At 34.3% G+C, this 72,089-nt stretch overlaps 1 protein-coding gene, 1 long non-coding RNA gene and 1 pseudogene across 2 annotated transcripts in view; 2 read left to right on the top strand and 1 right to left on the bottom strand.

Annotated features, from left to right (window-relative positions):
- LOC127721672 (metalloproteinase inhibitor 3-like) overlaps positions 1 to 21 on the bottom strand; it is a 3,830-nt gene extending 3,809 nt beyond the window's left edge. Inside the window, exon 1 of the mRNA XM_052228470.1 lies at positions 1 to 21. This exon is cut by the window's left edge and continues 159 nt beyond it. The gene's annotated coding sequence lies outside the window, so the exon portion shown is untranslated.
- A 24,346-nt stretch (positions 22 to 24,367) lies between these two features.
- LOC127722387 (putative nuclease HARBI1) lies at positions 24,368 to 27,193 on the top strand (annotated as a pseudogene).
- A 26,622-nt stretch (positions 27,194 to 53,815) lies between these two features.
- Positions 53,816 to 56,135, top strand: LOC127721676 (uncharacterized). The gene is made up of 2 exons (XR_007991391.1): positions 53,816 to 53,928; positions 55,743 to 56,135. It is a non-coding gene; the product is annotated as an uncharacterized LOC127721676 (long non-coding RNA).
- Positions 56,136 to 72,089: the final 15,954 nt, after the last annotated feature.

Here is a 72,089-nt window from a genome sequence, read left to right as displayed (position 1 = left end):
AGATGATAAAATGGTGTCTTTATATATGCATATAAATACCTGAAGCAAAACTCAGGTAAATTAAAAAATTAAAATCCGGCTGGCCTCAAATTAACGCGGCTGTTTGCATGGCATTGATTAATACGATCATACATAGCAACAAACATTTCCTGGGGGAAATCCCTCTGGCAAAAATGTAGTTTATAAAAATACAACAGGTGTAAGTAATTTAAAACGCAGTAGTAATTAAAAGTTATACATTTTGTAATTTCCTTAATTAAATATTGTGTCGTTTTATCACAAATAACAACAAATAAATGCACGCTAAGTCATATGATACTATTATAATATATTTTCTAAATTGTCTAAACTTCATGATTACTTTTTAGAGAACTGTATAAAGAAGTATTAAAAATGTTATTAATTATTGATTAGCGATCAATGGTAAAAGTGTGGTCTGGAATCTTGAGTCGTAAGATATTATTATGAAAGATTTTTTTTCATCTTACAAAAACTGGAGACGCATGAGGTATAAGAATAAATTGGTAAATATAGTAGTGCAAAACAATTTATCAGTCGTATTGTGCACATAAATTATCAAATTATATATCATTTTTTAAAGTGTTTGCTAATATGATTTTATTAGAAGTTAATTTTAGCAACATGCTGCACTCTAAAGTGCTACCAGGAAAACACAAGTAAATAAGATGAAACTGAATAAGAATTTAACGAGAAAATGCAAACCATGTAATAAAAGCCTGTTTCGCTAATCCAGACTCCATATCATCTATTTCGAACTTACTTTCAGGATCTAAATTAGTAAAGTCGTTTGTATCAAAACCGATTAGAATTTGACAGCAGAACTATAGCCGTCTGATCCCATTTATGACTGAAAGATTGTAACTTCTGTAAGAGAATATTTTATTCATCATCATCTATATCATCAACAATGATAATCGGGATTCACAGTAATCGTATATCTTATTCCAAGACGATTGACTGATTGAAAATTGGTTGCTTAACGTCCAACTGCGAATATTTCATGCAGGTTCAGAACGAGAACAAATTAACAATAAATAAAATAGGTAGTTCTTGTAATAGAGGCCGTCCGGGAAGAAGGTCGGGGATATTTTAACTGCCACTGGAAAATGAAGGTCCATTGAATATGGACAGTAATTTGGCCTTGCGACAGGCCACCTACGGACCACTAAATGAGTTGTTACAAGGGTTCTTAACGCGCAGAGAGCGTGGCACTCTCGCTACACGAGGCATCGGATTTAACGTCCCCATTCTGACTGGACGTGGCTGCGTACTTGATACATTTTCGCACAGCCAAATGAACACCCCACTTTGGCAAGGGTTTTACTGCCGATCGGAAGAAGACCTGTAGTGACCAAGTCACATTTGGGGGGTATTCAAAGACAAAGTGAAACAGAGGTGTATCTAAAAAAAACACTCAGAAACAAGATCGATCAATTGTTGGTTGCTTTACGTCCAGAGACCGTCCGGGATGAATGTCGGAGTATTTAAAATGCCGCTGGAACATTAGGGAAATTGGATTTGGACATACATTTTTCCTTGCAACAGGCCACCTACGGATCCCTTAAAAAATGTTGCAAGGGTTCTTAACGTGCAGAGAGCGTGGCGCTCTCTCCAAACGAGATATCGGATTTAACGTCCCCATTCTGACCAGACATGGTTGCATACTTGTACATCCCTCACAGTCCAAACGGACGCCCCATTTTGGCAAGGGTTTTACTGCAGGTCGGAAGAAGACATGTAGTGATCATATTTCTATTCCCCAGTCACCCTTGGAGGCCAGAAAAAAGACAAAAAGATTATAATTACCCATTACACAGTTGACAAATATTTACCCAAAGGAAGTTACATTAAATAAGTCTAATATAAACAGCATAATTGTCTTTGTCTTGGGTCTGATATTTACTTTGACATTGTCAGATCATTCTTGAGACGATTTTTTTCTGCTTTTTGTTATTTGACCTTTTTTGTACGGGTTCAAGTTCCCTTGGCGCATTCTTACGTACGGCGTTTATATTTCCAATCTCCTGCGATATGTCCGTGTATATGGTGAGGCTTAATATTTAAATGAATATTATCTATGTATTCCTGATAAATTATTAAATCTGAGATTTTGGTACCACTAAATTTTGGTTCACTAACTTCTCTCACTACAAATAAAATGTTTGGAAGTGTTGATTAAGAATTCTTAAAACGACTGAGATATTACTTACTGATTTTTACGTTGATGGTCATATGCATCGTCAATTAAGATCAAATTCATATCAACCCTTTTCCTTCATAGTCTCATTCTCAATGGTTATCAATTCAGCATTCATTGCTGTAAGTTCTTGAAATGTTGTGGTATTCAGTAATTTCATTGATTTTTAAATATCATATTGTTAAATAAACGTTTCATTGATTTTTTAATAGTCAAATACATGTAATTTAACAAGTATTGCTATACAAATATTTACAATAAGCAACGAGCGCAATTATCAATTAATTCTAGTGACGATTTTTACATCTCTTAGATTTTCATACCTTGGACTTACAAAATGTCGTGTTTCTTTTTCAAATGATTTTTGAGCTGTACTGAATGACATTTTTGACCGGAAAAAAACATGGTTTATTTAATTTAATAATTCAAAATTAAGTACCAAACAGGAACTGCGAAATCGGTGATTTGTGTCTCTTTTCTCTGTCGTTGTATCATTTGTATTTGTGACTAGTACCAATCTGATAAATAGAGCCCATTGAGACGGATTTTTGGCAGTCTATTGTAATGTTGTTCGTTACATTAAATAGGAAGATAGAGAGCTCATAAATATGTTAAACTGCGTCACATTTAGTATGTGCCTTAAACAAATCGGGAACGTATATTATAGTGGTGGTTAGCTTTATTATTTTTTTATCATTGTTTAAGAATAAATTAGGCCATTGATTTTCTCGTTTGAATGGTTAAAAATGCCACGGCCTTTTATAGCCTATGTTACGGTATACAGGTTATGTCCATTCTTGAATGCCGTATAGTGAGCGGTAAATGTTCATATATTTCTTCTTAAGTACGTATGGATATTTATCATCATATGTGTGTGTATTGTGTAATAGTATTATCTTTTAACTTCATGATCTGCTATACATTTAATGTCCTCTCACTTAATTATTCAGACTTAATTTACTATGTTGGTCAATTTTTTCCCAATGAAATTGAGATAAAAGTTTAGTTCATATTTTGCCTGGCTTTCAAATTTTTATGTCGAAGACTTCTGATAAAGGTTAATCCAGAATAGAGCTTTGGATTGATTGATAGTTGGTTGGTTAACGTCCAGTGGCAAATATTTCATGCATGTTCAGGACGAGAACAAATTAACAATAAAATCCAATAGGTATTTCCTGTATTAAAGGCTGTCCTTGCTAAATGTCCGGGGAATTTTGACTGCCACAGGAAAATGAGTGTATTGGATAGGGACATAAATTTAGTCTTGCCTCTCCATATTTCTATATTGCAACAGGCCACCTACGGACCCAAAGAGTTGTTGATGTAATGGTTCTTAACGTGCAAAGAGCGTGCCACTCTCTTTCAACGAAGCATCGGATTTAACGTCCCCATTCTGACCGGACATGGCTACGAACTTGTACATCTCGCACAGCCAAACGGAAGCCCCACTTTGGCGAGGGTTTTACAGCCGGTCGAAGGAAGACCAATGGTGAACATATTTCCACTTCCCAATCACATTTGGGGAAAATAGTTTTGGACGGAAATTAATTAAGTTATTTTCTTTCTTTTGTTTTTGTTTTACCTGAAAAGTTACAGTGCAGAACTTCTTTTACTTCCATTTACAAGAAATTATTTATTTTTCAACTGTTAATTTTCCGTTGATTTACGTAGAAGCCACATTCCAGCTGCATATTTGGGGTATATATCTCAAGGTTGATAATTTTTTCTAATTTAAATTTTGTTCGATTGTGTTCCTTTCATCATTTGCATGGAGGGCTGTTGCTACCATAAAAGCCACTGCATAAATGGTACTTAATGGTCAAGTTGAAGTCATCTTTTTAAACTGTGACTGCAATTTTAGTATTTTAAGGAACAGATGACCAAGGACATGTTTATGTAAACTCCATTCCCCTTAATTGGTTCCAAAAGTACAAAATAGCAATTGTTACAGACTTTTACATGAGGCGAAGGGTGCAAATGATGAAACAGGAATTGCTTACCCATCTGCAGCTCTTGAATTCAATCCGATATTGTAAGTGCGCTTCGTGTTCCTCAATCGTTAGTTATCATATGATGTCTGGTCTATAGAGTTTGGTCTGTCGTTTCGTTTCATTTCTATTGGCAATCGTTTTGTGCATTTTGGCTCCCGGTTCTTTTATTGCAATCTGGTTTCCTTTTATCTTTCTAATAGCATAATTACTTAGGCGAAACAAAACTGTACTATTGAAATGCATCATTTGGACCATATTAGTCACAATATCAAGTTGTTGTTAAAGTTTGTTTGTCGACCTTAAAATGTATTTATGTTGTTAGGTTAATTTCAAATACATGGACAGAAGATACAAAAGAGACTATCGTAATTAATAAGAAGAAAAATCTACAAGCAGATCATGGGAATAAACAACAAAAAAGGTTTATGCAGTACAAAAAAAAACTAAAGACAGCTAAAACATAACAAACCGCGTCAAACTGAAGTGTTGGAAAATTCTACTCGATTGTTTGCATGCACCAATATGTAAAATGCGTCTGCTCAGCTGAATATACCAGTAGAGGAGGCAAGTAGCAACACAATAAGGCTATAAAAATGAAAAGCAGTTCAAGGTATTGATTCATTGATTGAAAATGTTGCACTAGATCAGGGTCCTAAACAAGGCAAGCACATACATTCATATGGGAGTAACAATGGAGGTATAACACTTTGACTGCGATGAATGGTCGTCTATATAGTAGTTAAGATATAAATGATGATACATTGCAGTTGCATTCTGTGATCACAAATAACTTTTCAAAAACAGAATTGCAGAATTTGATACCTCGTGTATAGATCAAGCATTAAGACATTTATATTGTTACAGTAACAGTTCTGGACATTTTAGCATAGATATGACAGTAAAACTGCACAGAGAATGGATCCTGTGAAATTGGAACATGCTTTTGACTACGATTTTGATCAACAGTTTATTCAAGTTTTTTCATATAGAATGAGAACAATGAAACTAGGAAAAGAAACAATATCAATTCCACAATTTAAAAGAACATGTAACTCAGAAACATTCAAAATGTAAATTACACTTTTCAAGGAGCAAGAATTCTCCCTACGTACACCATTAACTCTATCTAAGATATGAGTAAATTTGCGTTAAGTGTATTGATATTTGAAAACAGTTAAGGTTATTGTGTTAAAGAAAAGTTTGCACGAGATTTATCATCGGGGTTTGGGCAGTGACCATTATAGCACATCTTTTCATTATTGTAGTGATCGTGATAAGCAACTTCACATGGAAGACAAAGAACATCCGAATCAGACAAATTCAGACGAAATTTCAAACGCTGATTTATTTTCATTAATGGCATCCTACTTTGCACCAATAAATTGACGGGAATTAAAAAAAAATATCGGAAATACTACTGTAAGGTGTTATAGGACTCTGGACAATTTCTCAAGTAAAAAGGAACAAACTGATACGCATAGTGGATAATTCGAAAGAAGGTTGGAAACCAGTCGACAATTAATTTTGTCAGACGAAGTGGCTAGTGACTCCGAGCACGAGAAGCGAATTTAAAACTGTGAAGCTGGACAATCGTCCAAATGTCAAGAACAGGCCCACGGAATCTGCCGGTGGCCCGTCGAGCGTTGCACATGATGGTGATAATGGTGACATTTCCTTTCAGCAGCCCTTTCGTGTTGCGCAGGTCTTCGTCCCCGTTACATCAAAGCGGAGTCGAGTTAATCCAGGAGATATATGTTACAGTTGTGGACTGTATGGACACTGGGCAGAAGAGTATAATAAAAGCGGAAACTACTCAGTTCCAGGAGGAGTCTCATTTAAACAGATCTTCAGATACAATTAAGGTACAGAATAGACAATGTTGGACTCTTTTCAGGAGTATGAATCTGATACCTCTAATATAAACGTTAAATATAGACTAAAAATACCATAGATTTTTTTTTTGAATATTAATGCTTCTGATTTTATTTTAGATTTGCCATAGAAGATAAAAGATTTTGTAGAAAGGACTATTCAGGAATCGACTGATGTTCATTTGATGATAGTTGTATTGAACAGTCCGCACGTAGTTAACCCTTAAACTATGAGGCAATATTGGGTAATTTATTTAATAGTTATCTCCCTTGTTTGGAGTCAAATTACATTTTATATAATTATACTTGTTTACATGAAAACTGTCATCGTTGACCATCTCTCGTATTTAAATGTTCTTATGATAATCAGTGTTAAAAGTTAGGACATTGGCATAAAAAAGTTAAAAGGGCATACGTGTAAAATACTTCTAAGAGCAAGATATCCCTTCGTTCATTTCGTTTTTGTATTGTTTTTAAACTTCATGTCATGTTAGGGTATTCATTCTTTATTTTGGTACCAAATATATAGCGTTTACTAAAAATACATTATTTCTTTAAAACCTCCTTTCCCCAAATTCTGCCTTATACTATTCCAAATTAATGTCCGGCCGAGTATTAACCTTGTCCTCCCAGTATAGCTTAAATTGCTAGTCATGTCAGGTTTGTAGACACGTTTCCCCTAGTGTGACAATGTGTCAAGGGCAAATCTGGTCATCGTATTTCTACATATAGTACATTGAAACTGTGTTTGTTTGTTTATTTCGTGGATGCGCTGACATAAAGTAAAAAATTACCAGGACAACGTTACTTGTACTTGATTGTTTGATCAGTCCGTTCACATTTTGGTGCCGTGAACATACAAATAGCCCTTTATAGTTTAACAAATTTTCAGATGAGAGGATTAATTGATTGGTAACTGCTTTACGCACATTAAGGCTATACTGTAGCGAGTGCAAATTCAATTTGTTTTCACAAAAGACAGTTTTAAAAAATAGACATAAAGTCTTTAAAGGTACTTAAACTTAAGTTTAAAGCGAAATTACTTTTAAACTAATAAAATTCAACAAAAACTAATACAACTTACTTTTATTTTGGAATATTTTCCAATTTCTTTTAAAACTGAAACGATTGTTTGAACTGGAATATATATGTATATATAAATTATACAAATTAAGGATGATCGCTACCTGTTTCAAAATAACAAGACTGTTATAAATTGATAGTATATAAATAAAGAAACTAAAAAAGCAGAAAAAAAATGAAGGGTCCGTGTACTTGTTTTCGAGGAATTTGGCGGGAAATGATTCTTTCTAGCTTTTTCATACATTTAACATTGGCATTTTTTTCTTTTAGAAAACTATGAAAAATAACAAGTATTTTATAAAACTTTCAAATATTGCTTTTAAAACTATATGTAATGGTATTATGAAAAAAAGTAGGGATTGGCGGGCAAAAATTTTAAATGGGCACCACATGGATAAAACCAGAGCATTCCGAATATCTGACTAAAAATCCAAAAACAAGAGTAGCAAACATCCTAAATTACAATAAAATGTTTTCTCCAAATATCGGAAAAATCAGTACATTCTGTTAAAACATATTTTATGGTGTACTTGGAATCGCAAGGTACACATTATGGTTGAATTTCATTTTGAAAAGATACTCGTGTGTTATTCTATTGTGACCTATACGCAAATAACAAACTGCTCTTCCCTGCAATTATCATTATCTAAAGGTTTGCTTTAATATGGTTTTATTTAATGTAATTTTTTTGTTGTTCATTTTACTCCACTAATTTTTCCATATATTAAATACTAACTGTCTAATATTCGAATTAAAATCGGTATATTCAATTTCACATTTAGATATATGGTCGTTCAGAACATTTTTTTGTGAATATGACTTGGTACCCATATAAACATAATTTCTTTAGGAAAAATATTCAAATTTCTCACAACGTAAAGGATTTATAGAATTAACGGGTTATTGATTTGATATTGAATTGGTTGCATACATGATAGCGAGACCGAACATATAAAAAAATTGATTTGTCAGAAGCAATAAACTGCAAGGCAAGAAGTATTGCTAGCTTTTGCAGAAAAGATGGACGCAGCAGCAGGTAAACGGGAAGTTGCAGCTGGGTCTTGAATACAGCAGCAGATGACACGGTCGCTATCCGCCGATTCATCAGTATAAACATATGATTGATTGATTGATGTTTAACGTCCAGTGGAAAATTTTTCATGTATGTACAGGACGAGAACGAAATAACAATAAATACATTTGGTAGGTCCTGTAATATAGGCCTTCCGGGATTAAGGTCGGGGAACTGTAGACTGCCACTGGAAAATGAGGGTTTATTACGATTGGGACAGACATTTTCCCACCTACGGACCCTTCATAGATCTTAACGTGCAGAAAACCTGGCGCTCTTCCTACCCTTGGAAACGGATTTATTGTCCACATTCTGACCGAACGTGGCTGCGTACTTGTATATCATAATATTACAGTTGAAAGAATTGTTTCTTTTTTTTAAAAGAAATTGGAATATATTCTAAAATTTAAATTTGTTGTATTACTTTATCACGATTTTTATCATGTTATCTTATAAATGAAATTTTATTTGTAAATAAGTTTCAGGCTTTAAAGTAAAGTTTTAGTATATTGAAAGACTTTTTGTCTGGTTTAAAGAAAAACGTTTTGTTATAATATTTAAAATAGCTCTCGCCGCGATATAGGCTTTTGTGCTGATGCGGCGTTAAGCAATCACAATCAATCATTACAAGCATAAAATAAGAAAAAAAGACTTATTTACTCAAACTTGCACATCTTTCACAGTATACTCTCCCACTGATTATGTTGATTAATAAGACAATAATACATGAACAATAAACAATACGAAGTTAGCAAAGCGTATTCTATATCAGCTGTACAAAGAGAGATAGTTCTTATTCAATCTTAATTGATAGTTAAGGTTGCAGTCTTGTAATTGAAAATACAAGACTGCTACTTACAAAATTGAGTATAAGTAGTCCAAATTTACAAGGGTAAGATAACTCAACCTAAAAATGAAACACTTGCAAATCACTAGTAAATGTAGTATACAGATATTTAGCAGTAATTATCAAGTGAAGTTACAAACAAGACATGAATGACTGAGATAACCCTAAAATGGTAATTATGTTTCTGCATTGACAAGGCTATGGATACAGTAGAGGAACTAAAGAGCATGTGTCGCTCAATGGACAACAAGTAGAGCTCAACATTATGCAGATTTTCTCTACTCTTACCGGTTTTCGAAATAATAAACTTGCATTTTACCCCCTATGTTTTATTTTTAGCCATATCGGCCATCTTGGTTTAAAGCCGGGGTCATCTGATTAGATACTCTATTAATGAATGTGACAAAGTTTGGTTAAATATGGCCCAGTAGTTTCAGAGAGATATGTGTAAAAGTAACGGACGGCGCCGAACCCCAAGAGATGAGAAAAAAAAGCTAAAAATTGATAATATTTGTGTTGTTTAGGTTGATGTCAGCTCTATTATGGACATACAGCATCTAATGAACAGTAAGAGAAAAAAAGAAATCGGAATGTGTTATACCATCAAGCAACGATCCATTACTAGACATTGCTGTTTGAATCTTTCTCTAAGGTGTGTTCTAATGCTTCATTCTTTTCTCTTAATCCTGCAATGAACGATGAAGTAATCAGAGAACCAGTCAAGGTTAAACATGCAAAAGAGGGAAAATAACCAAGACCTCTTACAAGTTACAATGATGTCAATAATAAAGAACTTACTGAACAGGAGTTAATCGACAAATCTGGTAATCTTTTCAGGAACTATCATTGTTCAATATCTCAAGCTGCACATTTATTCAAAATTACAGAATCTAAAACATAAGTACCATTTGGTTTGACCATAGAAAATGTCGTGTTACAGCTTCAAAAGCACATGAGGTTTAAACATTAAGACCAACTACAAATAAAAACAAGAAATGATTGTAACAGGAAGATGTTACGAAGTCTCCCAAACGAAGCTCCCATAATTCGTAATTCCAAAGGTCGCCTGACATTGGGCAAAGTCCAGTGAAAATGGGTTTGGTCCAGTAATGGTATATGCATTAGTGATGCCTTGGGACTAACCCTGTATATCATTCAAATCATCTTGGCATGACAAACCAGAATATAAATATATAGTTTAGGGGTGCGGATCTCGACCATTTACAAGATACTAGAACATTGGGGGTGGGGGGAACCCCTGGGGACTGACCCTATACGTCATTCCAATGTCCGAGACATGACTAACAGGAATATATATGGTTTAGGGGTGGGGATCCCAACCATTTACAAGATTTTAGAACATTGGGGGTGGGGGAAGCCCTGGGGACGGACCCTATATGTCATTCAAATTTTCGAGACATGACGAACAGGAACATATATGGTTTAGGGGTGGGGATCTCGACCATTTACAAGATATTAGAACATTGGGGGTGGGGGAACCCCTGGGGACGGACCCTATATGTCATTCTAATGTTCGAGACATGACGAAGAGGAATATATATGGTTAAGGGGTGGGGATCACAATCATTTACAAGATATAAGAACTTTCTTAAATGGCAGGGGGTGGAGGTGTCCCCTGGGGACTAACCCTGTATTTCATTTGATGTGCTTTATCATGACAAACCAGAATATATATGGTTTAGGGGTGGGGATCTCGACCATTTACCAGATATTAGAACGTACGTTTTAAATGGCAGGGGGTGAGATGACCCCAGGGTACTAACCCGGTATATCATTCAAACCATCCTAGCATGACAAACCAGAATATATATAGTTTAGGGGTGGGAATCTTGACCACTTACATGATATTAGAACTTTCTTAAACGGCAGGGGTTGGGGGTGACCACTGGGTACTTACCCTGTAATTCATTTAATGTGCTTTATCATTTAGAACATTTTCAATAATAAGATTGTGTCTATCACAAACGGTTTTTAATTTATTATCATTTGAAAATTAAAAAAAAATAAATCCCATAGGGTTCTATAGTAAAACCCTCCTTTCTCTTTGCCCCTCAAAGTACCCCTTTATAAACCCCATTGCACAAACAAAACCCTGAATGCACCACTAGACATGTTAGTCTAACATATCGTGAAACCCTAAGTTAATCTGATAAGCAGTTTTGGAGAACGGGTGCGGACAAGTTCAAATTTAAAAGTGGCGGAAGAAGAAGAGGAAGAGGAATAATAATAATAAGAAGAACTGAGCAAAACCAATAAGTCTTTCCAAACGAAGATTGGGAGACTTAATAAGTTGATCGGAGACATGCAGGATATAACTCGTATGATTTAAGTAAGAAAGAGGCCATTAAATAGGGATTAGAAAAAGAAGCAACAACCAGAGGTCATATGAACCCTGACACAGAGATAAATACACCTTTTACCATCACTACTTTCACCAAATAGAGCTGACATATTGCTTATACATGTAGTAATTTAGATACAGACTAAACTACGATAATTTTAGATAAACCAATAAGCCATAAAAATATACAGTTGACCTATTGCTTATAGTATAAAAAAAGAGGTACATTAAAAAAGAACATATAAAGAAAGACAAATACAGTTTATATTTAACATTGACAATATGGTAATTGTCAAATTGGAAGGTAACAGTCTTGAATTTAATGGATCAAACGTTATTATGACATATCAAAAAATCCTTTTATATGTCAGTTAATGTCTGGAAAAGCAAACAAATTAAGACCGTACCAAATATTATTGTTATACACATATGCACTTTCACGGTACTCTATCTGTCAATGCCCATTATTCTGGCATTGCACAAGGTAATTTTTTTTTCTAACTGTAATTCTGTCCCATAACCCTAGATGTGACCTACCAAATTAGACTTATAACCGGGTTTGTACCAACATGAGCAGCACGACAGGTGCCACCAGTTACCTTCCCAGGGCCTTTTAGCATCATGGTAATGTGATGCTATATTGCTAGAATGTGATGCTATAGATTCCAGAAACAAGATGGTATTTCATAATTCCCTTTATGCCAGAATGATATGCTAAATTTCTGAGGAGAACACCCGTGCCACATCTGGAGCAGGATCTGCTTAACCTTCCAGAGCACCTGACATCACCTAATCTTTGGTGGGGTACGTGTTGCTCAGTCTTTAGTTTCTATGTTGTGTTTTGTGTACTGTTGTTTGTCTGTGATAAATTAATCTTTCAGTTTGATCAATGTTGAAGATATCAAACTTTTAAAATGGCCACCCACAAGAGAGTAATTAAAATCAGATACATTATTTCTTGAATAAGACAGATGTTTAATTTTTTACAATTTTATTCTCAAAACTGTCTGCAAGAAAAATACCATCTAATGCTAGATATGTGGACATAATAAAATTTGTGGAAAAATTACATTACATAGTCCAAACATGAAAAAACTGGGCAGCACTTCCCCTAGGAAATGTTCATTTCTACCCCCTACTATGTATATCCCAGGCCTAAAACAGGAGGGAATCAAGAAAATTTGAACATTTTCGGTTTTATTTTGAGCAAAAAAATCACAACCAAAAAAGTCTGTGAAATAAATAAACCTATATACACTTTTATTTAACAGGTATGGTAAACTGTAATGGCATAAACAGCATTATATTTGTTTTTTATCAGAGACAATTGCCCGCCAGAAAAGTTGCTGGATACTTTGTTTCTGCAATGAAGGTAAGATGTAAAAAGGGATAAAACAATAACTGGAATAAATTTGCAAGGTTCGAAAGGGTGAAAATAAAAAAATATTGCCTTTAATTTTTACCATCAATGAAATGGTCACTGCAGACTCTGGCTCTCTCATCACCAGATATCCACACTTTTCCTATTACAGCATCTCTTCGGTGGATTGCCTTTATCCAAAGACTTATTCTGTCTTCATCTTTTGGAATCAGGTGAAATTTGACTCCTGTTTGTTTATTACTGCAATCTAACACGAAACATGCTTTACCCATAGTTTGTTGGTAAATAGACGACAGCAGACTTCCGTTTCAGTCATATGGCGACGAACGGAAATAACCGATTGACGGCCAGACTTCCCCGGATTTAAAAAAAGAACCGAGATGACGTCATCGATAAAATCTTCTATTGTGCATAAGTACCCGGAGAATACGTATAACCATCACCTTCAAGCTTGTAAATGTGACCTATTCTAGCGGCACGTCCTACCACCTGGTATTAGAATTGAACCCCCGAGAGATCGCTACACATAGAATTATTCCATTAATATCATTTTATATATAAAGCTACGTCAGCGTTCAAATGACGTCATTCTGTTTAGTTCATTCACTTGATACACGTAAAGCAGACGCTGTATATTTGTAATATTTATTAGAATGTCTCAACAATTTTTTTCGATCGGACATGCACATAGACGAAAAAGTTTAATTAATGTACGTTAATCCAATTGAATTTACAACTACATTTCTATCATGCAGTACAGATATAGAACATGACTTTTCGACTTTTTCTCAAAGATTTGTGTTCATCATGTTGAAAATCTGAAGACGTTTTTACAATTGATAGTATATGTGTCCGTAATTACCATTATAGACAAGTGTTCACCTTTTTTGTTATTTTCTCTTTTCTCTATAGCTTGAAACAGTTACTTTAACTTTTTGTTTGTTATTGTGTTGTAAATTGAATGTACACCAAATTTCTATCCAGTCCGGGAAATCCTTGAATTCGACAACGTTTACGAATTCAGAAACGACAGTGCTCCGAATTCGACAACGTTTATGATTTCAGCAACAACGGTATTGTCAAATTCGACAACGCATGCACCTAAGCGGCTATCGGCTTTAACAAACAAAGATCGGCTTTAGGGAGCAACAATTTATTTTTAAATGGGGGTTATGGTTTTTTGTTTGCGTCAGAAATTTTTTTCAATCAAATTATTTTTTTTCAAAATTTAACACTATAAGTTATGGGGAAAATCTGGATTCAGAATATTTTTTTTCATCAAATGTTTTAAGGAAAAAACCATAACCCCCCCCCCCCCCCTTTTTTGAAGTTCAATGGTCGTTCTCTTACCTTAAGCAGCCTAAAAAAGTTTTCACAACTTTGACGCATGATGTCATCGTCAAAATTTATTATGTTTATATTCCCTTCATGTCCTTAGTGATAAATAACAATGGCAAAGAATGATATATATTTACTTACACGAACAAGTTCCGAGGAATACAAATATAAAAAATAGTCCATTCCATTTGATATTTGGAAGGGGTGGAAGGAGTAAAAATAATACTCTCAAGAAATCCATATGAAACACTTTCTCGACCCGTCTCCCTTTACCCTGTCGTCTTCTTTTATCATAAAAATACTGAGAGAAAAAAGGGAAAAAAGAAATTAATGTTATTGACAATGAAGTCAGTAGACGTTCTACATATTCCAGGAGGTCAACATATTAAAAAATAGCGGTAATGCATTGAAGCATTGATGTTATCATTCGTTTTATCACGCTTCATTTTATTCTAGATGTTGCTGAGAATGTTAGTTTGTTAATTTTGAATTTTCGTTTTGTTGCCAGGAGTTGTCAAGTTGTCAATCTTGCCTCAAATTTGGTATTATAAACTAATGTAAAGTATTAATTTGATATTCTTGTTTTTTATGAAAATGAATATAGTACAGTACATTCTAAAACGTTCAGAGTAAGTAGGTTTTTTTGTAATATATACAGTCATGATTGAATGTCTTGCTATGTTTAATTCCCATTATGTTTCATATGGGTCCACAATTGGTCAATAAAATTTGAATATAAATGCGTTTGCTAGGACTGCTAGATCAGTCAAATGCAAAGAATTTATTATTTGAAATATTCATATGCATAACTATTAAATCAAATTCAGTAACCTGTATACATCATATAATAATAAGTGGACATTTTTTATCTATTCTATTCTAGGCCATGAAGTTGGAGATTCAGACCCACTGTTCTGTGAGCCTTTATATTACACCAACATGAAATAAAGGACGCATGCATTCATATAAATCCAAGATGGAAGAAGAGGAAAGGGATGCACCAGCAGAAACCGGACCAGCGGGAGATGCACCAGAACCCTCTGGTGAACCCAATAGCAGCAAGTCCTGCAAAGAGGAAAGTAGGTCCTTCACCGAAAGCTGTGGTACCCACAACCAGGAAAGCCTGTAGGGTATGTTCAATATCCAAGGAAACATCTTTTTGGCTTGGTTGTGGGTATACAACCCGCGTTCCAAAAGGCAGGACTGTTGCTATTGGGTCCAGCAGAATTGTATTGGTTTATACCATAAGAAAAAGAATTGTCAAACACCCCATTTTATTGTTCCAAACATGGACTTTCCAAGTGACAGATGAATTAAGTGTTATACATTGTACATGCAATTGAATTTTAACTTGATCTTCACTTTTTTAAAATTCTATGTCCACTTTAATATTTTAATAATAAATGTTTTACATGTTATTTTTTATCTTTATCATATACTTTGCACTGATATGATAGTTTTTGCATATTTGCAAAACACATCTATTCTCTAGAGTTGGGTTTAACAACAAAGAATCACCCTTTACACATTTTAATGTAGTTAGCATGACCAAATTATGGTGAACAAACATTCTAGGAAGAGCAGTTGTCAAAATAAAAAAGGCAGGGTAAAAAATGGCAAAATAATTTTAAGATAATTTTGGAAAAAATAAACAGGACCGATATTTTGCTGAAAAGAATAGTCGGGTTAAAAAATTTGATCCAAGTCCCCCCTACCCATCCCCTTATAAAAATTCAAATGGTTTCTCCCTGTTTGGATTTTTAATTAAGCTCAATTGTGTCTATCTCAATGTCCACATCCGGCACCCCATGCTTGACAATTTCAGCAAAATATTCGTATAGGTTTACATGACGGGTTTTGTTTCCTTTTGAATAGTTTTTTTCTTGAAATCGTTGGAATAGAAGATTGCTAGGTCTTGATCGACTATATTATTGATTAGAGACAGTATTTCTGATTTCAGTTTACTGATCGTCCAGTTATTCTTGACATTAAAATTGATTTCATCTTGAAGAGTGATGAAAATTGGAACCTGATCCTAAGAATTCCCTCGTTAGTAAGCTATATAGTTCCGGATGACGTTCTCTTTTGTTATAGACACCAACGGCACATCTGCCTCTTGGTTAGCATATCAACCCGACTTGCATATTTATCCTCTAAACATCTGCTTCGTTTGACACGTTTATCATACCTCGATCTGAAGAAGATTCATTCAATTCAGTAATCTCAAATACCTCTTATCTTATTTTGTCTAGACGACTGTTGCACCGACTGACAGTAATCCAGGACTGTAATGTAGGAACACAAGTGGGAGTTGATTCTTTATGGACCGATTTACGTTTTCGGTTACATAATCCCCACCTTCGGCACGCAAGAAATTTAACTTCCATGAAGACACCATTGAATAAGAGTTTGTGAGAAAGAAAATAAGCCAAAGTAATTATTATTTCTCACAAAGTATAGCTGCTCAATGAGCAAACACAATGATTATTGCTTCTTGTTGCAGACATTGTCTAGTGTATGCGGTATATTTGTGCAACCACGAAGAAATGTAACCATAGTTCGACCGGGAAATCTGTCACATTCAGTTCGTTAACTGGTCAAAGTCTTAATACGAAGAGAAATCTGTAGTGTCATTATTAATGTCATCACATATATATTTTCCTATTTCTGAGAAAAATAAGGTCTTTTTCTGAGTTATTTGAACTTTTATTTCTCAGAAGTTGGAGGACGTCTGTAACACTAAGTTGAAGGTTGACTTTATTTTCATCACACTCAATATTGTCAGAGTCATTTTCGTGAACATCATTTACATCTTCAACGTCGCTGTCGGTATTAGAAACGAGCTTATTTCGACTGTAAGCTAAACAGTTTTTACACACCCACGTGCCTCTTTTGCTTATAAGGTTATTTTCTATCAACCAATTAAGATCAGACGTCTGTAAATCTTTCCCGCTAGTTTTAGCTAGTGGAGAATTGAGCGTTGATTTGCAAGATTTTTTTTGGTCTTGCATCACGGTGCGGAGCTATTAGTTTCAGTTGACATACACACCATCTTGAAATAATTACTTATCTCATATAGATTCTGATTGGTTGCTTTATGATGCGGCTGAGATACAGCAAACAGCTATTGGCTTAAATGAGATAAAGAATTACAGCCTTTACTCGTCTCAGGATAAGACATCAAATGCCGGAAAATTAACTATGTGTATTCAGTTCCGATCAACTGTCATTAATTCATGTTCGTTTTATTATGCATAAAATGCACACTGAATTCAATATTGAAATATCAATTATTAATACGTCTTTATTTGCTTTGTTAATCTGCAATATGCACGATTTGTTTTGCTTAACAATGTTCCTATACAATGTTAACAAAAATGCATTATCTGTATTTTATAACTTCTGCCAAATTCTAGGCACACATCCAGAGAGGCACACCTAAAGAGTCATGTCTATTTGTAAATGTTTTAATTTTCAACAAGTAAAGTGAACAAAATTAGCAAAGCATGGGTGTATAACGCACAAGTAGGACAACATCATTTTCACTGAACCTAAATATTTATTGCTGTTTACAATTATATGTTATTGCTACGCATTGCAAGCTTTATGGGAAATCGTCGGTGATACGAATATCACGAGATAACTGTTTGGTAAAACTTGAAAACCACACGCCACAAAAACACATTGACAGCTGAACACTGAACAGCCAGTTTAAAATTTCAGAAAAGTTTCATATATATACAAAAATTGATATTCCAAGTCTAAGACATCCATTTTATATCAAACCAAATCTAAAAATACCACATTTCCAATACTAAATCAACAACCACATGCACACATATTACCTTAAATTAGGATAGAGCGAAGCAGTCCACAGCTTTTTAGAAAGCTCGAACTTGTACATGGTTAATGGCGTTTATACATAAACATGGAGCATGCTCTCGGCCATTAGAAAAATATTTATTGTATCAAAGAGTTATCCCGGAAGATTTTTTTTTTTACTCCAGTGATCGCTCTTTGATACTTTTATAAAGGCAGAGAGCAGGTCGTGTGACTTTGTGGTACACCCATTTGCAAGCATCACCACACAATGATAATAAAACAGCAAAAAAACTGTAAAGAACTATTATTTCTGACGTAATGTTCATATAGCTTGACAGAGAAAAAAAGTATGACTTCAATTTGATTTTTGGGAGGTGGCCAGACATTCAAATTATACAATGTACAGGCCACCTACCCTTTATGTACTGTATCAAGATGGGCTGCAATAATTGAAGCGAATTTGGATTGATAAGTGTTTTTTACGCCACATCAGCACAAAAAGGCTATATCGAGGCGAGAGTGAATTTGGAATGAAACTGGTGCCTGTACTCTGCGGAGGTGGAGGATAGGATGGGTTTGAACGTAACGATGTTACATGATTTCTGTATGCAACAGTAGTCAGTATGGTCCCTGTGCAATTTTCTAATTTGCAGACCTTAAAAAGTAAAAAAAAAACTACCATTCTTTTGAAGAGCGTCCCCCAAGATGTTTGAACATAAAGATAAATAAAAAGTTTTCATGTATATAGCATTATCATTAACCTGCGCCGAAGGAAGGATATATTATTTTACTGTCGGTCTGTCTGTAACATTAATGTTATCATACTTTCTCGGCCATTACTTACATGTATAGAAAAGATACAAGGTCACGATGAAGGATCATAAGAACCAGAAAAACATATAAAATTTAAAAAAAAAATCTGAAAAGAAAACCAGAGGTACATATCCTACATGTATATAAAAACGAACATTATCTGGTAGATGACGATAACAAGACTTACACAACAATATGAAACTCTACTATATATAAAAAAGAAGATGTGGTATGATTGCCAATGAGACAACTCTTCACAAGAGACCAAATGACAAAGAAATTAACAACTATAGGTCACCATACGGCCTTCAACAATGAGCAAAGCCCATACCGCATAGCCAGCTATTAAAGGCCCCGAATGACAAATGTAAAACACTTCAAACGAGAAAACTAACGGTCTAATTTATGTACAAAAAAATGAACGAAAAACAAATATGTAACACATCAACGAACGACAACCACTGAATTACAGGCTCCTGACTTGGGACAGGCACATACATACAGAATGTGGCGGGGTTAAACATGTTAGCGGGATCCCAACCCTCCCCTTCACCTTAGACAGTGGTGTAACGGTACCACATAAGAACAAACTGTAAAAATCAGTTGAAAAAGGCTTAACTCTTCAGACGGATACAAATAGAAATACATTTAACAAAAACACAGAGTGGACGTGGCCGGGTACTTGTACATCCCAACAACAAAAAAACACTAAGTACAGATCTGAGAGTACTCTTAATAACTGACAGCTAGTTCAAAACCAATAACAACTAATTAAAAAATCATTCAGCTAAGACTACATGTATATACATAGAAAGTGCACTTTTAAAGTAATAGTTGACTATACCGAAAAAAAAGCCTTAACTATACATCACAAAGTTTTTTCATTCTTATTACATTAAGTATTTTTTGCAGGTAATCCTAGATGTCCAGTAAATTTGTACTTGATGTATGCAGCACATCGTCCGGAGAAAATGAAAGAAGACGACCCAAAATTCTATATTGACAAAAACAATAAAGACTAATTTTTGCGCCTGTCCCAAGTCAGGAGCCTCTAGCCTTTGTTAGTCTTGTATTATTTTTAATTTTAAATTCTTGTGTACAATTTGGAGTTTAGTATGGCGTTCATTATCACTGAACTAGTATATATTTTTGTTTAGGGGCCAGCTGAAGGACGCCTCCGGGTGCGGGAATTTCTCGCTGCATTGAAGACCTGTTGGTGACCTTCTGCTGTTGTCTGTTCTATGGTCGGGTTGTTGTCTCTTTGACACATTCCCCATTTCCATTCTCAATTTTATCTAGTGATGAAAGGTTTATTAATCAATCAAGTGGTAAAAATACACTATCTAAGATTATTAAATCTATGACAGGAGAAGCAGGTATACAGGGCCGTAAAGTCAATTATAGTTCTCGTAAAACATGCATTACAACACTAATTCATGCTGGAGTTCAGAATACTTTAGTGCAACAACATTCAGGCCATAAAAGCCTTAGTTGTATAAACAATTACTCAAATGATCCTTTCAACAACAAAAAGATATGTCGAAAGTGCTATGTAAATTCACTGCAAACTCAGATGACACTACAGATATTAATCAGAATACTATTCAATCAGGTGATAGTACTGCTAACTTGAATTATGTTGATAAAATTCCTGATGATGATGACGACATGGTATTAGTAAGAGCGTTGCAGAAAATTATGGAAAACACACTGCGTGACAGAGAAAACTTTGAAAGTTATGAAGTACTTGATGTACATAATGATCATTTATGACAGTAGTGATTCCTACTGAATTTATATGATGTCCCGATGTTTGTTTAACTTTAAATTTTTATATTTCAAAAGTGCACATTTTACTCACCAGTCTCAATGTAGTCTCTTGTATATTACAGTATACTTGTTATTAAATTGTTAGTTTATTGTTACTATATTTTTTTTATGAACAGGTTTTATTTAGAATGTATTTTATATAGTACAACATTACTAAAGGAGGATAAAAAGAACTCAATGAAATACCATACAAAACACAAACAAACAACACTAAAATACAATAAACAAAATATTTCTATGGACAACAGGACCCAAACTGTAAGGTCACCCAAGTGCTTCGGATGAATAAGCAGTTCCTATATATATGATAAAGCTTATAAAACATGGCAAAAATAAATCTAAAGGTAACCAAGGTGCTTTGGATCAGTAAGCAGTTCATATATACTCTCCTGTTTAAATATATGATAAAGCGTATAAAACATTTCAAAATCCGTATCAAATGCCGTATCACCCTCGACACCCAGAGTGGGTTACTGACTATCCCTTTGGGTATAACTGTGCCGACAGCACTTGCCAAATCATACCCTGTTCTAATCAGAAAGCATTGAAAAACATACCCTGTTCTAAAAAAGAGATATATAAAACATACCCTGTTCTAGACACACTTAGAAAACCCTGTAAACCCTGTTCTAGACACGCTCAGAAATATGCACTGGGAATGATCCTGTTCTAGACCGTATAAAATAGATGCTGTTCTAGACCTGGGTTCTAGACGGTATCTTAAACAGTTAAATAAGCAATACTGTTCTAGACAAATACTTTGTTTAAAAAAAAGACCCTGTTCTCACCAGCAGGGCATGAAAAAGCGACCCTGTTCTAACCAGCAGGACATGAAAAAGGGACCCTGTTCTAACCAGCAGGGCATGAAAAAGTGACCCTGTTTTGCGGCACACTCGTACCACTAAAAATATAGGAAGTAACCCCCACCCCCCGGGCCTCGACACCAATATCAGCCCGTTTTATTCTCTTTGTATCAAACAACATGAACACCAGTATTCACAAATGCACTGAAAAGCTTCTGCTTAAATATTTTGATGATACATATTATTCGGAATCTGACAACTCCTTTATGGTCGGTGAAATTATGACTGCCCTTAGAAAATGAGGATATATTAGATAGGGACAGAAAGTTAGTCTTGCAACAGGCCACCAACAGACCCCTTCTGGCCTTCAAGAGTTGTTGCAAGGGTTCTAAACTTGCATAGCGTTTCAGTCTCTACACGACGCATATAATTTAACGTCCCCATTCTGACCGGATGTGGCTGCGTACTTATACATCCCGCACACCCAATGGACGCCCATTGTTGACAAGGGTTTTACTGCAGGTCGGAAGTCAACAACACTGGTCATATACACCTATTTATTCTGCTTATCTGTATGTGCTTTACTTAGATTATTTATTATATCATTAGTAGTAAATGCATGTTAATTTAGTCTTAGATGCATGATTTTTTTTATTAGTTGTTAGTGGCTTATAACAAGCTGTCAGTAACTGCGAGTACTCTCAGTTCTGTACTTAGTGTCTTTTTGTTGTTTGGATGTACAACATGTACAAGTACCCGGCCACGTCCACTTGTAATTGTAGTATTTGTATTTTTGTCCATCTGATGAGTTAAGCCTCTTTCAACTGATTTTTATAGTTCGTTCTTATGTTGTACTGTTACACCACTGTCCCAGGTTAGGAGGAGGGTTGGGATCCCGCTAACATGTTTAACCCCGCCACATTCTGTATGTATGTGCCTGTCCCAAGCCAGGAGCCTGTAATTCAGAAGTTGTCGTTTGTTTATGCGTTACATATTTGTTTTTCTTTCATTTTTTGTACATAAATTAGGCCGTTAGTTTTCTCGTTTGAAGTGTTTTACATTGTCATTTCGGGGCCTTGTATAGATGACTGTGCGGTATGGGCTTTGTTCATTGTTGAAGGCCGTACGGTGACCTATAGTTGTTAATTTCTGTGTCATTTTGTCTCTTGTGGAGAGTTGTCTCATTGGCAATCATACCACATCTTCTTTTTTATAATTGTATGTATAATACGACCAATAGCAATCGTAGTGTAGCAGCCATCCGTGATGATATCGATATCAGTCACGGTTGCAAAGCCTTTATAGCGCACCGAATCTATATAACATCACAAAATCAATATCAGTCATGCATGGTAGTAAAGGCTTTATCAAACCCCTAATCTATATTAAATTCATGTCACGTAAATAAAAAACACAAAACATATTCTACTTGAAGCTTGAATATAAACATAAGTTGCGGTATGATTGCCAATGAGACAACTCTCCAGAAGAGACCCAAATAAGACAGAAATTGACAACTATAGGTAACCGTACGGCTTCAACAATGAGCAAAGTCAGCTATACAAGGTCCCGAAATAGCAAATATATAAATAATTCAAACGAAAAAGTATATAATAAAGTGTATATGATATTGCTTTTTCAATATCACACACCGTATGAGCTCTTGGGAGTATATTGATGTGTCGATTATTACAGATGTGATATTGAAAAAGCAGTATGACATTCTCTATGAATAAGATTTTCTCAATCACATTAAATGATTAAAAAAAAATTTGAATGTTTCAGCAATGCCAAAATCTGATTTTTTGGTGTGTCAATCCCTAATAAAACTTTTGAATCCATTGAGTTCATGTCCTTTGCACTTTAAAATTCCTTCATAACTTTTGTGGTCCTCATTATTTTGAAAGTGATTTTTGAAGTCTAATAAAAATTGGCATCCCTGAATTAAATTATCCACTTGAATCGGAAAAGTGATGGATAAAGCCCTTTCTATTCCATAATTGAGCAACAGGTCACCTACGGACCCCTCTAAGAGTTGTTGCAAGGATTCTGAACGTGCAGAGAGCGTGACACGCTCTCTACACGAGGCATCGGATTTGACGTCCCCATTCTGACCGGACGTGGCTGCGTACTTGATACATTTAGCACAGATAAACGGACGCCTCACTTCGGCAGAGTTTTACTATCGGTCGGAAGAAGACCTGTAGTTAATATATTTTTATTCCTCAGTCACCGAGGGTTTTTATTTTTATTGAAATAAATGTATATTTACAGAAACTTCAGATGCGTTTAAAAAAGCATCAGAAAGGGAAATATCAAGAAAGGTCTTAAATGAGAATATGTCAAAAGGCAAAAGTAAAGGTAAGGAGGAAGTATGTTGTGGAGTTAGTAACCCAGCATCTTCAGCATGTTAAATAGACAGCCATACAGGTAGTTTTATTTTTTTGGTATCTCTCATTTTAGATATGAACAAATGTACATAGATATATTCAATAGGGAATGATGTATTTCTATGTTTCAATCACACAGTGAAATGGACATATAGATTTGTCCTTGTCCTGATCTTGTTTAAGTTAAGGTCAATTTCTCACCTACTAGACATAAACTGAAACAACTGCTACTTTTAATTGTATACTAGGGTATAATTAGAACAATATGTAAAAAACAAGAGGCTCATGAGAACTTGCGACTCTTTTCACAAACAATCTTAAGATAAATTTTACTCTTAAGAGTAATCTTAAGATTTTTAGGTTTTTCACAAAAATCTTAAGAGTAAAAACTATCGTAACTTTACGTGTGCCATCGGCCTCTCTTAAGTGAAGATTTTACTCTTAAGATTTTTTTTAAGAATCGTAAGTATCACGTATCTCTATAGAAACAAAATGGCTTGATTGATACTGTTTAATTTCATCAACAGAAGAGATATTTGAAGAGAACGCGTTTTTCGCGACAGATCTGATGATCTTGATTCATTGAATGATGATCAACTGATATCCCGTTATCACTTTCCAAGGCGCTGCATAATGGAATTGACAGACACTGTCAGAGACTTGATTGAAAGGCCAACTGTCAGATCACATGCAATTCCACTCCATATTCAGGTAAGAAACTTACAGAAAAAATACAATTCCCCTTCTATCTTTCTTTGTTTTCAAAATATGTGCTCTGTATCACGTCCGCTATTTTACGAAGTACAAATTAAGTGTAACTAATCCCGACTCGGTACCTATAAATATATGTGCAGCAAAAATGTGAATGTCAATTTATTTATAAGTCCGTGTCAAATTTTTGTTGATTGTATTTTGTTTGTCAAAAGTTTTGTTTTATATGCTTTACCATAACAAAGATTGGTATTATTTATATATGTCATAGAAAACACACATGCAGTAATAACTACACACTATAGATTCTACCATACAGAAAAATCAAAATACAACTAACCTCCATAGAAAACCAAACAAATAAATGACGAAATTAACTTAAGATAAGAAAAGGAACAAAACAAAACAATAGAAATACAAATAAAAAAGGTATAAGACAAAAAGAAACACAACTAAATTTAAAACACTATTCCTGAAATATTGTTATGATTTGAGAAAACATGGACGAACAGATGGAAACCCGTACACGCATTTCCCTTGGAGTTGCAATATAATAAAGCGTACTTAATACTAACGGTTTGCATTATTATACATTTATGCAAATAGAAAACCAGATTTAGTCTTCTCATATGAAGGACAATTACGGTGAAAAAAACTATTCACAAAAATCCGTAGAACCAAAAGTATATGTAGGACATAAAAAGAAAAAAAAACAACAAAATACGTCGACACTTCCATGAAAAGAGCATTAGCTGCGATTTAGTCTAAAATATTAACATAATTCTTTCAAACATTGGTATTTTGCTATTAGCTGTCACTGTGAGTCCGACCTATAATACGACAATCCTATACTTCGATAATCATATAGTCCGACAGTCGTATAAACCGATACTCATGTAGTCCGACATTCCTTTAATCCCACAATGCTACAGTCCGACAGTCCTTTAATCACGCGATCATATAGTCCCACAGTCCTATAATCCGATAATCATATTATCTGACAGTCCTATAAACCGATAATAATATAGTCCGACAGTCCTATAATCCGATTATCATATAGTCCGACAGTCCTATAATCCGATAATCAAAAAGTCGGAACGCCCTTTAATCACACAATGGTACAGTCCGATAGTCCTTTAATCCCGCAATCATATAGTCCGACAGTCCTATAATTGATAATAATATATAGTCTGACAGTCTTTCAATAGAAAAAATCATACAGTCTGACAGTCCTATAATCCGATAATCATATAGTCCGACAGTCCTATAATCCGATAATAATATAGTCCGACAGTCGTATAAACCGATAATGATATAGTCCGACAGTCAAATAATCCCATTATCATATAGTCCGACAGTCTTATAATCCAAAAATCATAAAGTCCGAACTCCCTTTGATCCCACAATGGTATAGTCCGACAATCCTTTAATCACACAATCATATAGTCCGACAGTCCGATAATCCCACAATCATATAGTCTGACAGTCCTGTAATCCGACAGCCCGTTAGTCCATGCAATGTGCGGTCTCTATGCGTCTAAGCTACTAGTAAACATGTATATAGCTGATTATACGGTATGGATTTGTCTCATAGTGTTGAAGGCCTTTAATTGAATGGATAATTGAATAATAAAATCAAATAGTCTAATGTCCTTTTTAATCATTCGTTCTGTCCGTTCGTCTGTTTACACATGTATGCATGTCTGTCCATAAGTCTGTCAATAATTCTGTGTCGCTCCTTACATCAACATTGTCTTTTTAGTAACCATATATTTTGGGAAATTTGAGAAACATCGTTTTTGCTGCCATTTCAACAAAAAGTAAGCTCAATGTAATATGCTTATACAAGAATTGTGCAAGTGGGGGTGCTTGCTGCCATGTCAGTATTCTAGATACTTAAAATTTGAAAAATGCATTAAGTGCTGTAATAATGATTGTTGGTGTATATTATTACTGTTCTTCCACAGGTATTGACAACACTAAGAATACTTGCTAAAGGAGACTACTTATCTGAGGTGGCAGATATACATGGCATATCAATTGCGTCTTCTTCTATAATTGTACACACAGTATGTGACGCCATATGCAGCAGAATACACAACATCAGATTCCCTACTGATCCAGCACAGCAGCGGGACATCAAGGAGAAATTCTATCAGATTTGTGGATTCCCAAACGTGCTTGGAGCAATAGATGGCACGCTGATTCCCATACAAGACATGGCAGGTTTTGATGAGCCCAACTATGTTTGAAGGAAGCAATTCCATGTCATTAATGTACAGGCTATTGCTGACGCAGATTTGAGGTATGGTCGACTGATACATACTAAACAGATGCATAAAGTTCATTTTTTTCCATATAAATTAGAGATTGAACAAAATATAATAACATATTCGTATTAACAGCTATGTAACTCGAGACTTTTGTTTCTAAAGATGCTTGCATTCTTGTTCTTTTTTGTAGCAATTTTAATACTGTTTTCATATAAAAATAATCAACTGTGTCAAGAGTGAAAGTAATGACTGTCCTGTACAGTTTACAATTATTTCTCCACAAAAACAATTTAATTTAAGTTGTAAGTCAAAATTGGGTGAATGTAGAAAAAAATTGCTGTAGAATATCATTCTGTGTATGAATAATGCCTTAATATTTATCAGCTGAAAAGCACAATAGTTATGGAAAAACTTCCATAATTAAACAATACATGTTAAATGCTGGAAATATATGAATTAAAATAATGATTTTTTAAATAACTTATTGTGTGGAAATGAATCACTTCTTTTAATAAGTATTATTATTTAAATGACCCCCACTAATTTCAACACTCCCGAACAGTTAAATAATTTTGATCGCGAACAGTCAAATTTTATTACATAATCTTTATGATGAAACCTTGAATATTGCACGAAAATTACTCCCACTATAGCATTTTTTTCAACAAATATAGAAAATATAGCTAAAGGATTGCATCAAAGGCATAAACCTTGCTATTTAAAAGAAGAAAAGGTTCATTTTTTCCAATTTTACTACTAATAAGATATAATTTAAACCTATATGTTTGACATTTTGGTAAAAATACAAAATCACAATTTGTGATAAAATTTCGAATTTGCTACTTAAATAAGTGAATTTTAAATCACTTATTGCAGTAATTCCCCTGACCGCTACCTTGATCTAGATGTTAAGTTTACAATACTTTCCTCTCTTTTTGCTTTGTTTCTCTTTGGGTTCACTGAATGCTTTGGAGCATTCCCCTGTTTGAAATATGGCAAATACAAAGGACATCTGAATGGAATTTTTAAGCCACTCATTTATATATATTAAAAAGCAAAAATAATCATTGATCAAAGATTTAAGCAAAAAATTACAGGTGAGCGATTGCTCTTGAGAGCCTCCTGTTTTATGTTTATTCCATTCTGTGTTTATAATACAAATTACTATACAAGAATTGTGACTTAATTATTTAAATAATTTATGATACATGTCAATATTGACAATATTGTTTTATGTAGTCTTGATTTATTTGACAAATGATTGATTGATTGTTGGTAGCTTAACGTCCAATGGCAAATATTTCATGCATATTTAGGACGAGAACAAATTAATAATAAATACAATAGGTAGGTTCTGTAATAGAGGCGTCCGGGATGAAGGTCGGAGAAATTTAGACTGCCACGGGAAATGAGGGTATATTGGATAAGGACAGAAATTTAGCTTTGCAACAGGTCACCTTCGGACCCCTCAAAGAGTTGTTGCAAGGGTTCTTAACGTGCAAAGAGCGTGGCACTCTCTTTACACGAGGCATCGGATTTAACGTCCTCATTCTGACCGGACGTGGCTGTAAGTTTGTACATCCCGCACAGCCAAACGGACGCCCCACTTTAGCAAGGGTTTTACTGCCGGTCGGAGGAAGACCAATGGTGACCATACTCTTATTCCCCAGTCACCCTTGAGGGTTTGACAGAAATGTTACAACCACCAATCTTTTGTTACCTCTTATGAAAGGTATGAATTTGTTCCACTTGTAATGTAATGTTACAAAGTATGCTCAGGAAATAATTTTGAGTCACTGGGAAATTATATAATTTTTTGTAACTATAATTGTGAAAAGGATGAATGGAGTATACATTATACAGCATTTGCCACAACATGCATAGGTGTAGATTTTAGGGAAACGTATTGTTAATGTCACAGATAATATTTATATACCCTAGGAAATACTTAAAACTTAAAATTTTCCAAAAAGATCATTAAATTCATGGTGTGGACAGTGTATAACTTGCAAAAAACTGTGTGGGCAAGGCTGAATGTATAGTTTGCATATAATATATAATTTACATACTATACAAATACAGCAGATTTTTTCTTGTACAATAGACGGCTAATTACAGGATTAATTAAAATACCTTCTGCACATTCTGTTGTTTCTTCATTATCTTCAGCCACTGTTATTTCTGATAGTCCTTCACTTTCTATGTTCAAACTGATAACTGAAAAAGTTGAATTGAGTAGGACATGTTACAATATGGTACACTATAAACAGTTTTTACATTGGCCTATTTCTTATTTCTTATTAAGTACATTTAGTACAATAACTAAAATCCATATACTGCTACGATTTATAATTTAGCAAAGGATAGACAAATCCACATTGATTTCAATTTGGAATGAAACACAAAAATATACAATATATATGTACATTTATATCGGAAAATATGAAATTTATTTGTACAGGCTGTAGAAACAAGACGAAAAGCAAGGCTTGCTTGTCAATGTACATATATTGTTTTTTATCCTGCAATTTACATCTGATATGAGAGCATTAGGGTAAGTAGGGGTATAGTAACACACACATAATTTTTTGTTTGACCTTATTTGTACAAATAAAGCAAACAACTATTTGTGTACAGGTAATTTGTTCAATAGTAAGCTGATTGTAGGATAAAAAGTGTTAAAACAGTTAATATATATTATCTGCAAAATAGTTATGATAATTTTTTTTTTAAACTTTAATATGAAACATTTATAAAATTTTACCAGCAGTTAGTCATGACCTAATTTTCGATCTGAATGTGATTGGTTCATGTATATGTAATCATGTATCATCTTATATGGGCATGCTGTGTATTTATTCATACATTATGCAAAAAATGGAATTATAATAAATACCACTTTCACTAAAAGGCTCACATGGACTGACAGTGCTGGTGTCCTCCCCTCCTGCAATTCCTTCTAATTGTATTAGTAAATGTTGAAATTATCTAAAATAAGCAAATTTAATTTGTATATATATTATGTATATTCTTTTCATGCATTGAATGACATGATGAAGAAAATGACAATTGGCTTTCCTGAACATGGCAGGAAATTCCTGCATAATGTAATTGCATATGATAAATTCAAACAAAAGGGAACACATACGTGTACATAAAAATGTATAAATTTGCAGACATTATTCTGTTTATTGTCTGCTAGCCTACTGACATTCTATTCTGAAGCAAGAAGTCACTATAACAAGAAATTAAAGAATAATTTGTTATTTCGGTATAAAGTGAGCACCTCATTTGACATGATTAAAGTGATAAGATTTAGTAAAAAAACAATACTAACAGCTATTTCCCAGGACTTTGTAGTATCCTCAGGAGATGGTCCTCCTCCTGTGGCATTAAGACTCCTCCTTCTGGCAGCTTCTTTCTTCTTCACAATGCTCTGAAGATCCTGCCACTTTTTTTTAACATCAGCTACACCTCTGCTGACAGCAGATGGATTTGCTGCATTTATCCTATAAAAATTGTCAAGTTTACCTTTTTTCATATTGTTATCATGAAAATATATGAGACAAGCAGTGACATTAATAAATATCATGAATATATGTATATAATTTGTACATGTTTATACTGATAATCAGGCTGTATTTGCGTATTTTGCATGGTAGAAACAAGTGTTTTCTTTGATTCGCCATCGAACCTGAAGATGACTTCGGGTCAAAATTGTCAACCTCAATTCATCCATTGTGATCTCACTGATGTGTCCTGGTCAAAGTTATTAAGGCCAGGTCAACATATTTTACATCAAAAAGCCGTAGTATGGCATTTGCAATTTTATTAATAGGTAAGAAGATACAGACAGTGGGATGACCGATAAATCTACACAGTCAACATTGCAGAACACATTGAATTTATGGACTGTGTCTAATAAATCCATGATACTTGTATGGTAAACATTTAAAACTAGGCCCAAAAAAGTAGGTGTTGTTCCAGTTACAAATAAACTGCTTTGCTGAGCGCAGCTGGATACACCCGCAGAGGTCCAACCCTGAACAGTTGGGGCAAAAATGGACACAGTATTCAAGCTTGATACAGGTCTGAATTTGGATTGTAATTAAATATTTGATATATTATAGGTTTCTGAACAAATGTAGTCAAAGAACTTGAAATTGGTTATATGGAAGATTTCTTGCTGTTGTGCAATATACTGTGCTGTTGCACAATACTTAGTAAATCTGTTGTCAGACTATAAACAAACTAGAGGCTCTCAAGAGCCTGTATCGCTCACCTGTATTTACTGATGCTTTGGAAATCATGTAAAATAAGGTTAAAATCATAATAAATAATATTAGATATTATAATGATATCTAAGATAATAACAAAAAACTGCAAACTTTTTGTAAAATTACTAACTCAGGGGCAGCAACCCAACTACGGGTTGTCGGATTCGTCTGAAAATATCAGGAGGACATATTGTATATATAAATGCCATGGGCTATGGTGTTTTAGGATGACTTATTGTACATGATAATGTCATGGGCTATGGTGTTGTAGGAGGACATATTGTACATGATAATGTCATGAGCTATTGTGTTGAAGGAGGACATATTTTACATGATAATGTCATGGGCTATGGTGTTGTAGGAGGACATATTGTACATGCTAATGTCATGGGCTATGGTGTTGTAGGAGGATATATTGAACATGATAATGTCATGGGCTATGGTGTTTTATGAGGACATAATGTACATGATGTCATGGGCAATGGTGTCTTAGGAGGAAATATTGTACATGACAATGTCATGGGCTATGGTGTTGTAGGATGATATTTTGTACATCATAATGTCATGAGCTATTGTGTTGAAGGAGGACATATTTTACATGATAATGTCATGGGCTATGGTGTTGTAGGAGGACATATTGTACATCATAATGTCATGGGCTATGGTGTCTTAGGAGGACATATTGTACATGATAATGTCATGGGATAGGGTGTCTTAGGAGGACATATTGTACAATGATAATGTCATAGGCTATTTTGTTGTAGGAGGACAAATTGTACATGATAATGTCTCGGGCTATAGTGTTGTAGGAAGACATATTGTACATTATAATGTCATGGACTATGGTGTTGTAGGAGGACATATTGAACATGATAATGTCATGGGCTATTGTGTTGTACATGATTGTTGCCAAGTTTGGTCAAATTTGGCCAAGTAGTTTCAGAGAAGATTTTTGTAAAAGTTAACGGACGACGACGGACGCCAAGTGACGAGAAAAGCTCACTTGGCCCTTTGGGCTAGGTGAGCTAATAAAATCAGAAACGTAAAATCGAAAATTTATAAAAATCAAAAGGGAGCTTACAAAAATAGATATAAACAATTTACCAAAGTTTCATAAAAAAGGCTGAAATCATTTTTGAGTTATTGTCCGAAAACTGGAAAATCCCCCTTTCTGTAATGAACAAAACCCCATAAATCGGAAACGTAAAGTCTTAAATTTATAAAAATCAAAAGGGAGCTCATGTCGATAGAAATAAACAATTCACCAAAGTTTCTTGCAAATTGGTGAAATTGTTTTTGAGTTATTGTCCGAAAACTGGAAAATCCCCCCTTTTTTAATGAATAAAACACCAAAACTCGGAAATGGTTAATCTGAAATTTATAAAAAAAAGAAAGGGAGCTCACGTCAATAGATATAAACAATTCACCAAAGTTTCATACATATTGGTTAAAGCGTTTTTGAATTAATGTCCGACATGTTGACGACGGACGGACGGACGGACAGACGGTCAACGGTATACCATAATACGTCCCGTAAACGGGCGTATAAAAACATCCAAAACGGTTAGGTTAAGTAGGTAGGGATATTTTTTTATTTGATTTTTTTTTTTTTACATTGAGTCTATGGGAGAAATATTCTGACTTTAACAGTGCTTAATGAAAAATGAAAAAAAATCTTTAGGATAGGCTTTTATTAAGCCTAAAAGTAGGGAAGGTAGGGTACCTAAAACCACACATATATATATTTTTATTTGGCTTTAATAAAAAATCTTTTTGATAGCCAAGAAATTTGGTTAAGAATGTTTAGTACATGTTATCATGGTTATGATGTACATGCACTCTCAGTAAGATGAAGTTTGGTACAGCTCTTGTTGAAAAGATATATGGTTTAGTATAAATTAAATGTTACTTGAATGTTTATGATAAAAGATATTCTCATGATTCTGGGATCCTTGAAATTTAAAACAATAATGATACAATTAATAACAAATTTGAGGTTACAAATTTTAGTTTGAAGAGGTTTTCTGATATTATTTTTACAATGTTATAAATGCATAATGCATACGGCATTAATCATGATGATCATTTCCAGGTCCAGGTCAATGGGTTAGCATGGTTAGTGTACTTACCTCTGGGTTATTGTTGCCCAACATCTGTTTTTAGAGTCATTAGTGACTGATAGAGAAAATTTCCCCTTTAGCATATTAATGTTTTCTGCCACCCTTTGGAAAGAGCATCCAGCTCTGCTTCTGTCCATTTTGGTTTCCTTTTGGAAGGTTGCCCCATTACAAAATGTACTTTGCAAGTTTGTTGACGTTGTCAATGTTGTCTTTTGTTGAACAGTTGAAGTAACAATGCACATGCAGCAGACGAACTTTCAACCGGCTTTCTTTGTTGATTATTAAGATCTATCCTTATATATCAAATGACAACAAACGATATAAAGAGACGATCAAGAAAAATCTCGAGCAGACGTGATTATATTCATTCATTCATAAATTCTGAATGAAACTCGCAGACCATCCTCAGTTATAATTCACATTATTACATTTAGTTATCGGAGATAAGACATCAATATTTCATTACATGTGTGTTTTAACACGAAATAACATACCTTTCCAAGCATGCCATACATTACAAATACTTCAAATTGCATCTTTTAGCAGGTGCTTGTGCCGTGTAATTCACATATGGCGGCTTGCCGGAAATGGTGTTTGCGCATGTGTATCGAAAGTGAAACTATGTTGCTATGCATAATGTTAAACGTAAGAGTTTAACTTAAGATTATATCTTACGAATTCTCTTAAGTGTAAAATAAATCTTACGATTGCTTTAGTGAAAAGGACTTAAAATTTCTCTTACGATACTCGGAAGATTTTATCTTAAGAATAAACTTAAGATTTTTTGTGAAAAGATTATCGCTCACCTGTAATTTCAGTTTCAGGCATTTGACCTATTTGTAGATCTTACTTTGCTGAACAATTTTGTCATTTACACTTTCTCTTTTCTATAATAATATTAAAGTTAATACATAACCCAAAACTGTAAAATTTCCTAAAAATTAACTATATCTGGACAGTAAACCAACAATAAATTGTCCTATTGGTCTGAAGATTACTTGACAGGTAGGTCTAAGCCTTTTTAACACTTTCACCTATGTAAGTTTTGCTCTTACTGCTTTAGTTTTTGAAATGAAAGCCAAAAACTTCATTTGACCCCTATGTTCTATTTTTAGAAACTGCCGCTATGTTTTTGAATGGATCAAATCCCCGAATACAACCTATAAACTAGCTACCCTAAGGAACATTCAATTAAAGTTTTTAAATATTTGGCCAAGAAGTTTCAGAGAAGATTGATTGATTGTTGGTTGCTAAACGTCCAGTGGCAAATATTTCATGCATATTCAGGACGAGAACAAATTAACAATAAATACAATAGATAGGTTCTATAAGGAGGCGTCCGGGATTATGGTCGGAGAAATTTAGATTGCCACGGGAAATGAGGGTATTTTGGATACAAAGAACATCTCAATGGAATTTTTAAGCCACTCATTAATATATTAAAAAGCAAAAATAATCATTGATGAAAGATTTAAGCAAAACATTACAGGTGAGCGATTGCTCTCGAGAGCCTCTTGTTTTATGTTTATTCCATTCTGTGTTTATAATACACATTACTATACAAGAATTGTGACTTAAATATTCAAATCATTTATGAAACATGTCAATATTGACAATATTGTTTTGTGTAGTCTTGATTTATTTGACAGAAATGATTGATTGATTGATTGTTGTTTGCTTAACGTCCAGTGGCAAAAAATATTTCATGTATATTCAGGACGAGAACAAATTAACAATAAATACAATAGGTAGGTTCTGTAAGTAGAGGCGTCCGGGATGAAGGTCGGAGAAATTTAGACTGCCACGGGGAATGAGGGTATATTAGATAGAAATTTAGCCTTCAAAAAGATCACCTACGGACCCCTTAAAAAGTTGTTGCAAGGGTTCTTAACGTGCAAAGGTCGTGGCACTCTCTGTACACGAGGCATCGGATTTAACGTCCCCGTTCTGACCGAACGTGGCTGAAAATTTGTACATCCCGCACAGCCAAACGGACGCCCCACTCTGGAAGAGGTTTTACTGCCGGTCGGAGGAAGACCAATAGTGACCATACTTCTATTCCCCAGTCACCCTTGGGGGTGTTTCAGAGAAGAAGATTTTTGTAAAAGTAAGACTTTCACAAAAAATGTAAAAAAAAAAAAGTTTTAAGGGCAATAAATCCTCAAGGGGTCAATTGCATATTTTGATCATGTTAACTTATTTGTAGATCTTACTTAGCTGAACATTTATTGCCATTTATACTTTCTCTCTTTCTATTATAATATTAAAAGATAATAACCAAAAACAGTAAAATTTAATAAAAATAAACTATTTCCAACAGTAACCCAACAATGGGTTGTCGAACTGGTCTGAAAATGTCATAGCTAGATCATGACCCATTTATCACTTTAACTCCCTTTCATTTTTGCTCTAACTGCTGTAGTTTTTGAGAGTATAAGCCTAAACTGCTTTTGTCCCTATGTTCTATTTTTAGCCATGGCGGCCATGTTTGTTAATGGATCAAAACTTCGGATACATTTTATAAACCAGTTACCCTAAGGAACATTCAAATGAAGTTCAGAAGTATTAGGCCTAGCAGTTTCAGAGGAGAAGATTTTTAATTGTAAGCAAACAAGGTGAAGGTTTGGTACCATTAAAACGTTTAAACCCGCTGCATTTGTTTGCATCTGTCCTACTGTCCTAAGTCAGGAATCTGATGTTCAGTAGTTGTCGTTTGTTGATGTGGTTCATAAGTGTTTCTCGTTTCTCGTTTTTTATATAGATTAGACCGTTGGTTTTCCCGTTTGAATGGTTTTACACTAGTATTTTTTTGGGGCCCTTTATAGCTTACTGTTCGGTGTGAGCCAAGGCTCCGTGATGAAGACCGTACTGTGACCTATAATGGTTTACTTTTATAAATTTTTACTTGGATGGAGAGTTGTCTCATTGGCACTCATACCACATCTTCTTATATCTATATGATGAACAAATAGTGTAACATTGTCTTTAAAGGGCAATAATTCCTTTAGGGGTCAATTGACAATTTTGGTCATCTTAATTTTTTTGTAGATCTTACTTTGCTGAACATTTTTGCTGTTTACAGTTTATCTTTATCTTCAAGAAAACCTTAAAAAAACTAAATAAAACTAAAATCTAAAAAGAACAGTGGGGAGGAAAAATGGGTGGGGAGGGGGTGGGGGATGTTTACGGGACAAATTATTAATCTCACTTGTGTGAATAAAACCAGAGGATTTCAAATATCTGACAAAAAAGTAATTTTTTCCATATTTTGCATTGGTCATAGTATCTTAAATTTAAAAATTTTTATGTTTCACTCCAGACAAAAGTGTGACCCAACGTCTCCACAGAAGTTTCAATCAAGTTCGTCGGAACATATAAAGAATGGATGCGCTTTTGAAAGTTCGAGTAGTAGGTCTAGAAGTCGTTCCAAAAGCAGAAGTTCTGCCCATAACCTATACAGATGTAGAAGCCGTTCGAGCAGCAGAGGATCAGCTGATCATAGAAAAGCAGCCAATGAGAAAAGACATTCTAGAAGCTGTTCTTTCAGTAGAAGGTCATCCGATTACAAAAAGTCCTCAAATATAAGAAGCCGTTCTTTCAGAAGATCGATTAATTGGTGATTGCAATACCCCGCATCAGCACTAAAAGGCTATATCGTGGTGGGAGCTATTTCAAATATAACAAGACGTTTCTTTAAAAATCAGATAAAAATATAAATACAAATAAAAATTCATCAATTAGATCACATGATACAAACTCAAAACCATTTTAAACTAATACAAAAAATTCCTATTTTGGAATATTTTCCAATTTCTTTTTAAAAAAGAAACAAATGTTTCAACATATATATTATTAAAACATTAATACATATTATTTGAATTAAAATATTTTTTTCCGGACATCCGAAAAGTCAATATGTTAAATAGTATACTTGCAATCGCAAGGTATACATACTGGTTGAATTTCATTTTTTAAAAGATACTCGTGTGTTTTTCTCTTTCAGTAGAATGTATCTGATAATAGAAGTTCCTCCAATAAAAGAAGCCGATCAAGCAGCTGTTCTTTCAGTAAAAGGCCATCTGATAACATAAAGTCCTTCTATATAAGAAGCCCATCCAGCAGACATTGTTTTAAGTAAATCATCTGACTACAGAAGGTCCTCCAATATAAGAGGCCGATCCAGCAGTCGTTCTTTCAGAAGGTCCTAAAAAAAACAGGAAGTCTTCCTATATAAGAAGCCGATCCAGCAGTCGTTCTTTCAGAATGTCCTTAAAAAAACCAGAAAGTCTTCCTATATAAGGACCCCTTCAAGAAGCCGTTCCATTATCAATGACAAGGAATTTAGCTTTAGTTTTACTGCCACGCGGAAGATGACCAATAGTGAACATATTTCTATTCCCAAGACACCCTTAGGGAAATGTTGATTAAAGAAAGTTAAATAAAACATATATCAGCAAAGATTTTAAAAAAGGTTTGAACACATATAAATGGTATGTTGTATGGAAGACGACGCGTTTGATTGCATTATGTAGTATCAATGGATGATTAAATGTCTACTGTTAACGTTTTATAAAAATGTATGCTGAATCTTCATATATTTATGATGTAAATAAATCATCTCTCCTTATTTTGAAACTGATTTTTTTTAATCAATTCAAAACATTTCCCTTATCAATTTTCAGTTGTTCATGACGAATTATTACGTGATGTGCAGACTCCACCTTGACGTCGATGAAAGTATCTAACAAATAAAATCCCGAATGTTTGGAAAATAACGTCAATGTTAGGATTTGGTGCAGTCACCTTATTTATTGCCTATTTTATTTGAAGCGCATTAACCTACCTGCGAAAGCACTTCACCATAAATTAACAGTATAATTGGTACCAAACATTAATCAACACATTATGTAGTTTATGCCTCGTTCACACGTACATTTAATTCGAATTGAATTCGAATCGAATGCGAATCGAATTCGCTAATCACGTTCACACACTATTCTTGTTTTAATTCGAATCGAATTCGAATTGGCTAATTCGCATTATCCAATTCGCATTAGAAATGCGTTTTCGTTAATTCGAATTAGTTAATTCGCTTTAATTCGAATTAAACTGTGGTGTGGACACTTTCTAATAGTAATTCGAATTAAACTATAATTAATTAACTGATAATGCGAAAAGTTAACGATGTTTGGACAGTAAATCGATATTTGACGCGCATTGCAATTCGTATTAAATTTTACATTCGGACGTAAAACGATTCGAATGCGAATTAAACTAACTAGTTTAAATGAATGCTTGTTTATATTGAAAGCAAGTTCAAAGAATTTAATATTCTGATTTAAGTTTTAACGACTTTTTGACCTTTTTTGCATAAGAATATTATGAAATATTTGCGAGTGATCACAAACCGAAAATTCATTTATTATTCTTATTTTCAGAAAAAAAAAATTTACTTGTTCAAGACGTATCCCAGTCTCTGAATTAACACTACCTAGCAGTCGCCGTAGATTAAAAGATAGTCTCTTCAAAGCAACAATACTCTTTGATCCGACTATGTTTTTGATGATGATGATGATGGATGGCTGCTTAACGTCCAGCGGAAAATTAATATGCATATTCAGGACGAGAACATGTTAATGTCATATGAATATTAGCCCTGCTTTGTACACGATCGACACGCTGAGCCGGATTTGTAACGTGCTAGTTCAGAAGGTAACAGTCTGCAGGAAGACATGTCACCTTACCGGGACACATTATTCTGACTCCGAGCCGACCAGTCTTTCGTCTTACTCCTTAATGCCGCGTGCTTAGCAAAGAAGCAGCAAATATCAATTCAAAAGTCTTTGGTTTGACCCAGCCGGGGTTCGAACCCACGACCTTCTGCACTAGAGGCGAACACGCTATCGCGAAACCACCGAGAAAGAGCAGTAGAGATTATTTAAAGCTGTGAATATTGATCGATACCTAGTCTAGATACACAGACGTTCTATGTATATGAGAAAATATGAGACTGTTGGTATATTCAATAAATAAAGGTTTACCTTACAATGTTGGTTTATTCAATAAATAAAGGTTTACCTTACAATGTTGTTTTGGAATTGAGCAAGCAAGTATTTCAACGGGATTATAGAATTTATACTGACTTTTTTCATTTCGACTCAGTAGCTGACGACCTAACTCATTCATCTAACTTAGTTTAGTAATATAAAGTACTTAAGTATTGATTGATTGATCGACTGTATGTTGCTTTAAGTCCAGTTGCAAATTTCATGCATGTTCAGATTGATTGATTGTTGGTTGCTTAACGTCCAGTGGCAAATTTTTCATGCATTTTCAGGACGAGAACAAGTTCACAATAAATACATTAGGTAGGTTCTGTAATAGATTAAGGGATTAAGGTCGGAGAAATTTAGACTGCCACGGGAAATGAGGGTATATTGGATAGGGACAGAAATTTAGCTTTGCAACAGGTCACCTACGGACCCCTCAAAGAGTTGTTGCAAGGGTTCTTAACGTGCAAAGAGCGTGGCATTCTCTTTACACGAGGCATCGGATTTAACGTCCCCATTCTGACCGGACGTGGCTGCAAATTTGTACATCCCGCACAGCCAAACGGACGCCCCACTTTAGCAAGGGTTTTACTGCCGGTCGAAGGAAGACCAATGGTGACCATACTTCTATTCCCCAGTCACCCTTGGGGGTCATGCATGTTCAGGACGAGTTAACAATACACACAATAGGTAAGTCATGTTATAGATGCCGTCCGAGATTAAGGTCACGGAAATTTAGAATGCCACTGGAAAATGAAGGTATATGGACCGAACTTTTGCCTTGCAACAGGCCACCTACGAACCCCTCAAGAGTTGTTCAATGGTTCTTAACGTGCAATGAGCGTGGCACTCTCTCTACACGAGGAATCGGATTCCATTCTGACCGGATGTGGCTGCGTACTTGTACATCCCGGATAGCCTAATGGACATCCCACTTTGACAAGGGTTTTACTGCCGGTCATAAGAACACCTGTGATGACCGTATTTCTATTCTCAGTCACTCTTGGGAATCTAAGTACGATCTATTTGTAATGTACAACAAGCAGAAAGTACAAATTTAGAGAAAAACAAATTGACCAGTCAAGTGCGGCAACAATTTCCAATATCATAACCTAAACTTAAAACTAAGCAGCAAATAGCTTTCAACAAACTGTTGTATCAATATAGTGATGTATTTGCCAAGGATGATTTTGATGATTGATTGTTGGTTGCTTAAGTTCCAGTGGCAAATATTTCATGCATGTTCAGGGCGAGAACAAATGATGCAATAGGTAGGTCTTGTAATAAGGGCCGTCAGGAATGAAGGTGGGGGAAATTTCGACTGCCACTGAACAAATGGGGGTATATTGGATAGGGACAAAATATTGGCCTTGTAGCGGGCCACATACAGACCCCTCAAAGAGTTGTTGCAAGTGTTCTTACCGTGCAGAGAGTGTGGCACTATTTCTACACGAGGCATCGGATTAAACATCCCCATTCCGACCGGATGTGGCTGCGTACTTGATACATCCCGCACAGCCAAACGGACGCTCCACTTTGGCAAAGGTTTTACTACCGGTCGGAGGAAGACCTGTGATGACCGTATTTCTATTCCCAGTCACCCTGGGAGGGGTTGATTTTGAGCTTGGTAATTGAAACACTAAATAGACACCACTGTTCCCCAGTAACCTTCGAGGTAGAATTTAGCTTTCAGATGTGATTTCTCGTTGGATAAGCACGCTGTTGTACAATTAAGTATCATGTTGAAGTTAAAAGTCATCATATATAGAGCAACCATTGTTTACATAACCGAGAATAGTGTCTCGCTATTGTATCAAAGATAAAGCCTTAAAAATAATTTATTTAAAAATCGGATTTTTTTTTAGCAGACGCAGAAAGCGTTTCCATTCAGTGTGACATTCCAAGTTAAGAAATAAACCATTTGTTTTAATACTAAAGAAGTTGAATCTAAACTAAACAAAGGAGATCGAAAAAAGCAAAATCTATATCGTACAGTAAGTTATACAATAAAAAGAAAAAAACTGGCAATTTTTGAAACCATTCAAGAGAAAATCGATGGGATTGGTCTTTTATTAATATCCGTTACCGTTTCCCTTTTGTTGATGCTTGACTTAAGTCATAAATGATTTTCTTTTTCCAGGAAACTAACGAGAAACACTATACCTACATCATCGAATGGAACAGTATTTTTTCGCCAGTCGTTTAATCTGTAACAAAAATATGTCTGCTCATAAGTACTGAAAAGATATACCCCCTTTTTTGTTAACCAGTTTTGGGTTTTCAAGGTGTTGTGAACTGTTATTTGAAATATATATAAACTGTTCACTGTTTCAACCCAAGTTATCTCTGTAACTGTTCTTTACGAGAATTTTTAAGATCTATACTACTCACATTAAATTTTCTTTACGGTGCTTCATCAAAGGAGTAACATAAACAGTATATATGTAATTATCTTTGGAGATCTTTAAGTTTATTTCCGTTCCCTATTTAATTTATCCCCACGTTAACAGGAATGGCAACTACTGACCAGGGGAGATGTTCTGACCCAGCTCACCTCCCTCTCAATAACAAGATAAAAACAATGACAACAAGATTAAGATAATAGTGTTTGTTAAGTTACATTGACCCGCAGCATCTGCATGGAGTTGTGAAAAATTAAGAAAGGAAAAGGGTTACCCTTATCACCAACCCTCTCGTACCGTTTCAATATGCCTGGCAGAGGAGGCAGAATAAAGAGCTGCGCATTGAGTGCATGATACGCCCGTCGCTTTTGCAAAGAATAAAGTTCCACAACTTCTCAATGTCATAACAGAAATTTGCAAAAAAAAATTAAAGGGTTTTATTTTAATAGAAATAAACCAGTCACCACAGTGTCATGAAAACTGCCCAAAAGCACTTTTGAGTTATTGTCGGAAAACTGGAAAATCCGTTTTTTTAATTAAATAAAACGCCTGAACTCGGAAACGTAAAATTTATAAAAATTGAAAGGGAGCTCACGTCAATAGATATATCAATAATTCACCAAATTTTCATGCAAATAGATGAAAGCGTTTTTGATTTATTGTCCGACAAGTTGACGACGAACAGACAACGGTATACCATAATACGTCTCGTAAACATGCGTAAAAAGACGAGGCCTTGATCCTCATATTGATGTCAAACGTGCTAGACTTCAGAAATGAAAAGATGGGCCAAAGACTTTTTCTTTATCTACTCAAAGAGTTCTTGGGACTTGGAGATGGGAGAGATGTTAACTGCTTCATCTTGTGACACCTTGCAAGGTACTTTATGATTTTAAGGATTTGCATTAGATATCATTATACTTTTCCAGTTCCTTTTTAAAAGGGCATGTAAAAGAGGGACGAAAGATACCAGAGGGACAGTCGAACTCATAGATCGAAAACAAACTGACAACGCCATGGCCAAAAATAAACAGACAAACAGACAAATAATAGATAATACAGATGACACAACATAGAAAACTAAAGACCAAGCAACACGAACCCCACCAAGAACTGGGGGTGATCTCAGGTGCCCCGGAAGGGTAAGCAGATCCTGCTCCACATGTGGCACCCGTCGTGTTGCTTATGTTATTACAAATCCAGTAAATAGTCTAATTCGGTAGGTCACATTCGTGAAAAGGGAAGGGTATTGTAGTTTCGACATAAGGAACATACCCGATATCATCTGTGAAACGGTTATTCCGTAACGGTCAACCAACTCGTAACGGCGTCCATATAATTTACGAAGGGGTGATTTTAACTTCACCATTCACTCTTGGTTTAATAGCTTCCTTGTGAGCAGCAATCCTTTATCAAGGAAACATGATAGGAATTACAAGCCCGGGAATATCGTATCAATTGGGAGATATATACTCCGTATGCAGGCGCTGCTGGAATGTTGCTACATAGAAATGGAAAGTTCACAATTGGGAAGCTGAAATCATCTCTTTTGTTGTAAAGTTTTGTATTCAACCGACCCTCATTGTCAATTTCTAGATGTAAGTCAAGATATGAGGCAGACTTAACTGAATCTGTAGTATCCTTTATCTCTAGTTCGATGGGATAGATTCGTTCAACGTAGTCACCAAATTTTGTATTATTTAGTGAGAGAACATCATCTATTTAGCGGAACGTAAAGTTAAAGGATATTGCTAACTTTTTAATTTCTTCCTAAGAAGTTCCTGTATGAAGACAGCCTCATAATAATAAAGAAACAAGTCGGCAAGAAGAGGGGCATAATTGGTTCCCATTGGAATTCCGACAGTCTGTTGAAAAACGAATCCTCCAAACGTAACAAATATGTTGTAAATCAAGAAATCAAGCATCTTGATAATGTCAATTTCAGAGAATTTTTTGTTTGAATCAGAGTGATTCTTTACAAAGTAGAATTTATCCCTCCCCAAGACAACATACTTGTATCTACGTTCGCCATTCTTTTTAATGAAACAAAGTAATACCAACTCTTTCAATTTGTCTTTTATTTTGGAATGGGGAATACTTGTGTAAAGTGTAGAAAAGTCAAATGTTTTATTACTATTGCAAGATAAGAGAGTCTTAGATTGTATGTACTCTAAAAGATCTTTGGATTTTTTTAGTATCTACATCTGATTCACGTCACCTCTAGAATAGGCAGTTTCACAATAACTTTGGAGCCCAGCTTTGACTGCTGATAAAATAGATGTTAATAATTTAGAAAGAGGTTTCGTGGAGCACTTGGAAGACCCAGCAATATACCGTTGTTTGTAAGGGCACTTATGCAGTTTGGGTATCCAATACAGTGATGGAAGATCCAGTTCTTCATCTTTGGTTGAAATTCCAAAGGAACATAGAACAGACCTATGATTTTCCAGGATTTCCTCTTTGGTAAGTGTCGTGAAGGTATATGTTGAGTTTCCAAGTGAATTGTCAATACCTAATTCATTTATCAAGCAGTTTATGTAATGATGTAAGCTATGAATTGTATGATTACATTGAGATGTAACAATAATTTATTAGGGCCCCCACCATAAAATGGACGCGGCCTATAGTAATCACTCTATCTGTCTGTCACACTTTCCTGTGTCGTACAACTACCCACGTTTGCTTCGACTGATTGAAATAAAATTAAAACACATCAATAAACATCACCAGAGGAAGCTCTCTTTTGAGTTTGAAGTGTTTTCGATTATTCATGTCCGATAAATTAGACTTAGACTGGTGGAGCCCTTCATGACGTAGTCATTTGCCTAGTTATGATACATTTAAATCTGCATTGCTTACGGCAAAGGCCGGTCTAGGAGTCAATCGCTCCGTCCGTTCATCTGTCTGTCCATGTGTCCACCATTAAAAGATGGTACTTGTTTGTGTAATCTGAAACTTGATCAGCTTTAAGATTCCTTAGAGCTTGACATTTCTGAGACTTTGTACGGTGGTTCTGAACACATTGAAGGTTTGCATTTCCCCTTTTCGTTGCTTTTGAGTTGATTTGAGAAATAAGGTAGATTTCTTTGCATGTTGAATATGGTTGTTAAGTGTTATTGAAGTTTTTACACCACTGTTTTTAAGATCATGAACAGGACTTGATACTCGAAATTATCAATAATTTGCACATTTTTCCTTTGATCTTACTGTCTAATATTTGATAAGATTATGGACAGAACTTAATACTCGAGAATATTAGACAATGATTAAAAAACAGGTGCAACAAGGTCGTGTGTTCATTTCCATCCACGTCAATTTATTAATGAAATGCACACGACTTCATTCATCATGTTCATACAACCGAACAATTAACACAACGTTTCGTAAGCATAAAAGATTTTTTACTATTTTTTCATTTATTTCATATTCATAACCCCCCCCCCCCCCCCAAAAAAAAAAAAAACCAAAACATTTCGTAAAGACAAATTACTGATAAAAAAAGAAATAATGGCATTTTATTTTTTTTATACTGACTTCACCAGCTCGACCTTACGATCTATATTAGACAATGGTTGTAATGTATCAGTGCAGCAACGTCGCATGCTCAAGTCTATCCACATCAATTTATGAGGGTATGGATGGGGGTGCTTTATTTCTTTTTTTAAATTTTTTCCGCATCGCTCATTATTCCTTATTCTGTATTTACTCGTATTCTGGACATTGTTCTTTTCTGTAATCAGTATACTTTTACCCATTTTTTTTTCAATTTTTGCAGTTATAATTTATATTTTAGCACCCGATTATTCTCTATCCTTTGGTTTTTTTTGTAACTTCTTTTGTTATAAATTAGGCAGTTAGTTTTCTCAATTGAATTGTTTAAAAAATTACCAATCATTTGTAACAACTTTTCAGGAAAAAGGAAGATTGCAGGATCATAATTAACTACAAGTTTAGTGGGCCTGTTTATTGTTTGATAAGTATTAACGTTATAATAACCTTAGATCTTCAAATATAGTTAACATACAGCTGCCGTAATATAACCAACTATGTAAGAGCATAAACTACTTAAGTACTCGAGTAAAGATTTCGAACAGCCTTATGATGTAAAGAGCCTTGTTCCTGTAGTATTTTTAGATAGCAAAGGAAAAATGATTTATAGTGAATGTAGAAACAGAAATAAGATTGTGGAATAAGTCTGGTCGTCATCAAAACATCCAACACAGGATTTACGGTGGTTATAAGAGAATCATGACGGAAAGATAGGTCTTTGGCATGGCACTTTTTCCGTCTTCCTTTGTTATAACACACACTAATGGAAGGACAAGTTCAGACGATGCAGCCTTGTCCAAACTTGTTTGCCAAATGTTGTCAATTATGGCTCGTTCTTTTTTCAAAGGTGTCGATCTTAAGTTTGTAATTTCAGGACCTTGCAGTCGGAACTCAGGCTCATCTACACAGTCGTGAAAGACTATTTCAGTGCCATTGTAGTGCCACCTTACATCCTATCCTGGAAGCAAAAAGTCAGCAATTCTTTTAAGATGTGACTGAAAAAGTGACAATTTGATACCAAAATTTTCTTTTGGAAAGATGGTGTTTTCCCGCTTAGAAAGTAATTTTGATTGTTGACTAATTACCGAGTTCTGTTTTGAGAAGGAGTCTATGCTGTTTTCAGTTTGCTGGCTGTTAAATCTTAAAATGGTGTTGTCTACGATCCAACCAGGTTTTCGGTTTGTGGTGCCTTTCGCAAGACGTCTTAGTGCTCCATAGGTTCTTTCGTCCTGCTCTGCAAGGAAAGATTTTGTATTTATAATCCTATAAATCTCAGTCAGATGCACAACCAAGCTATGGAAATGACTCCCATAAACTTTTCTCGCCGTCATCTTTACAGGAATGCCTATGGTTGATTTGGACAAAACAGCGAAAAGGAAAGTTTGGTTATAAAACCTTAAAATTTGTCTGGAAGTTCTTCTTCCAACAGAGCTGTAAATAGTTATCAAAGGTACCAGGATTATAATTTAATACCCCAGACGCGCGTTTCGTCTACATAAGACACATCAGTGACGCTCAGATCAAAATAGTTATAAAGCCAAAAAAGTACAAAGTTGAAGAGCATTGAACCAAAATTCCAAAAAGTTGTGCCAAATACGGCTAAGGTAATATATTCCTGGGATAAGAAAATCCGTAGTTTTTCGAAAAATTCAAAGTTTTGTTACAGGAAATTTATAAAAAATGACCATATAATTGATATTCATGTCACCACCGAAGTGCTGACTACTAGGCTGGTGATACCCTCGGGGACGAAACGTCTACCAGCAGTGCCATCGATCCAGTGATGTAAATAGTTATCAAAGGTACCAGGATTATAATTTAATACGCCAGATGCGCGTTTCGTCTACATAAGACTCATCAGTGACGCTCAGATCAAAATAGTTATAAAGCCTAACAAGTACAAAGTTGAAGAGCATTGAACCAAAATTCCCAAAAGTTGTGCCAAATACGGCTAAGGTAATTTATTCCTGGGATAAGAAAAGCCTTAGTTTTTCGAAAAATTCAATGTTCTGAAACGGGAAATTTATAAAAAATGACCTTATACTGTGGATTCATTATTATTCGTTGGATACCAATTTTCGTGGTTTTTGTGGTTATTCAGGAACCACGAATTCCAATGTCCAACGAATTACAAATTTTCTATAGGAATTTATGTAGCTTTGGCAAAACCACGAAAATGCAAGTTCTCCTCAATCCACGAAAATTGGTACCCACGAAAATATATGAATCCACAGTAATTGATATTCATGTCAACACCGAAGTGCTGACTACTGGGCTGGTGATACCCTCGGGGACGAAACGTCCACCAGCAGTGGCATCGACCCAGTAGTGTAAATAGTTATCAAAGGATTATAATTTAATACACCAGACGCGCGTAAGCAATATTAATATTTTCTACTAAAGAATCAATGAGTGGATCAGATCCTTTAATTTGATTTTTGTCTCCGATGGTGTTGTTGCAAATTTTTTTTCCAGCACCAATTTTGTAGACATTTGTTCAACATGATGTTGTAATTTTTGAATAATATTTTTGACCACATTTGGAATGTCGTGTAACATGGGAGTGCCTCATATTAGCTGATGTTACTCTCTGTCAATGATTTTTCAGGATAGTGTAGGAGAAGGGCATGCGGGCGAGATATTCCATGTAGCAAATCTGACATTACTTCCTGAAGTATTGCCTTCGTATTAAGCCTAAAAGTATCAAAACCTCTACATTCAAGTACATCAATCAATTCATCTTTAGTTGGATTTTGGAATGGGTGGATGTTTCCCTGCTTTAGTTTTATCAGACTTTCCCCTTTCAAAAATACTGCCCTGCGGTCTTTTAAATCAGAGGCTGTTCGCCTAAAACAGCATTCCAAATGCATGTGCTCTTTACTGTGAACACCGCACAAGCAAGAAAAAGTCCCCCCTTTCTGCTGACCAGCCTCAAACTGTCGTGCTGGTCCATCTCCGCTAAAAAATCTCACTTCGAAAGTATACTCTATTCCATTTAAAATAATTCCTTTCCTCAGTTCCTGTAGATCTTCAGTTCTGACAGGTGTATATCATACTCGTTCTGTGTCCTTTAAGCCTGCAACAAAGATTGAGCATATTCGTTAGTCGCAAGTTACAAAACTTTGACTAAAAATATAATTTTCTAAATTAATTTACATAAAACTTACAGAACTTTAACAACAACACTTAATCAAAATTGTACAGACTTTTACAGTGCTTGTTTCAAAATATTTATGAAATAGTTGGGGTACATACACACATTATATACATGATGTAGGGAAACTGGGAAATAAACTGGATTTTGTTGGCCTTATTAATTTGATTTATATTTTTATGATAACAGTAGTGATTTATATTTTAATGATAACAGTAGTGATTTATATTTTTATGATAACAGTTGTGATTTATATTTTTATGAGATAACAGTAGTTCTCTTGACAAACATTCACCAATGATTTTAAGTATCAGGGAAAAATCGCCAAAATTTTTTTTTTTCATAGTTATTCAAGTTATTGTCGACGAATCAATTTGAGACTGTAGGATATTTAGAAGTTCTTAGTTGTTATAAGTAATTATATAGAATAATTATTAGGTGTATTGTCTGTTTGGGTCCATTTGACCTTAACCGGTGTGATATTTTTCATTCTGTACAATTCCTAAGAGGAGAACACTTTCATAGGAGCGTGAGTGGCCTGTTGCTAAGCAAAATTTCTATCCATTTTACCCTCATTTTTCAGTGGTTATCTATATTGTACCCCGACCTTTAGCCCGGTTAGTACCGTTTACCTTTTAAAGGACCTACCTACACGTTTCTGTGTGTGTTACATTTTTATGTTGTGTTTCTGTTGTGTCGTAGTTCTCTTATATTTGATGTGTTTCCCTCAGTTTTAGTTTGTAACCCGGATTTGTTTTTTTCTCAGTCGATTTACGAATTTCAAACAGCGGTATACTACTGTTGCCTTTATTTATCTACCTATTGTATTTATTGTTAATTTGTTCTCGTCCTGACCATGAATGAAATATTTGCCACTGGACGTTAAGCAACCAACATTCAATCAATCCTTAGTCTTTATTAGCATCTTCCACACTCTATATGCCAGATAGCATAGTTTGAATCTCAAGTTTGATATCATTACACAAACAACAAAGAAGACCTGGCTGGTGGCTTACCACTATGTCAAAAATGTCCTTATGACATTTTCAGAATTTTATCAATGAAATATATGCTCAGATATTCAAGTTGTAAAAATGATGGTATACTTGTCAAGAAAATTACATAACTTGTGCAAGGTGGAGGAATCTTATACCTGTTCTATAAATATCAATGATGTCATTGATAAAGTAATCTTGGATCTTCCTTTGTCTATAATTGTAGTTAAATCAACTACAACCAACGCCTTATACAGTGCAATGTTTAATTTTACTCCCCACTGATGAATTCAAAAAATCTTTACCCGTCAGTGCTTACAAGCACTTTGATTTTAGCATAGGTTTACATTGTTTTAGAGCAGTCACCTCCTATGATGGAATGTGTATTGACGTATTTGATCTACAATTACAAAAACCAATTTGTTTAATACAGTAGTTGATTGATTGATTGATTGTTGGTTGCTTAACGTCCAGTGGCAAATATTTCATGCATATTCAGGACGAGAAGTTCACAATAAATACAATAGGTAGGTTCTGTAATAGGGGCGTCCGGGATTAAGGTCGGAGAAATTTAGACTGCCACGGGAAATGAGGGTATATTGGATAGGGACCGAAATTTAGCCTTGCAACAGGTCACCTACGGACCCCTCAAAGAGTTGTTGCAAGGGTTCTTAACGTACAAAGAGCGTGGCACTCTCTTTACACGAGGCATCGGATTTAACGTCCCCATTCTGACCGGACGTGGCTGCAAATTTGTACATCCCGCACAGCCAAACGGACGCCCCACTTTAGCATGGGTTTTACTGCCGGTCGGAGGAAGACCAATGGTGACCATACTTCTATTCCCCAGTCACCCTTGGGGTAATATAGTAGTTGACCATGTGTTGTTATATTTTTTTAAATGAGGATAAATCTGGTATCTTTTTCATTTGTGATTACACATAACACCAAACAAAATTAATATGACTTATATTTAATGACAATTGTACGTACCCTTTGTTCTCCCTTTTCTTTTTTTTCTTTTTAGTATCGGGGCTGATTCTACACTACTTTAAGGTTATTACGTAATTCTTTCCTGTTTCCTTGTTCTATTCTCTCGCTGTTGTTGCTACTTCTTTGTTCTTCTGTTCTCTCCCTGTTCCTACTTCTTTATTCTTTTGACTGTAGAAGTAATACTTTTTAAAGTTTTTTATATAAAATATGTGTCATTGATTTAATTTACATAAAAAAAGAGAAATATTAAACTTCCTCATCATTTGTGTTAAAACTTTAAAACAGATCTACTCTAACCTTGTTATGTTTATTTTCTGGACAATCTATAAAGAGATGTATCGTACTCACATTTTGATTTGCTTTTCTTTCATTTCCATTTCCTTCTAATTTATAAATTTCAGCAGGATCCCAAAGATGATTTATCATAATGTCGTATACATATTTATTTGTTTTTTTCGTGTTTTAGCTCATCTGGCCCAATGGACCAAGTGAGCTCTTCTCGTCACTTGGCGTCCGTCGTCGTCCTCCGTTATCTTTTACTATAATCTTCTATAAAACTACTGGGCTAAAGTTAACTAACCAAACTTGGCCATAAAAGAAGGGCGAAATATACCAGAGGGACAGTCAAACTCATAGATCGAAAATAAACTGACAACGCCATGGCTAAAAAATAAAAAAGCAAACAGAGAAATGGTAGTACACAAGACACAACATAGAAAACTAAAGACGTAGCAACACGAACCCCACCAAAAACTGGGGGTGATCTCAGGTGCTCCGGAAGTGTAAGCAGATCCTGCTCCACATGTGGCACCCGTCATGTTGCTCATGTTATTAGAAATCCGGTAAATAGTCTAATTCGGTAGGTCACATTCGTGGTAAAAAAAAGATAGTGGATTGTAATTACGACATAAGGAACATATCCGATATCATCTGTGAAACGGTTATTCCATAACGGTCAACCAACTCGTGATGGCGTCCTTAAAATTTACGAAGGGACGATTTCAACTTCACCATTTGGAACTCTTGGTTTAATAGCTTCCTTGTGAGTAGCAACCCTCTATCAAGGAAATCATGATAGGAAATACAAGCCCGGGGATATCGTATCAATTGGGAGATATATACCCCGTATGCAGGCCCTACTGGAATGTTGCTACATAGAAATGGAAAGTTCACAATTGGGAAGCTGAAATCATCTCTTTTGTCGTAAAGTTTTGTTTTCAACCACAATCATTCTTTGGGTGTCTAGTTTTAAAAAATGTGTCCGATTTCCCCGCCTACCAACCAACATGGCCGCCATGACTAAAAATAAAACATAGGGTAAAATTGCAAGATTTGTCTATTATTTTGAAAACCGTTAGGAATAGAGAAAATCTGACAGGAGCAAAAATGATCAAAATGTTGAGCTCTACCAATTGTCCGTACACGTTAAAGTTTTCAGACGACTTCTGAAGAATTATTGCCCTTAAATAACAAATGTTACCATTTTCTTTCATTTTTGACTATTATCTTGAAAACTTTAATAGATACAGAGAAACATTAAATTTTCAAAAATGATCAGCAAGAGATCTAAAAATAAGTTCACATTATCCAAATCGTCAGCCGACTCCTTATAAGAGTTATTGCCCTTTGATGATGAATTTTACCAATTGTTTGCCTCATATCTTAAAATTATAATAGATAGATAGAAACTTAAAGAAGCTAAAATTATCAACAAGACAAGCACTACAACTAAGACAATATAGAGGAAATTGCTCGATGTCTCGTTGGATTTATTGCCCTTTGATGACGATTTTTATCATTTTTTGGGGGTTACATGATAAAAATTATAAAAGATAAATAGACACTTTAAATCACAAAAATTATCAGCAAGGCAAGATCTATTAACTAGTCACATTTCGCTGCGCTGATATAGGTAGTAGGCTGTCACTCTTTATAGGAGTGATTGCCCAGCCCCTTAAATAAGGATTTTTTCTACCATCTTGTAAGTTTTGAGCAAAAACTTAAGAAGATAGATAATACAAGATCATCAAAACAGAGATTTTTATCATGAATTCTATTCTCGTCTACAATGTTGGAGAGTGTCCTTTGTTGAATATGCACATAGACCAAGGTGAGAGACACAGGCTGTTTAGAATGTATAAAAAAACCTTATGCTTAATTCTATTAAACTCTTTTCTGTAAATAAAAGTAGGAAATTTCTATATAATTATTGTTTTAATGGTATGAGTTCCAAATGAGCAACACAATGTATGAGTACCAAGAAAAAAAAGGAGCGGGGGCAGATGGCAAGAGGTTTTATAATTCACAATAAGAAATGAACAAGACATGACAGAATCGATACAAATCAAATACATGTACTATGTAAATGTGAAATAGTAGCACAATGATTTTATGAATGTGTAATCGAAAGTTAATAGTTTTGTTAATACACTGTTAATACACTTGAAGTTTGTAAATACTATCTGAGGTATATTTGTGATTTTTTTAATGCAATATGAACAGACTTGATATATATATGAAAGTTTGGATATAACCAAAGTATTATCAATAACTAAGTATGAAGTAGACTTGTTAATAAAGTTTGAAATAAAACCGGAGTTAAAAAAATACGGACAACTTAATCATTTGAGTGAATTAATATTCAAAGTAAATTACCAATACAAGAGAACCATAAAAAGAATCACACTAGCACAATTGGGTGAAATACCGCATGTGAAATCATCGAAAATACATTATCTTCAATACTGATTATTAAACATGTGCACGTTTTATGGCACCATTACCAATACAAAATGCATACACATGTTACACATCATCAAACAATATTAAATGTAACAACAATTTTCAATATATACATTAAAATGTACCATTTTTTTTTTACTATCAAAAGGTAATAATATCCTAGTTGTGAATCACCTCACAATAACAAGTTTAAAAAAAATATTTTCAGAATGTCATTTTGTGTAAACAATATCTTGAACATTTTAGGAATGTTATAAGTCGAAAATATCTAAACCATTTTAAATATATTTTGAAGTAACTGAAAAATGAACCAGAACTGAAAATATGTATGGGGTATTTGGAGTACATCTATCAAAAACTAATATAACATAGATTGATTGTTGGTTGCTTACGTCCAGTGGCAAATATTTCATGCATGTTCAGGATGATATATAAATAAAATCATACATATAAGAAGATGTGGTATGCATGTATAAACTATCATTTTTGTAAAGCTATTCAAATAAAAGTAATCATGTAAAAGTATTACCAAATGAAAGTAATCATGGAAAAATAATCTTTATTTTAATGCTGTGTATTTATCTTATACTTATCAAACACAGTTGAGTAAACACATATATGCAATACAAAACAAAATCAAGTATTGCATATAAACAAATTTAAAAGTCAAGTTTGTTTAATAATACATATGTCACACATTGTTTTGTACTAAATTGTATATTCAAAACTATTTAATTGTGTTGATTTCTATTACAGTTTATTAACGTGTACATTTCGTATGCACCAGGCATATTTAATTTATTCAATAGTAATGATCTCGAAATTCATAATGAATTTAAATGTCCGAAATATTTGTTTATACCTGAAACATGTTAGATTATAAATTTATATTTGTCGATACTTATGGTCAAGATTGAACTTAAATCTTACGGTTATTCAATATTTCTATTTGATCAATTATGTTTATTTCAATACACAAGCGTGTAAATAATTTCTCTTTGATGAACGGAATCAATCTGTTATCTAATTTCTGTTGACAAAATGACCATTTCTAACTTTGTTGTTAGCAACGCTATTTGGTATTTAAAGAAAGATAAATTTTTATTAAGGGACTCCGTTTGGATATGCCAACGAGAGCACATAAACTGCGTTCGGATTTTCCATCGCAATCATATATATTGTTTTTGGTTTAAAATAACTAATTTGTAACACTGATATTTTATATTTGGACTTTATTAAATGAATTTGGACTTTACCAATTTATTTATATTAATTGTATTGAACTGCCGACTTGTGTGTGAATAAAGAGCTAGTACCCCGCATTGTGAATCGTTCCCATAGACGGGATCCCACTCAAAGCCATTCCGGCAATATTTATTAGAGAAAGTGATAAATACTTTCTCATAAATTGGTGGAGTATCGAATCGATCTGAGGAACCTCTTGCAATACAACAAGCGAGTGGCATAGTAGGTTCAGGCGCCTACTCGTTGTAACAATTGACTATTTATATCAAATATCAAGATCAAGATGTTCACATAACATGCACACGTCGGCATGCTGCTGGAACGTTAAACCGTGGCAACCCTACCGAGAATTTCAGAAAGTGAGATCTGTGGAATATGGGAATACTTCCAAATCAAAGGAACATAACCAATCTAGAAATAGTCGTCACAAATCTAAAGCACAGAAACTTCGGGATATGAAACGACTTGATCAGTATCGACAACAAAGGGAAATTATAAACGAATTACCGTTTTCGTCGATAACCAAGAGTGATCTAGATAAATCAGTTCCAAAATGCGATACTAAAACAGAACAGATGAACAAGTTAAAAAGAGAAAATGAGGATTTGAAGAAGACAATATTTGTGTTGACACCTGCAAACGGAAATATTACAGGAATCATCCTTGACACTAATTCAAATTTGGATAACCAAAAATTAGAACTCGAAAGACTTTCAAACGAACTTCAACAGCACAAAGATATCGTTGATCAATATAAAGTATATGCTTTAGACATGATGAAATTTACTTCAAGCTTACTGGATGAAAATGAAATATTAAAACAAAATCATGAAAATGCTTCTTCGTTGGGACATTCGTCTTTCCAAAATCAGCAACTCCAAAATGACATACAAAGTGTAACAACGGAACTGAATAAAGCTATTCGAGATAAAAACTTTTGGCAAGATAATGCATTCAGGAAAAGTATGGAGTGTAATGATAGGTACACAGTAATAGATGAACTTGAACAAGAAATAAAACAACTAAAAAGTGACAAGTGTGGATTAACTAATGAATTCGCGACATGGAAAACAACCAGATAGAAATAATACAACAGACACTATAAAGCCAAAGAAGTAACAAACCATCAAAATTTTCACTCGAGAAAAAGACAATATCCACGATATTGGACTCTTGTTGAACATTTTATTTTACTATTATTCATTCAATGACTTAAATTTATAAATTCGGGACGAATTTTCTTGAAAAAGGGAATAGTTGTCACACATTATTTTGTACTAAACTTTATATTCAAAACTATTTAATTGTGTTGATTTCTATTACAGTTTGTTAACGTGTACATTTCGTATGCACCAGGCATATTTAATTTATTAAATAGTAATGATCTCGAAATTCATAATGAATTTAAAGGTCCGAAATATTTGTTTACACCCGAAACATGTTAGATTATAAATTTATATTTGTCAATACTTATCGTCAAGATTCAATATTTCTATTTGATCAATTATGTTTAATTCAATACACAAGCGTGTAAATAATTTCTCTTTGATAAACGGAATCAATCTGTTATTTAATTTCTGTTGACAAAATGACCATTACTAACTTTGTTGTTAGCAACGCTATTTGGTATTTAAAGAAAGATAAATTTTTATTAAGGGACTCCGTTTGGATATGCCAACGAGAGCACATGAACTGCGTTCGGATTTTCCATCGCAATCATGTATATTGTTTTTGGTTTAAAATAACTAATTTGTAACACTGATATTTTATATTTGGACTCTATTAAATGAATTTGGACTTTAACAATTTGTTTAAATTAATTGTATTGAACTGCCGACTTGTGTGTGAATAAAGAGCTAGTACCCCGCATTGTGAATCGTTCCCATAGACGGGATCCCACTCAAAGCCATTCAGGCAATATTTATTAGAGAAAGTGATAAATACTTTCTTATACATATAAAAACCCTAATACATCTTTTAAATACAACTTCCTTAACACCTTACACTTTTGGTGCTTACAAGCAAAAAATTAGAAGACAAGTTTTTTTTTTCTCTCCAATACTTGTAAAAATCCTAATACTTTTTGTACTTTTTAATACAACTTCTGTAACATGTTTGATTGATTGATTGTTGGTTGCTTAACGTCCAATGACAAATATTTCATGCATATTCAGGGCGAGAACAAATTACCAATAAATACAAAAGGTAGGTTCTGTAATAGGGTCGTCCTGGATTAAGGTCGGAGAAATTTAGACTGCCACGGGAAATGAGGGTATATTGGATAGGGACAGAAATTTAGCCTTGCAACAGGTCACCTACGGACCCCTCAAATAGTTGTTGCAAGGGTTCTTAACGTGCAAAGAGCGTGGCACTCTCTTTAGACAAGGCATCGGATTTAACGTCCCCATTCTGATCGGACGTGGCTGCAAACTTGATAAATCTGTTGTATCAGACATGTCAGGAGTTGTGATTATTTCCGTGGTATCAGGCATGTTAGGTGTTGTGTGATTTGTTCTGTGGTATCAGGCATGCCGTGGTATCAGGTGTTGTGATTATTTCTGTTCCGTTGACAGGCACTGATGTAAAAAAAAATATAAAAAAATATGTTTTTTGTCTCTTTGGTTCAAAATCATTCATAATTAGAAGGAAAGGTTCTATAAATAAAGATACATCTTATACGTTCAAGTATTTCACATCCAATATTTTATGGTAATATAATTTACAAAGCAAAAAAATGTCGGCATTCACCTCAAAAGCTAATCAAACCTTTAAACAGACTTATTCGGAAAGGATATAGTTACGATACTGTTGTCAAGTCATTAAGGATTGCATAATTTGGTATTAATATTGATTCACACATAGGGTCTTTGCATCGGAAATAAACACATTTATTCTAAAACCAGTTGTTGGCATGCTACGGGTTTTTTTCTCATATATTTTATGATGGTATGATACTGAACCCCTAACGGGAGGAATTGTACATGATTTTCATATGATGAATACATAATCTGGAGCTGGCATGTCAGTAACTGTTAGTAGTCCTTTGTTCATTATTGTATCATTGTCATTTTGCATAGTTTCCTTTGTTACCTATTCTGACATCGGACTCGGACTTCTTTTGAACTGAGTTTTACTGTGCGTATTGCTATGTGCTTCTTTATTATACCCCTCTTTAAAAAAGTGGGGTATACTGTTTTACCTCTGTCTGTCCTTCCGTCCCATGAATATTTTCGTCGCATTTTTCTCAGGAACTACTTGACAAGGATTTCTGAAGTTTGGTTTCAGGGTTTATATAAGTAAGTTACACCGTGTGGTGCGTTTTCAGATTCATTACTCAACAATTTCCTGTTCACCGAACACTTGTATTATTTTACACATGATAGCCAAGTTGAACATTTTCGTCACATTTTTCCCAGGAACTACTTGACAAGGATTTCTGAAATTTGGTTTCAGGGTTTATACAAGTCAGCTAAACCGTGTGATGTCACTCAACAATTTCCTGTTTACCGAAATATTTCGGCGGGGGTATCATCAGTGAGCAGTAGCTCACAGTTTTACTTGTTCTACATTGGCTAGAGGTATAGGGGGAGGGTTGAGATCTCACAAAACATTTTTAACCCCGCCGCATTTTTGCGCCTGTCCCAAGTCAGGAGCCTCTGGCCTTGTTAGTCTAGTATGTTTTTTAATTTTAGTTCATTTATATGTTTTGGAGTTTAGTGTGACGTCCATTTTCACTGAACTAGCACACAATTTTAATAAGGGGCCAGCTGAGGACCACCTCCGGGTGCGGGATTTTCTCGCTGCACTGAAGACCCATTGGTGGCCTTCGGCTGTTGTCTGCTCTTTGGTTGGGTTGTTGTCTCTTTGACATATTCCCCATTTCCATTCTCAATTTTGTATTCATGTAAAACAGATAAAAGAATATTACTACTTATTATGATGTAACACTATAAAGGTGAAAAACGTACAACATGAATAGTTAAAACATTTCCATTGGACATGTTTTATAAACATTACATACAATTGGTGTATTGTTCACATATATAATGTAACAACAGCAGAATTCAGTTTTATAAACATTATATTCAATTGGTGTATTGTTTACATAAATAATGTAACAACAGCAGAATTCACTGTCTATTTTGACAAGAAAAACATTGTAATGAATACTTTTTTCCATATTCAACAAAAGTACAATCTTCCTTCTAATATTTACACACGTGTAGTGAAACCATTGATATGGGCATTCAAAGTTTTCAAATTTGATCATACGTTCATAATTATTGTTAAGAGCAAAAATGTTTCGTTGGTGTCATCTGTACTTGGAACTTGTGGCTGGTTTTCAATGTCTCGAGTAATAAGCTCTATCACAACATAGTGTGGATAAACCTGTAACATTTCTCTATCAATGAATGACAGAAGTTAATGACTATAAGTACTCGAAAAATAACTATGATTGGTAACGGCTTCAATTTTGTATATATGACAAAGTGACGGAAATGTACTTGCAAAAATGCAGATATGGAACATTATCTGAAAAAAATATCGGTGGCTTGTCTTTAAGTGTAGGTTTTTGTCGAGACTAAAAGTGGAGTAAGTTGCTTCTGCTTGTTGAAGAGTTTTATCTTTACGTGCATAATGAGACTTTATCTCTATAATATCACGGTGACAACACAGATAATTAGTATTGCTATCTGGAATTGCTGCAATATGTTTCAACCGCTTACATAAAAGCCACTTTGAGTGCATGTTAAATCTACGTGATGTTGTGTCTAGTGTCTTGTATAGCTTTGATGACATTCTTCTTCGTGGTCAATACCCCATTTACTAATAACTGACAACTTTGAACACATGTTTCGGCAAAATTTAATTTAGTTTATCTGCGGGTACGGTGTGTAATGGGGGACGTAGCTGGTGATGGTGGCGATCTAGTCTAATGGTGTCATTTATAATCGAGGCTGGTATGGAGATGGCTTCTGGTCTGATGTCGCTGTAGTAGGTGGTGTCAGAAATTTACTACTAGTAATATCATTTCCGTTCGAAGAGGTGCATATGTTGTAGATCTTACCAGAAAAATCTATATAATAATGATCACAGGACCACAAAAAATTAAAACACCAATTATTTCTACAGAAAGTGAATGTTTAAATTGAAAATACTTCCAACACCTTTTATCATACAATATTAATCCTACAATACAATTTGTAGTTGTTGATTTAGGTGTCTGTCATCAAGATGTTTTTAGCATATGTTTAAATAAGAAGTAGACAGTTTAAAAAAAATCATTTAAACATAGTTATTTGTTGATTTGTTGATTGACAGAAACAGAGGTATATTAATAGAACTCTTGGAAATTTTCCCTTAGAAAGGACAAAAATAGTATTGCTACTGTTTTATTTCCCTTAATTTATTAATCATAGTGTTCTCTGCATAATCTAGATCTTCCATATTCAGATAAATATAAGAACAAGTCTTTTTTTTTCTTTTCATTACCGTAATATGATGTTAAAGTTGTATTTTTTCATCATATTTTGACCGCTGTCTGATTTTGTTAACATGGTAGTGTTTATTTTTTTCGGAAAACATATATTTCAATATTGTTACGTCTTGATTTAAACGTTACCATCCTCGTTTGCTTTCTTTTGCATGTTAGGTTTTATTTTCGCTTACAATATGATTACTTTGTACAAACAACAGGTAATAGGTTTTCTCCTTATACTTGATACCTAAGGGTCGTTTTTAACCTATTATGCTATAATACTATAACGGTTTTGATAATTATTGGAGATCTTACCATATCCTTTACGTTTTTACTTTATCTAGTCTCTCATGCTCTTCGTTTCTTGTGTCATTGGTAATCTACCACCTAATTAATTTTATATCTCAAATTATTTTATAGAAGTTAATAGAATATCTATATACTGGTAAACTCAGACTCCTGAAACCTCATTTTTGAAAATTGCACACACTTCTATTGAAATGGGCCAAAGGGCATTGTGCAAATCATATATCCATATATTGTTTTCCCGCCAGTTTTTTTCTAATCAATTCGTATTTTTTTACATTAAAGTCTAGTAGAGCATATGGTAATGCTTTCCCAACGTTAATACCAACCATGTAATTCAGTGTCGGGTGAAAAAGGCTTTGTTAAACGAGTGATTTTGTCAAGCGTAAGATAAAGATTGATTTATGGTTGCTCAACGTCCAGTGGCAAATATTTCATGCATGTTCAGGACGAGAACAAGATAACAATAAATACAACAGGTAGGTCTTGTAAAAGAGGCCATCCGGGATGATGGTCGGGGAAATTTGGACTGCCACTGAAAAATGAGGGTTTTCTGGATAGGGACAGAAATCTTGCCTTGCAACAGGCCACCTACGGACCCCTCAAAGAGTTTTTGCAAGGCTTCTTAACGTGCAAAGAGCATGGCACTCTCGTTACAGGAGATATCGGATTTAACCTCCCCATTCTGACCGGACGTGGCTGCAAACTTGTACATCCCGCACAACCAAACGGACGCCCCACTTTGGCAAACGTTTTACTGCCGGTCGAAAAGACCATGTGACCATATTTCTATTCCCCAGTCACACTTGGGGGTGGAAGATAAAGATAAATTGTATCCAACTTTCTATGTCTAATTCTCAGGTTCCCATATCTGTTGTTGTCCATACTTGATTGTCCCATCGGGTTTCTCTTACGCCTTCTTCATTATACAAGAAAAGATAACAGGAAAATCACCACTGCAAAACAACACAAGAAGATACTCTACATCACTAATCCTAATTCAAAGCAATCAAAAGAGAAACAAGAAAAAAAATGATGGAAAGCATTACCCCCAAAAAATTAATTACTCCACAACCTATCTAGAATCGATGCGAATGTCCATCGTTTAGGCCTATGTAGATTAACTTTTTGTTGTTATGTTTCTATCTAATTGATGTTTATCCCACATATCTTTTTCTTAATTTTTTTTTTCTTGAAAATCAGAAAAGTCAAACGGATCAGTGAATCGCATGAACGACTTACGTTTATGGTCTTGAGTGCAAAAGTAGAATATAAAATGCATTATTTAATGGAACAATTGCTAGTGATTACGCAATTAAATTACGTACAATATGCTTGTCATTGTTAAATAACCAGGCTCATCACCTCCTATTATTTATTTCAATACTTTAAGCTTTCAATTTCTTTCTTAAAGTTATTACATTTGTTTTTCTTTCTTGTAAACATGTGATATACAATATACAAAAAACCTATGAACAAATATTACCAAAAAGAACAGATGTTAAATTCTTTTTGTTTCCGTATTCCGTTCCGTTTTCCGTTTCCGCCGTTTAGCAACACCAATACAAGACAAAACTATTAAAATTACTCATTATACAAAACAAAACATTTTTCAACATATATTTTTCCTAAGCTACAACTTGCATAACCTTTTCAGAATTTTGGATCCTGAACGGTCTTTTACTCCGTATTTAACGATACCTTTAACTTAATTATTCAAGCATCATTGATGCATCTTTTGTGGATAAAAGCACACGTTTTTGCATAATGATTAATGAAACAGATAACAAATATTTAATAGATGAGATTTCGCTGAAAAATTGGCAAATACAATTTATGTATAAATTTTTGACGGCGATTTTTTTCAGTCAGAGGTATTGTTTGATACCAAAAATCGTCAATTTACCTTATATAACACTGAATAAAACCCTAAAGTTCATAGTTCGGTGAACCGGAAACATATGTATATGGAATACCGGATCCAATTCCGGAAAAGGATAAGGTAAATACTGGGTACAACGACCAAATGAATAAAAATTTGCCGACCGACGATTGATTGATTGATTGTTTGTTGCTTAACGTCCAGTGGCAAATATTTCATGCATATTCAGAACGAGAACAAATTAACAATAAATACAATAGGTAGGTTCTGTAATAGGGGCGTCCGGGATTAAGGTCGGAGAAATTTAGACTGCCACGGGAAATGAGGGTATATTGGATAGGGACAGAAATTTAGCCTTGCAACAGGTCACCTACTGACCCCTCAAAGAGTTGTTGCAAGGGTTCTTAACGTGCAAAGAGCGTGGCACTCTCTTTACACGAGGCATCGGATTTAACGTCCCCATTCTGACCGGACGTGGCTGCAAAGCCGACCGACGAAACAGATCATTTAACACACAATGTTTGCTTGATCTTCGCAAGCGTATCTTCCCCAATGCAAAGAAAAAAGTTTAAAATTCTTTCTATGTACAGTTTAAAAAAACAATACAATAACTGTACCATTTACGTACCACAAACACATTCTGTAATGTGACCGACATAGTCACAATTAGAATGTAAGGGGATAGTCGTCCCTTGAAGTGTATGTGTACCCTCTCACATCCATTATTTATAAGAACCTTCTCGATGTCCAAGGATATTTTCACATGTGGATAATATCCAGGAAGTGAGCAATCCCATTGCTGTTACATTACAGGGAATAATGCTGTTTGTAATCCATACTAAAACATCATTAATACAACCACCCGGATCATACAACTCTCCATTGATTTCTCCTCTGTCAGATAAGAACTCGCGGTCATAAAACCACGTGTTAAGACGTATAGATTAAAAGAGGTACTATATGGGATTTTTTTACCAAAAAATTGTAAAAAAATAAAGGCAGAGAAAAGTAATCTACACATACGTATATGTAGCAAAATTAACAGTCCAAAGAGCTGTTTAATTTTATGATACTATATAGAAGTATAGATAAGCTCGTGAAATTTCAGTAAATCTAGTACGATTGATAGACAAACCGATAGTATCATGTATTTCTCTTTTTACTTATTAAATTTAAAAAAAAAGTACGCAAAGTACGCCTGTGTAGCACCCATCAAATAATAGAGATGTATTCTATTAGAACTAAAAAAAACAAAAAAAAAAAACAATTGGTGTCCTGTGAAATTGTGTAACAACAGAATGGATGTAACATATCGCAAGTTAATTATCCTCAATGTATCATTCATCTCCTCGTCAAATAAAATGATATATTAATTAAAGATATGATTGATTGATTGATCGATTATTGGTTGCTTAACGTCCAGTGGCAATTATTTCAAGCATATTCAGGACGAGAACAAATTAACAATAAATACAATAGGTAGGTTCTGTAATAGAGGCGTCTGGGATTGGGGTCGGAGAAATTTAGACTGCGACGGGAAATGAGGGTATATTGGATAGGGACAGAAATTTAGCCTTGCAACAGGTCACCTACTGACCCCTCAAAGAGTTGTTGCAAGTGGCACTCTCTTAACACGAGGCATCGGATTTAACGTCCCCATTCTGACCGGACGTGGCTGCAAATTTGTACATCCCGCACAGCCAAACAGACGCCCCACTTCAGCGAGTGTTTTACCGCCGGTCGGAGGAATACCAATGATGACCATACTTCTATTCCCCAGTCACCCTTGGGGGCATTAAAGATATGAACTAAATGGGGTTCTGAAGTAGTGATTGGGTGTAAAACCAAATATAAAATAAATAAAATGTGCACATCACTAGTGTTTTTTTTATTGATTGATTGATTGGTGTTTGATTTACGCCGCCTTAGCGCAGAGGCTATATCGCGGCGAGAGCTAATTCAAATATGTTTACAATTTAAAGTATTTTTAGATAAATCAGACAAAAAGACCTTCAATAAACTAAAACTCATGTTTAAAGCAAAATTGCGTAATTACATATAAAATTCAACAATAAGATAAAGTGATTAAAATTAAAATCATTTAAATTTATACAACTTTTTTTATTGAGAAAAAGACGTATAAATAGCAAACCCTACCAATAATTATTCACTGTATACGAACCTTGTTCTTACGAAGAAAACAAGGTTTCTGAAGAAAATAAATGGCACAGGAAATGTTGAGGTAAGTATATCAAATTAAAAGATGGTTTAAATGTAAACATATACTTGTTCTCAATAATAAACCGATGGATACAATCATTCTGAAAAAGGAGACGTAATAATGGAAAAGAAAAGATATATAATAACGAATTGACGCGAAAACATTTTTGGACAAATAAAAAAATCAAGTTAAGCAAGTTAATATAAACAGTTGCTCAACATTATATTCATACACAGTATGACGTCCATTTTTACTGAACTAGTATACATTTTTGTTTAGGGGCCAGCTGAAACCCGCATCCGGATGCGGGATTTTCTCGCTGTGTTGAAGACCAATTGGTGGCCTTCGGCTGTTGTTTGTTCTTTGGTCGAGTTGTTGTCTCTTTGACGCATTCACCATTTCCATTCTCAATTTTACATTATGTAATCATCTTTATATTTTATAACAGGAGCTACAAGAAAAGCCACAAAGGACCAGTTCAATATGCAGGTTTACAATTTGGAAGTCACAAAGGACCAGTTCAATATGCAGGTTTACAATTTGGAAGTAGCGCAGTTATTTTTGAATGTTATCAACCATTCAGGAGGAAAACATTTTTTTTTTTTTGCAGTAAGATTTTCATACAGGATAACTGTAATTTCATATATGATTCAAATTTTGATCTTTCATTAACAACATCTAGTTTCCTTTGAAATTCCGTTTAAATACTAATAACTGATTTGGTGACATCTGTGTGTTTCCCGGAAGTTTGAGATATTATTAGCAACATACGAAAACAATGCGTAAAACTAAGTTAGTATTTGCCTCTACTACTAGATACAAATATCAAATTATAAACTATGTCGCCCTACGGATTTTAACAATTAAAAACTAAAAGTATCACGCCCCTACGTGATAAAATGACCCCCCCCCCCCCACAAAAAAAAAAAAAAAACAAAAAAAAACACGAAAATCAACACCTTGATTTATATAAAACAATAAACGAACAATATATGATAGACCACAATCAACGAGTATAAAAAAATACAGTCTCTTGACTGGACACATCTGTAGTCCCAATTTTGTTTTTATGTGTTGTTTTTTTTATTCTTATAACAAAATGAAGTTCGGTTAAATAAAGGCAATTAAGCCCTGATTGGATTGAATGAAAATGTCTTTATCTGTACTGTATATTTGATCCTGTTAAATGCTATTTAAAATATATTGTTAAAAGGATAATATAGATGCCTATTTAGAATATGTCAATATCCTCATTTCGAGTCTACTGGTTATTTGTTTCAAAACTTTTAAAGGGGTGTATGTCCTTCGAGCATCTTGATTTGTTCTCTAATAAAGGAATATTTAAGAAGTTTATATATAAATGTAGGATTAATAAACTTGAGTTTTTTACCAGAAGCATGGCACAACAAGAAAAAGATATAAGACACTATAAGACATTTAAAGTGATTCTGAATAAGACAATTGATTGTCTTTTCAAATGTATTCTTAAATAAATCAAATAATGGATGCAAAAAAAGTGTTTTGCTCTTTAACTCCTAAGCCAATTATTGACTTTGGAAGTAGTCCTATTAGAAGTGTTACATTTTTGTTTACAGGGGTTATTTTTCAAAAATCTGAACTTGAGACACAAGTTTTAGTCAATGTAACTCAACTTTAAAATGTGTATAATGGATTTATTGATGTTTGCTTAATATCCAGTGACAAATATTCCATGCATGTTCAAGATGACATGTGCATGATGTGTATAAGATATGTAATAAAGGTTGAGAGTGAAAAACTAAACATAATACCATTGCGGTAAGAATGTTGGATTTATTGCAATGTCTATCTTTGTCCAACAAATATTTTCATTACTTTTTTTTCCCAAAACTACTGAACAGGATGAGTTCATATTTGATGAGCTGCTTGATAGTGATGAACTGTGGTGAGTATTTCTGTATCTGTCACTCATATACCTGTTTCATATTTGCTTATATTTCAGTATTTTAAATGAACACAAATTTTCCATGACTTCAATCGGTATTGCTGCTGAACAGAATGACTTCATATTTGGTTAGAGGCTTAACCATAATGAGTTGTGTCTGCCATTTTTGACATGTCAAAATTTGTATATCCTTCCTGTTTTTGATTTCTTTGAATTGTGAATTGTCAAATGAACTGAATAATTTGTTTGTTTATAGAATGAATAACTGTGCATCTAAATTAAACTAAGGTTTTGTTGTATTAGAAACTGGACGTCAATTTAAAGTAGAGAAAATTTTATATTGATATTGATATGATATAGAGTTGTCAACCAAAATCATCTTAAAACATTTTGAAAACATTTTTCACGCACTGAAAGAAAATATACCGAAAACATTTTTATAACATTATTTGATTTTCATGATGTTTTTCAAACGTTTAGAAAATATAATTGAAAAGATTATCAAAATGTTTTATACACCATTGTTTTTCACATTATCATGATATTTATTGACAACATTTTAATTATATTATGCCAATAATTTATGAAAAATATTAGAAAATTTTTTGCGATATTTTTCCAAAAATACACTTATGCTTTTCTTACGTTTTTTTTGTTTTGCGATTTTTTCATGGGGTTCGACATGACATTTAAATAACAATTTAAAAATATTTTTGTGTTTGCTGGGTATTACAAGATAATCACCCACCCTTCATGATATACATATATATAGCACGCCTTTTGCGAATTAACGTATTTAATTCACGAAAAGCATTGCTTTGAGTAGATTAAATATGTTAATGAGTTAGGCGTGGCTTTATATGATTTGTAACATTAATGGTGTTAAACACTGGCCAATGAAATACAACTTCTGATAGAATGAGCTGGGGGAAAAAACTGCACGATCCTTACGATGCGATTTCGCGCCAACGATTGTCATTTAGCCATGGCAGACGGATTTGACCTCATCTACATTTAGCCATGGCAGACGGATTTGACCTCATCGACATTTTAGATATGGACGGCATTGTTTTGTCTGAAGCAGCGGCCGAATTAGAAGCAGAGTACATGGAAGATGTTTTACTTTGTCAAGCAGAAAAGTCCTGCTGTTGATGTAGCTCCTTTTGATGTAAATTACGTAGCGCATGATACTTTTGAAACTGATTTTGACATTTTGCAGGATGTTAGTTTTGAGCTAGAATTATTTCTTGAGGACAATCTGCAGCATTGGGAAACGGACTTTAATTTGATTATTTGATGAATAAATTAATTACTCTACGGATGTACCCGTTTTATATACTCTTTATTATTTTTTATTCAACCCGGGCACTCCGGCATTGTTCATTACAATCAGAAAACCTAAAATTATCATCTTTTTTGAAAGTAAGGATTCAAACAGCGAGTTTCAAGTTACAAATGCTGAAACTTCGTTTACTAAATTTTTAGTTAAACATAATGTTTATATCAGAAGTGACAACCCATGGAGTGGAGTCATTACCAGGGTCAGTTTCTTAAAACAGATAAAAAAAAACAAAAAACTAGTATTTTAATGGTTTCAATTTCAAATTGTCATTATTATATACATATTCAAGATTAATTTCTAAAACAAAAATGACTGTTACTGACATTTAAAAACAAACTCATTTTATTAACAAGTGTATTTTTATATTTCATCATCCAATTAACTATTAATTTCCCATATAAGTGTTGTAGAAATTTTGGGGAAACTAAAATGTATGATCTTCTTTTTTAGGATAACTTTATAGATATGTAAGAATATTATTGTATCAATATTCACGAGTCTAACATACCTCACCAGAGGTTTGAGTTGTCTACTTCTCCCTCACTGTCTGCTGTGTCACCTTCTAGGAAGTTGTTTGAAACTGATGAGTCTACGAAGTCTTATCATCAGAAGTAACACCAGTCTGAGGAATGGTGTTTGTGCTGTATTTAGACCCCTCTACCAAGAAATTTGTTTTGCTTGCACACGTATAAAAATTGCGGTTTTTATCCAACGCAATCATAGGTTTGAACGTTGTTTTCAATTTAGACTTGTTTATATTTTTTAGTTTGAGCTTGTATTATATTTGCCTTCGGGTTTATATGATCCGTTCATCCTGTTTTCGACTCTTCAAAATTCAAGAGTCTATCCTAAATTGAGGTAAATTATATGGTCTTCCAAATACCGTTTCGATTCCTAACATCACTGAAGAGACATTAATTGTCAAAATCCAGATATGGTGTTCTAATTTTTGCACCTTTTGTATGCGGTATACCATCTTTTCCGCAAGTTTATTGTTTTCTGTTTGGTATTTAATTAATAGTTAAGATCCATTTTGTTACATCTGGTGATCCGTTTATTTGGTAATCGCCAATGGCAGTCAGCAGGGTGTAAGAACATCTGTTGTTCGACCTGCTAGTCAAATGCGTTTTGTTAAAATATACTTTTTCACTTTTTTGGTCTTTTGGAAAATGTTGTTTGTGCTGTATGTAGACCCCTCTACCAAGAAATTTGTTTTACATGCACACGTATAAAAAATTGCGGTTTTTATCGAACGCAATCATAGGTTTGAACGTTGTTTTCAATTTAGACTTGTATATATATATATATATATATATATATATTTCAAGATTGTTATAGTTTAATCTAAGTAGACTGATATATGATTCATTCAACATCACAATCATATTTACTGATGGAGGGATATCTGTTATCCGAAATATTTATAAATAATTACATTTATAGTAACACTATTGCAACTAAAAACAATATGTGAAGTATCACACATTGAGGAATGGAAACTCCATATTCTTAATCATTTTCTCAGTTGAAATATATATGTATATATTGTATCGTAAAGTTTCATTTTCATTTTCATCATGGAAGAGAGAAGTATTGAAAGTTCTACATCGAAGTGGTGTATTTCGGAAAAAATGTACCGAAAGCAGAAATAGTGTATTTTTGTCAGGTAATTATCGTCTTTACAATCATCATCACTGCAGTAGTGAACTTTGGATAAGTCTATTAAGCGGATGCACTGGTTACGTATATCCTAATCCAACCATGGTGAATGATTAGACATCTGTTATCAATGTACGAGTCACGAAAAACAAATGACTCATCATGTGACTCATCGTATGACTCATTGTTGGTTATATATATAATTACCATATAAATAGGCAGAAACTCATTTATCATGACACAGACACAAGTAGATCTCTGTAAGGAAGCATACCGGTGTGATTTTACCAATTTGAATACTAACTTATTAAAGGAAGGTGATCTTATTATCAACGACAGTTGTAGGGTGGTGGTAAAGAAAAGAGAAAAACATACAAATATATTCCTGATTGCTGGTTGAAATAAACTGAAAATCTGCAGCGACCTTTGGAGTACGGTCTGCAATTTGAAAGAAAGCGTTTTATTCTTATATTTGTTCATTGACGAACACTAGAGGGAGATGTCGCAGATACCACCTATGGAAGGAAAACTTTTTATCAACCACACTGTTGTTTTCAATTGCGTAGATCGTAGACGGAGTAATCGAGAAGTTGAAGAAGACAAAACTGTTCAGGATGTCAGTTTGATCACCCTTGTCCGACAAAGCATGCTTGCTTAATGAATGAACAGAAAGAACACTTAGAAATACATTTCGATGAAGCGTATAAATCATTTCACCTCTTGGATGTGTTCCGAAATTACAAAGAGAAGAGTGAAACACTAAACATTTCAAAGCAAATGATCTGGCAGTACTTCTTTCTGAATGTAAACATCACAGATCGGTTTCGGAGTAAAGGATTCAAAAATAGTGTATATCAACTGATGCAGAGGAATTGAAATTGGAGGGAAGATTTACTTCATAAGCAATATGACATTGCAATAATTATATATGTATGAAGAAGTTCTGTTTTGATGTGAAAATAAAAATTTATATTATGCATTTATAAGTGTTTTGTTTCTACTGGTTCATGTATTAGTCTTTTAGTCTTCATCATTCAAACTAAAAAAAAAAAAAAACGATACACAAAAGAAAAAAAAAATCTACACTATAGAATATACGTTAAGTACTTAAACGATACATTTTTTCCTACAACATCACAACATGACACAACTAGAGGAGAAAGCGTTGTAACCTTTTCATTCACCCTGCTCGATGTTAATCGTTGGACCCACTCAAAGTAAAAAGACGGTGTTAACCTTTAAATTCATTAAACAATCAAAAGAGATGTTTACCTCTCCGCCGGTGAAAACAGTATATTGTTACTCAGAAAATAAAGAGCATATCTTGTTGGTGTTGGACGATTTATTAGCAACTGCAGTTAATAGTGTAGCTATCATGAATTTATTTACTGTTAATTGCCGCCACCGGAATATCAGCGTTTTATTTTTAATGCAGAATTTTTTTCCTGAGGGAAAGTGTATGCGCAATATATCATTGAATGCCGCTTATATCATATTATGCGGAATCACCGTGATAAACATCAATTATCAATTCTTGGGAAACAAATTCTCCCTGGCCAATCAAATTATTTTATGACGGCGTACGAGTTATCCACAAAATCGAAGTTTGGATATTTGTTGATTCACCTCAGTCCTCACACAGACAAAGCATACATCTTAAGGAGTAACATCTTCGCAGGAGAAGATAATTTAGTTTTCCCTCCGAAATGAGTAATCAGGTGAAGAGGCATATACATTTTTTATCGATGATGATACACAGTGACGATCAACAGAGGGCGGCATAGATAAAGACTATCAACATGCAACAATTCAAAGTTTTAGTAGAATGCATTCACAATGTTTTATACGGAGTGATCAACATCAGTTCATCGGTCATTCGTAAGATAACAGACGAACAAACCACACGTATTCATCGGAAAAACCGGTTTTGAAACATCGGTTTTTGTTACCAGGAATTATTAAAGCCGTTCTTGAACAGATACATCATGACGAGAGAAATGATATTGATTCCGAAACAGAAATATGAGGCGGTATTAGGGAGAAAGGAGGAAGATGAGAATTCGAAGAAACACTCATTAACCGACAATCAAGCACAGACGGTTCCTAAAGATAATCACTCTGACAGTAGCGAAACACACCTTCTCGGTGAAAAGTTCGATACTTTAATTGATATCAGCATACCTTCAATCAAAGTACATAGTGACTTGTTGTAAATCATAGTTTTTAAAGTTCCAAGGATTGAGTTGATAGTCTCCATTGACACTGTTGGATGAAGTCATCCCCATTATGATGCGTCGTGGCTTAACATCTTGAAAAAGGTTATCTAAGATTGCATTTGTACTACCCTTAACCAAGCTGGGGTGTTTAATTGCGCTTTTCGTATACGGATATTTCGCATTTGATTTTTGTAATGCCAATGAATGTGCATATATAATTGCTGGGTTGACTCTTATTTTACAAACTTTTATCGCGATGTCCTCGATGATGTTGTCGTAATTCGGATTCTCCTCGCCACTCATCAGACAGAAACTTGGTTTATTTCTAAACAGTTTCAAACAAACATCCGTCATATTCAATAAATACCGATCCATTTGAAACAGTTCATGGCATAAAGGTCCCTGCTAGTCTACACTCTTGGAAGCGGAAATGAATTTTCTTCGTTCATAGGCACCTGTGTTGGTAGTTAACGAATCCGTATGTCCACTTCGATCTTTGTAGAAAAGCATGCTGGTAAGTTGTGTCGCCTTGACATCTTGCCCATAGCAAAGATGTGATTTTATGTAACTTTTATATGGATAACACGTGTTACTACTGCTTACTAGTGTTCCTTGAAGATAACAATCCAATTGAGAAAATAATGCAAAAAATAATCCGTTGACAGGGGTAACGGTGTCATCCGGAGTTAAAACTATCACCGTTTGCATGTTTAGCACGAAGTTTCACG

Source organism: Mytilus californianus, unplaced genomic scaffold, assembly GCF_021869535.1.
Source record: "Mytilus californianus isolate M0D057914Y unplaced genomic scaffold, xbMytCali1.0.p SCAF_12, whole genome shotgun sequence".
Taxonomy (NCBI): domain Eukaryota; kingdom Metazoa; phylum Mollusca; class Bivalvia; order Mytilida; family Mytilidae; genus Mytilus; species Mytilus californianus.
Note: the sequence above shows the minus strand (reverse complement) of the source record. Positions and strands in the feature narration are given on the sequence as shown.